The 53,488-nt window shown below is 39.4% G+C and overlaps 1 protein-coding gene across 9 annotated transcripts; it reads right to left on the bottom strand.

Annotated features, from left to right (window-relative positions):
- Positions 1–3,395: 3,395 nt before the first annotated feature.
- On the bottom strand, positions 3,396–52,474 carry RABEP1 (rabaptin, RAB GTPase binding effector protein 1). Of its 9 annotated transcripts, XM_075168939.1 has the most exons (19): positions 52,385–52,474; positions 38,716–38,863; positions 33,229–33,357; positions 31,495–31,698; positions 30,095–30,255; positions 23,530–23,649; positions 20,394–20,529; positions 19,444–19,622; positions 18,367–18,492; positions 15,209–15,676; positions 12,939–13,043; positions 12,059–12,175; positions 10,685–10,783; positions 9,086–9,226; positions 8,182–8,371; positions 7,834–7,889; positions 6,813–6,911; positions 6,066–6,182; positions 3,396–4,025 (listed from the first exon to the last, which is right to left on the bottom strand). In XM_075168939.1, the coding sequence occupies exons 2-19, from the start codon at positions 38,843–38,845 to the stop codon at positions 3,924–3,926; spliced, it is 2,679 nt and encodes an 892-aa protein (XP_075025040.1). In that variant the 5' UTR covers positions 38,846–38,863; positions 52,385–52,474; the 3' UTR covers positions 3,396–3,923. The 9 variants fall into 9 exon arrangements, with proteins under 9 accessions (XP_075025040.1, XP_075025041.1, XP_075025045.1 ...); XM_075168940.1 differs by lacking the exon at positions 38,716–38,863 and having other exon boundaries at positions 52,385–52,465; XM_075168944.1 differs by lacking the exons at positions 38,716–38,863; positions 52,385–52,474 and adding an exon at positions 36,430–36,448.
- Positions 52,475–53,488: the final 1,014 nt, after the last annotated feature.

Here is a 53,488-nt window from a genome sequence, read left to right as displayed (position 1 = left end):
ACTTCCAAACACTCAGTTTGCCTTTATCAAAAGATGGCTTTGGAGTCCGTCTTGACATTAAAAGGCCAATTATTTCTCTGCTGTAGACAAACTTTAGTGGACAATAAATAATGGTTGTCCCCTCCCCCCGCCCCTTAGAAAAGGTGACATGGTCAAGCTCAGTTTTGAAAAGTAGTACTGCACTGCTACAAAAGTGGCACAGTAAGAGGTGCCAAAGTAAAGCTGTAAGGAAAGGAGGGCTGTTATTACCTGTTAGGTAACAAGGTTACCAGACATGCTGCAAGAACACTTCTTTTTGTACAGATTAAGACTATACAAGTATAGGAATGCATACAAAACTTGATCTCGTCCCTTTTACAGACTACGTGAACAGCATCCAGCTTTCTAATCCGCTCACCCTGTGTATCCTGGCTCACCTGCCAGGTTAGCAGCAGTGCCTGTTAAGAATCTCTTACTAAGCGAGGAGAACCTACCACCCTACTCAAATCAAGCTCCAGCACACCAAGAACTGGAGGGAAGAGCATTTGTTTTCTGATGTTTCATGAGCGATACCACCATAATCCATCCAGTGAATATCTGGAACAAGAGTTTTTACTACACTTAATTTACTGTCTTTTAAATTTGCTCTGCAAATTTGGCACACACTGTTTTGTTTTATTTTTAAAGGCCCCTTTAAGTTTCTTAAGTTTGAGTTCAGCAGAAGCTTGAGTCAGTGCTGCTGAAGCTGTGCTTTCCTTCCCCTGGAGGGACAGCCCCTCTGGGCGAGCAGGACAGCTGTTTGTAGCGAGCACATCTCCCACCGCTTCTGTGAACAGTCAGGTTTCTAATTTAAAAATAAGAAATTTGCACTGGTTGGTGAAAAAGGTCACTCACGTTTCAACTCTAAAATGGTCACAGCTAGTACTTAACCAGGCATAAAGGTGTTCAGGTGCATGATGGAATAAGGTGGTAAAAAGGAAAACAACCACACAGTAATCGCATACCCTTCCTCTCCAAACACAAAGGAAGTTCCTCCACTGACTCGCGCGGTGCCTGGTTTAAAAGCAAGGAAGCCAGTAGTCGGCACCAACTCTTCCACGCGAGTTCTCACCTCAGTTCCCCTCATGCCCTACCGCGTACACCTCCAGCCTCCTCTAACTAGACCAACGTGCCTTCGCTGTCCACTGAGAAAAATACACAAGCATGCATACAAACACACACACACACACACATGCAAAACTCCATTCTGCAACTGTTATATTTGTTACTGTGTCTATGAAAGATCACAAACTGATTGCCCACTCACCCGTCTTCCCTCATGGACTGCAGAAAGACACCCTGCAGCCATCATCTGCAATCGGACAACACCACACCTACAGAAAGCCATGTCAACAATTTGTAAAAATACACTAAGGAAAAGCCACACCAGCCCTGTACTATTTGAAACAATCTAAAACGGTCAGCTACAGCCACGGTTGTTCAGAGGAGACAGGAAGGTAGGGCTGCTGAGAATAGGCACTGACACGTGGACCAGAAAGGGATGCTCAAAGGCCGTTAACAGCTGCTTTCCTTGCTCTCTTGCACTAGGACAGTCCAGACACTCAACCAAAAATTCTTTTTCTGCATAGGTCTTCAGCTGCATTTCCTCAAGTGTTCAGCTTGCTGAAGAGATGTGTAAGATTTGTTGCAGTTTTGCCATACAACAACAGGCTTCCTTAAACACTGCTGCACAGGTTAAGTATCAGTAACCAGTTAAGAGTTAGTTTTTGGGAAGGAAGGGAACATAGGAAAAAGCTTTTCACTCTGCAGCTCCAATTAAAGGCCTATATTTTTTTCTCCAAAGTTTATTCAACAGAATAGGATCCTAAACATTGGAAAACTGAATGCAAAACATCTGGTATTGGATCTATGCATAAGGAGGCAGCTGCTGTCACCTCACAGTTCAGCAAATATTAAGAAAGGTTAAAAAACCCAAAATCTGGTAATAGCCAATTAATAAAGAACCTAAGCCACATTTCAATTTCACTTTGAAGTTACGTGTCATCTGGAAGATGACAACTCTGCTGTCTATTAGTCTAGTCATTACTAAGGTAGGAAAAATGGCTGTTGGGTGTCAGGATTATGAAAGGAATTAATTGCTAGGGTGAATAAAATGCTTTAATTCTTGCAATGAGTGACAAGGAATTGAGCTTGTATGCTTCTTTTTGGCTGTTTTTAAGGCATTCCTCTTCAAAACCACCAGTTCTAACTTTATGTTAGTAGCAGGATATACACTACTAAAAATAGGATTTAAGCACTTAAAATATAATCATGTGCATTACAGTTTGGAGCATTTTCTGTCACTTCTGGTTTTCTTCATCACCTTCAGATCTATGGTCAAGTATGTAAAGAAAAAACAATAAGCAATGGAGGAAAGTCTAAATTACAAATTTTGGACAGTAATGATCTGCTCCTTCAGCCTCCTTTCTTTTAATTGAGTTGTAAGTAGGGGCCAGTTCAAGAACTTGGTTTGCACGACCAGTATTATCAACACCTGCAACCGTACATGAAACCATTGCTATCCAACTGTGTGCATGGAACTCCAACAAAAAGAGAAAAAGGAGGAGGAATGGTCATGTTACCACCACACATTTATAGAACAAGAAACCCAAACCTAGCACCTGATTGATCACAAGAATTTCTTGCCTCTGCTGTCATGTTACATAGTGTAATTTAAATGTATGGTTATAGAAATATTGGATAGTGTAGGAGTCAACTCTGAGCAACACCATGATACCATACTTTAAAGTAAGAGATGCACTGTACCTTTCAAACTTGAACCAGCAGAATAATGCAGCTCCAGCGCATTTGTGCTCTGTGATTGAGTCAATCACTGTTTTGCATACTATTACGCTGACCCAGAAGAGGTGGGTCAAGCCGATTGCTTCATTTAGCACCTTACCTTGACACTTTCCAGTGAAAGCTAGCAACTTTACATCTGGTGTTATGCACCGGAGCAAAGCAGACCTGCATAAACCCCATGCCAATGCTCAGACAACGCATAGGATTTATACTAGCTTTTTCAACGCCACCCCCCACCCCCAGAGAAGGGATTACAGGTATTGCTCAGCTTTGGAGATGAGCAAGAACCAGCTGTAGTTCCATATTCTAAATTACATTTGCAAAAAGAGATTACAAAACAGTGCATTCCTTGTGCTTTTCCTTAAGTATCAGAATTCAACAGAAAAATTTCAAGGAGCTAAATTCTCAGTACGTTTTTCATTTTTTTTTTGGATTAGCATTTATCTGTTCAGGAGACACACAGCTCATTCAAGTCCACCATATTTCAGCAGCATTCAGATTCTTCAACACAAAGTCAATGGTTTAAAAAAAAAAAAAAAAAGTACTGAGTTATGAAATAAGATCAATATCCAGTGTCCTGCTAATAAAGTCATATTTTAATATAAAATATTCATACAGCATACTCTACACCTCATTCTCTCTGCTAGCTGAATACTGTTACTGACTATTCAAACAGAAAAACTTCAACCACTTTGCTCTTCAATGTTTTGGAGGGACAATATGGTTTCCAGCAGCTAGTTTGATCACAGTAGTGGGGGAAAGGAAAGAGGGAAAGACAGGGGGTAAAACTCTATATTAGGTTACGAAGTCGGCTGAAAGAGGGGAAGTTTTTCAGAATGTAAGGACTGATCCCACTCAGTGGAACACGAAACACCACACTCATTAGTGTTTCCATTAGAAAGTTCTCCTTCCTACACTGCAAGTCACCCTTGTGCTCTCTTCCTGCCCAGTACGAAACCTTTTTCCCCTCTAGAAACAAAACTTAGTCATTGCTCCCCTCTGTTGTCTTCTGCTCTTTCGGTTAGAATTAAATAATAATTAATGTTGCTATAAAGATGAGTTAAAAACCCCAAATGCAGCCTTGGAGCCCGCTCATCAGGGTGTCATGTTTCAGGAAGCTGATTAATGTCCGTCAGTTTTGTGTCATTCAGGATTGCACGGATTCTCTCCAGGGAATCTGCCTGCCGGATCCGCTCCAGCTGCACCTACAGAAAACCAACAGATGCAACTGAGCGAGTAAAACATACTGGTGCAAGACCACGGACCCATAACCAGAACTGAGCCAACAGGCCACGTGAGCAACGCCTGTGCAAGCAGAAGAGATACCAAATTATCGTTGGCTGAAAAATGCAAGGTGTGAAGGAGCACAAGGTTAATTTACAACCAAGAACGGGGGGAAAGAAGATATAAGGCAGTTGTGTTTTTAAAATAAAAAGCCACTTTCTGTGGGGCTCAAGCAAGCCTTCATCGTCACTCTATGTTTTGCCTAGTAACCAGTCACTGACACCATACTGGCCAGGCAAACTGGAAGGGATGTGCAAAGCAATGTAAACTTTCACAGAAAGACTGTAAGGAAGTAGAGACCTGCCTAACATATGCCTTCAAGCCTCTCAATCTCAAAGCTGAAATGCTCTTGGAGGAAACATCCCATTTCCAAGCTCACTTCTTTTACTTGCTTTTCTGATAATCTATCTTAAGCTATTTCTTATACGCCGAAAAAATGCCCAGCAGAACTGTGTTGAAATGAACACGGAGAGATCACAATTTTTTTATACTTTTTTTTTTTTTTTAAACATTCAAACTTTCACGTTCTTTGTATTAGGATCTGGGCTTTCAGTTGCAAATTCCCAACTAGTAGTTAACTGATTTTTATCCCTTCCTCTCCATTGCTGATACCTAACTTGGCCAGCGGACACCTCACAGAGTCAGTCAGTCATACTCGCCAGGCTCTCCACTGACAAGGTCAGGGAAGGAAATAACCCCGTCCGGCTCTCAGGAAGCCAAAGTCCTCATTCGATGGTAATCTCTCGTACTATGCACAGCGGAGGTGGCACAAACCACCGTTTAAACTGAAAGCACTAACTGCTGAGAAACTAACATGTAAGAACTGCTTAGGGCAGAAAGAAAACGCAAATTACAGAACTACAACACTCTTACTGAGCTCAGTACTGAAGGCCTACTAAACTACCTGCAAGTTTTGGAAGAGTGTGCCACACATCTTCCAAGTGGTGTATATGTTTTTGCCCTAAGAACTGCATAAACCGGTGCATGCAGTACTTACTAAAAAAACCAAACGAGGACAGTTCCCTATTGTCCATCCAGCTAAACTCTGTCTAGTAAACAATCTCCTAAATTCCTGTTTTAGTTTTCTAAATAAACCTGAACAACTTGACTCAAAAAATCTGTATTTTTAATTCTGCTGAATTTCACCGAGCAGACTGGCCAAGAACTCAAAGGAGACAGTGCTGAAATTCAGTACCTCCTTTGTGAGCCAGATTTCTAGTAAGCTGGAATGTGAGGGGGCGTGCAAGTTCTAAAAACACAGACACTGAAGGTGAGATCAATCTAGCCTGGCTCCCTGAGGAGACAGTTAGTCACCCTGCAAACACAAAAACTGCAGGTCCCTTTGCGCTCTCTACAGTTAACAGAAAGAGATCAGCCTGACAAACTGGAATTAGCCTCGATGAACACCCCTGCCAAAACTCCTTCCTTCAGCCACCTCTCGGTATCTCATCGCCAACCACAGGTTCCACTTTTTCGAGGAAATACAAGCATAGCAACAGTGACAATAGCAAGGCTAAGACTTTTGGATGTATAAACAGAAGGCAGTAAATATAACATGATATGAATATATGAAATGGTTCTTCAAACAGTACAAGTTCCTTACTTTGTCCTCCAATATTTGCACCCTAATGATTTGCTATGAAAAGTAACATACTGGAAAAACATCAGGAAATGCTAGGGTCTAAAGGTGCCATCAATTATGGCTCTCTACAGTTCCTTTTAGTACAATAGTTGTGTATCTTTGCTGCTGAGAATCGGTTGGAATCAAGTAATCAAAATAAAATCCCCAATAGGCTTTAATACTAACATTATACTAGGAATACTTGATCAGTTTATTACACTAATAACTTTTAAAATAAATACCAACGTAAGAAAATTTACAGCTGCTACTTATTTTACACAGCTCTGGAAAAGTAAAGAAACAAAAGTAGCACCTTACAAATTGATTGCACTTCCCTTACCTGAAGTGTCTGAGAAAGCTTTACAAAATCTCTCTGCACTTGCTCACTGACATCTAATTCAGTCTGCAACCGCTGAGCTTTATTCTTCTCTTCAAATACCAGCTGTTCAAGGTTTGCCTGAAGAGAAAGAGATTCTTTATGCTATGCTTAAACTGAATAAAAAAGGAGAAGCTTGTATAAACTGATTAAAGATGATACTAGAGCAAAGCAGCGTAGTTATTCTCAGAGTCCTGGCAAGAAATTAAACCAATCACTCTTTCTACGCCTCAATTTTCCTAATTGCAAAATCAGGGGCTAATAGCCACCAGACAAACATCCTCATTAGATTGGTTAAAGCACGAAAAAGCCCCATGTCTTCTAACAGCACTACATCCAAGGATCTCAAAATAAAAAAGCAGATTTCTGAGCTTTAATGGAACATGACCATAGATGAAGGGCAGTAATCTGATAGAGAAAAGACAACTATCTTGCTGTCTCGAGTTTTAGTCAAAAAAGTCTCTGGGGGAGGGAAGAAAAAAAAAAAAAAGGAAGAGGAGAAAAATTGGATCACAATTAATTCGTTTGACCGCCAAAGTAGGGATTGGGATGAGGATTTAAACAGCATGCAACAGACACTATTTCACTGCCAGAATCTTATCAACATTCAAAAGCTTCCTTTTTCATTCTCATGTAGTCATACATCTTCTGACCACAGTTTGATCACCATAGAAGATGCATATATATTTCATACCCAGACATCATAGCTACCTTTGCTGCTGTCTCCTTCTTCAACTGTTCTTCTAGAGTGTTTTTTGTTTCCTGCAGATTCTCCAGCTGCTGCAGGTTTTCCTGTGAAGAACTTTCCAACTATATCATAATAATAAAAAAAAAAGTATTAACTAAAATTCCTAACATTTCAATTTCTCACAGTCCCTCCGTACAGGAAGTACAGCCTAGGTGTCCTTCACAGGACTCAGAAATACACCTCAATAATTTCTCCTAGGGACACAGAAAACATCTAAGTAACACCTCTTTCTCTCCATTTATTTCTTTTGGGAGCTGGAGAGAAATGTCACCCAAACCTGACATTTAGGTTATTATTAGGTAGCCTAATATTAGTCAGGAATTAGTTAACCCGATATTTAGGTTACAGATTAATAAGCAGACAAAACACCTTTTCAGGAACAGAACTATAAACGTGTCCAGTCCTATACTGGCATCAATACAGCTATTCTGATCTTCAAAGTTCCAGGCATGACCTTATGTGTTCCCTTCGAAACGGCCACAGAAGCCGCACAGGTGCAGTTACAACACAGGTGCATCTACATTCTTAGTTGGTATCAAGAGTTGCAACAGACTGAGAGTGTCCAGTACAGTGTCAGTGCCCTCAGTAAGAAAATCTGTGCAGATGCATAGACTGGTGTTCCTTCTTACAGAAAGGAAAGGTTATCTATGCAAATAAGGCAGCCCCCCAGCATCCCACAAGCAAGTTGAGATGAAGGAACAATAATGTTACACGTTTCAGAATTCTCTCCTTAGTTCAGCTCTCTTTCCCTCCCAATACTGGGCATGCTAAACATCATACAAAAATATATCTAAAGTGTTACTGACACCTCAAAGGCAGATTGGGAAAAAGGTTCATTTTCTCTGATATGAAGAGTTTGATGTCAAAGACAGCAACACAGTGTCACTGATGGAACTAGCAGAAAAAAAAAAATCCTATTCTCTTTGTCTAAAAAGAAAAAAAAAACACCCAAAACCAAAAATCCCACAGTGAAAGGGTCCTTACTTGTTCCTTTTCCACTTTTATTCTTTCCAGTTCAGCTTTTAAACTGGAAATGGAAGCTGAAAAACAAGAATATTAAAGCTTAAATGCAAGAAAACTACTGGAAACCACTGGATATACCCTGTTTACTTCTGTTAGTATTTAAAGGAGAATTAAGCACGTGCTACATCAAAGGTGCCTCAAAGGTAAATAACTGTACTTTTGTTTTCAGCTGCACAGCTTTGGTGTATCTGCTATCAAAAATGGACAGTATTTAAAATTCAGATAAGTCTACTTATCCGAAAATCAAGTCTTCACTTATCTTACTAATTTCTAACATTCCTATTTTGAGACTGTTTTACCCCTGCTCACCTATTTCCTCTTTGCAATTCTCTATTTCCAGCTGTAGAGTTTCTTCTATATTTTCTTTCAAATATTGTTCAGCTTGAATCTGTTCTTTTAGGAATAAAATCTCCGCCTTAAGTTTCTCCTCAAGGTGATCTGCTGCTGTCCGCACACTAATTATGTCTTCACGATATTTTAAAATCAGCTCACGGAGCTCCTGAATCAATGATTAACAAAGATTTGTATTACGATCTTCAGACAAACACAGTACTATATTTATCACCATACAAGCCAAAGACAAAGTTATGTTACCCCGGGGTTTGTCCCAACATACCAGATCTTGCATCCAGCAAGGTATTAAAACAAAAATTGCAAACAGCTTGCTTGGCCACAGTAAATGAAGAACGTGTAAAGATTCTTGTCTCCACGGGCTCATGACCCTTTCCCCCTGCCCTTCACCCCCCACGATCTTTTAAGCTTGACGTGCTTGAGCATAAGGGAGTGGCCATGAAAAGGATGACAAGGCTTATCATTATTCAAGGCTCAGGATTATTATTGGTCTTAATGCCTGGACAGAAATTAAAGTGACAGACTAAGCTTAATTTATTGAATCAATACCTACATTGCAGCCATGGTGACTGAACACTTGTGTGCCCAGTTGTAAAATAACAGCTTAAACTAGCTGAACTGGGATAAGCCCACACTCTACTGACAACAGAGCAGTTGTCAGGCCATAGTTAACTCATTTTATTATCATCTATCCATTCCCTGAAGCATGGTCATGGCACAGACTGCCAACTTTGTACATCACAGACTTACAGGGTTAAAATCCAGATTGTTGTGCTATGAGTCAGCTTTTTGATAAAGAAAATTCTTCCAGTGAGATCTAGTCACATGCATTATTTGTGTTAATGATTTAAAAATGTTTTACCTCTGCTGCTTCTGGTAGAATGAAATCTTCGGCTTGCTGTAAAGACACATGCAAGCTATGTTTTCCTTGAAGACTTTCATTATCTTTTTGCAGTCTCACCAACTCTTCTGAAACTTGCTCCCTTGACTGTATCAGGACAGCCTCCAATGTAAAGAAAAGCATAAATTCTCACTCAGGGTCACGCCCAGATCTCTTCATACCGCACTTACTATCATTGCTTTCAAAGGTCTGGTGAATTAATATTCTTTGTAAAGAAGGGAAACAAAATGTTTGTGTGGATCAACACTATCAGTTCTCTTTTGCCTGGCCTATGCACCAGAAATAAAGGAAAGATCAATCTTAACTGTACAGGTAGATAGGAAGAAGCAAGTGATGAATACAGCATTGTTAAGTCTCACAGTTTTCTTCTGTATTTATCCATTAGCTAGCTGTGCTGATGAAGGCAGGGCGGGAGGGGAAATCACATGTGGTTTCGAGAACTGGCAGTGATATTTATTAAAATCACCTAACAACTCAGCTGTAAGATCGGGTTATTCAAAAACCTTAAACAATTATCCTGAACCTTCCAATGGTAGGCATCTGCCTCCCACTGTCTTTTAAGAAAAACATCAAAACAGCTGATCCCTTGTGAAGAAAAAGGATTAAGAAAACATAGTTTTGCTTGCATTACAAAAGAAAAAAATCCAGCGAACTTTTCTAAGAGGAATGATTGCTTCGGTATAGGGAAACAGGGACTTGAACTCTGACAGAGGCTGCCCTTTGTATTATAGGTGAACAGCATGAAAAGCATATTCAGATCAATACATTTTCCAAATCTCTGCATCTCCATTGGGCATGCTCTCATGCCGAACATCAAACAGAACGTTTCTGCAAGCAATGTCTTGATGTCCTACAGACAATCCCAGACCCTAGAAACGCAATACTGGGATTCATGAGAATGAATGCTCTTAGTCCCCACAATGCTGTGCAAGGGAGGAAAAATGAAGGAACTTGATTCTAATATAGAAGAGAATGAATTGCTCTGAGGAAGTCAGACTTTGTTCTGCCCTAGAAAATGAGGTCCTATTCCTGTTCTCTGGCTTAATTCCTATAAGATGCTCAAAATAGTTTTAAAAAAAGTAAGTTCCCATACATATCTCTTCCTAGGTGTTAGGGCTGATATTTTAAGTCTGACCTGTAAAAACATTGAGCCTTCATTTCTAAAACTCAAGAAAATACTCACTAGTGAGGGTACTTGTGATGAATCCTAAAAAACTGTCGAGAAAATCTATTCTGTGTTCAGATCTGAGGTGAAATAAGATACTAAATGGGCATGGAATGTACGTAATGAATAAGGGGGGAAAAAAGTTAACTAGTAATCTCCATATTAATCAATATGCATACACACAGAAAGTATGGCAGACTGACCCTACAAACTGTTACAGGTCCAGCACTTGCTATCAGAGCTCATTTGGTCAGTAACTTTACATGTTAAGATGCACAGCTCTCTCTAACCAAGCTTCGCTGGGTAGCAAGACAAAGCCTTTGACAAACACGTTGAGCTCCAAAGGTTAGACAAACAGTGCTGTTCAAGTGATCTCTGGCTTTAAGCTGTCTTACCATTTGCTCCTGGACACTTCTCTTTGCTTGCGAAAACGCCTGCTGCAGTTCACTGAGGAAGTTCTCCGACTTTTGACATTTAGCCATAAGCAAAGAGATCTTAAAAAAAGAAAATCCACACAAAGATATAAAACATGAAACAGGTTTTGAAGAAGAAATAACCACTGAAGTTCTCTTGCCTGTTATCAGTAAACTAACATACACTTTGAAATTTCAAACTAATCCATGAAAGTTTATTTTGTTAATTCCTTACTTAGTAAAGCAGTAATGCAGCTCCAGTCAGTAAAGAAGAGATGCTGTGCTTCTATACCAATAATATACTTATATTCTATTTACCAAACTCTAAACACAAATAAACAGTTAATTCTAATCAAACTTGAATGTAAGTCAGTTCAGAGACGCTGAAGGGAAACTGCAGATACTACCTAAGTTTTCAGCATTTTTTTTAAGGTAAAGTAATTTTTTGTACCTTTCTCTGAAAGCATAGATCTTCAAAAACTTCACAATTAAGTTGTTCTACAACACCACATCCTTAGCAGTTAGATTAAGCATTACTTAATTAAGAGCACCCTGGTACAGCCAAAAGAAAGAATGTATAAACATATTCCTGTTATCTAAGACAGACTTTGTCTAACGACTACTGTTTCTTTAGTAAGAAAAAAATACTGGATGGGATGGAAGAGAAAGTTTTCCAGCTCAAGTGAAGTAAATTCAATGTCTTGTACACAGCATTTACCTCATATTGTAATCTTTAATAGGCCAAAGATGATGACTTTTCTTTTCTTTTTTTTTTTTTTTTTTTAAAAGCTATGACTACCACACACCCTATTTGGCTCCATTGTTCCAGAAGAGTTATGTACACATCTCAAGACTGAAAAACCTTTTCAGATTATTGTTTTAAAGAAGTCTAGTGCATATTTTGGACGCAGTACAGTTACTGCCTGCTCAGATACTCATTAACTGTATGTCTTCACCACAAGTCCGTCAAATATTGGTGAGAGCAAGTTGTATGAATAGTATCACTCTTCTACCAACCAAGAACATAGGGCTACTTTTGCGTGTTTGGGTCATTTCATACACAGGTCATTTCAAAACTCAAAAACTACTTAAATTCCAATTATCACCTCTGTAATGGATTTCAAGATTAGAGATGAAACTTTAGGGCCAAAATTGGATACCGTATTAAAGACATGTCAGACTTATGTAGAAACTGTGGCAGACTCAGGTGGAGCATAACTAACCCTAGAAATTCTCATTTTTTTGGCCTCTATAGCAGGTAGTCCATCCATATCTAACAGAAGACAAGAGTTCTTATTACATACTTTTAAATAACATTTCATGATTCCTACCATCTTGATTACAAAATGGTTGTACCTGATTAGAGGAGTCCTCAGCACTTTGTTTCATGTAATCCTCCAATTCTTGTTTATCTTTCATTGTCTTTTCCAGCTGGTCATTAGCCTGCCTCAGCATCACCTGCAGCTTTTTCACCTGTGTTGTTACCACACAATAATTTTATTTTCCATTCTTCAGGGGAGTATTTATTTCCTGGACACAAATGTGACCCACCCCATTGTGCCTCCAAACCACAAAACAAAATCCCTCAAAACCCTATGCAACCCAGAAGTTCCTTTGTTGTTCTTCTGAAACACCCAGCACCACAGATTACACCTATACGGAAACATGGGACATCAAACTGCGCTGGACCATCGCCATGTAATGACTTCAATCACTTATTTCAAAGCAGAATGTGACTCATGCCTTCCGTACCAATCTGAAAATTGTTCTTCAGTATATGGCAGGAAACAAACATCCTCCAATACTTTACAGTATTTTATGCTGCTAGGATGAGGTCCTCTAATTTTCCCTTTGCTGTTAACAATTCTTGCAGTATCAAAGATAATAGAATTTAATGCATGAAAAGCATTTTAGAATATAAATTATGAAAGATACTGACTTCAGCATGAGCACAACACTTTTTATAGAACAGTGCCTTTACTGCATCATCTTATAGCACCGGATAAAGTGGTTCTCCAAGGTGAATCCTTAAGAAATAGCTACACGTGGTGCTCATGACCACATAACAGTATCAAATCAGGTTATGTCAATAACATGTCAGAAGTTATCCAGATTTTAAGTATGCTGACATTGTTCAATTAAAACCAATGAATAAAACAGCAGATGGTTCACTGTTGCAACCTTAGTAGTAGGAACAACTGCAAAAGTCTTGCTAAAGCTTGAAGAGAAATCCCACCTGGTCTCTTGTCTCAGCCTCCTGAATCTGGATACCTTGCAACTGCTTCTCGTAATTCGAGCACATATCACAGCGTCTACCCAGCTTGTTCCCTGCATTCTGCACCTGAAGAACACAGAGTTATCACCTGCTATAGAGGCCATAAAATTCTTCAAGGAATGCAGGAGTGCTACATACTTTCAGGTGTGGTGTGTGATCACAAAATGTTATGAACAAAAGAAAGTGGCAGAATCATGTAATGGCAAGATTAAGTTGCTCTAAAAGTAAAGGATAATGTAAATTAGCTGCAGGATATCAGCTTTTCCTGGCATGAGGCCCACTTTTAGCACAAAAGCAATAAGCCATGACATGCAAGAGTTCATCGAGTCATTCAGTGTGTCCTTTTGAAATATATTATTGAATTACCTGTATAGAAACAAACATCTCTGAGAAATGCTTTCAACAGACCATAGCATTTTTTCATGCAATTATTTTATATTACAAATCAAATTATAAACACAATACTACGGTGTTTGTGTTTTTTTGTTTTGGGTGTGTGTTTGGTTTTTTGGTGGGTTTTTTTTTTAAATCAATACAAACCCATTAAAAAGCAAGTCAGTTCATCAGGTCAGTCTTCCTTAAATTTCCTTCCTCCCGTACCTGAGCTTTGAATATTTTTCAATGGCACAGACTAATTTTGTTCTACAACAGTCATCAAGCTTTATTTACTTTTTAATACCCTCCTCCAGTATTGCTTAGTATCAGAGACTGAATAATCAGCTAAAAGAACAATTGGGAAAGAATAAAGTAGAAGACAGGCAGATTTTAAAAAAAAGGCAAAAACAAACCCCGAAACCAAACCAAACAGGAGAGAGGGGAGGGGGGAAAAAAAAAGCGTAGGGGTGTGCAGCGGGGAAACAAAGAGTAAACCAGCTGCCATTTTGAAATTGTAATGGTTTTGGCCAAGGGGACAAATGCAAGTTTTACCAAAGCTCCAGCTGCAAGTCAGGTTTGAGCTGAAATTGTATTTGTATTTGCTGCTCCATGTCCCACCCACACAGAGTGGCATTCACATACCCTGCCTGTACTCCTGCCTCCAGAAACATGTGGGAAGCCGTGCATTTCTTTTCTGAATTCTAAGAAAGGGTTGGAATAAAATGTCCTCCAAATATCAACCGGGCAAGGAAACACTCAAGAGTAAAGGATTTAACTCAGCTCTAATGATCACTGTAGTTTCTCCAGATATTACAAATTAGTAGCAACACAAAAAATAGCAACTTTACAATAGGTTTGGAGAGACCTCCTAAGTAATGATTTGCAGATAAGTTGAATTCCAACAAGTTGAGGAAATAAAATATCATCAGTTCTTCATCTCATCTGGCCTTTGCCTGGCCTCTTCTCTTTCACTGCATTCTTACATTCCTTTTTTTTTTACCCCCACCTTGTCTTCCTTTTCACCCATTACGGATTGTTATCTCCCCCCGCCCCACCTTTTCTTCCCGCCAACGCCAACGTGTTGCTCTTTGGCCTCTCTTCTTCTCAAAGAGTAACCAGAGGAGCCCCACAATACTCCTCTTTTCAGCAATAAACCAAATACAAGCTTTGAACTGGCATCATATAAAACTGCTGAAAAACTGACAGGCAGAACACCTAGAAGCAACAATTTCCTTGGTCACCCATACTGAAACTGGCACAGTGTTAAGTCTAATCTGCTGCTTGTCACTCTCAGAAATTGGTTTCTGATGATGCAAGTCCTCAACAATTTTCTGAAGCTTCCTTTGTGGTAGCTTTGTGTTATGCATATCTTGGCTACTCATTTCTAAATTGCATTCAATGCACAATCCTCAGTAAAACTCCTTGGTGTACAAAAGAGCACTGTTAGCCTTGCTCCTTTTGTTAATCTTTGACCTTTCCTAGTCACCCCCAGATGCACTATAACATCCTCTTCTTAGCTTCCCATTTTCCCCTTTTCTTTGAGTTCTCCCACCTTTTTTCACCCCCTCGCATATTTGCGAGATCAACAGCTATCTCTGCCAGACCCTCCCCTAAGTGCAAAAATATCCTGTGTTTAGTAAAGCTGACTTTCCCACGAACAGAGTCAGCCAATATGGTTTACATCAGATATGCTTTACCTACAGAAGTATTCCAAGAAAAAAAGTGAATAGCTACATATGATGCTACGTATTTCCTTCCGCACCCGACTCCGTGTAAAGCAAATTGGGAAGAGCTTTCACTAGCAGACAGCCCACAACGCGCAGAGGCAGCCTGTCACGCAGGCAGCGGGTACTCACCTCCTTCTGCAGTAGGTTCCACTCTGTTTCGCTAACCAAGCGGTAACCGCTAGGAGATACATAAGCGCTTTCAACCCCTTGTGTAACACTGGAAAGAAGTGAAGCAGTCTCTTCTTGCTCTGGTGTCATTGCTTTGATTGCTTTTTCCTGATCTTTGGTTAACATGAACCCACTTGGCATTTGCAGAGACCCAAGGGAAGCTGTATCAAAGTTCTCAGACACTGAATCTGCTCCAACAAGTGGTCCAAAATCTGATTCATCCAGGTTCCCAGCAGATTTTGCTTTGTTGTTGTATCCTAAAGCTTTGGACTGTAAAGATCCAGATGTCCCCAGACTGTCTGTTGACTGTGCTCTCCGTAGTCCATCTTTAAACATATCATTATCCGATTTATTGAAACATTCGCCAGAAGAAAGAAGCAAGTCTGCATCCAATGAATGGACTGAACCATGAGTGCTATTTACATGCACCTGGAATTTAAAAACAAGGAAGAAAAAAATTATATACTCCGTTCTAGAAGCATGGTACAAAAGGAATGCTGGACACTAATTCTCAGACGTGGTAAAGGCAAGTTTAAATTGGCTTTGGCAAGAACATCCGATCACTAAACTTAAGATGGCAGAGAAAAGGATAGGGAACTGAAATGTACCAGCTAGAATTAAAAACCAAAACAAACAAGCAAGCAAAAAAGTCTTCTGTTAACAGAGTGCTTTTGTAAGAGTCTGTCTTCCTGCCAGACAAGCAAGGACACAGTCACCTTACGTCTTCCAATGTTTGAGACAAGGCGCTTCTTCCACTAAAGAGATACTTGCAATATCACTTCTAGAATTATAATCTACACAACAGAAAGTAAATATTCCACTTCCACAAGTAAATTCAGAAGTAAATTCGTAAACAAAAAGCTTTACGTTAATATAAAATTAAATGGAGAATGATATACTTAAAATCTACTCTATACTGACAAGTGAATATTCTTCTTCTATTTCTTTCTTCTGCTTTAAGTCCCTGACAAAATATTGTAAGAGAAAGAAATATTTTCCTTAAAAGATTATTTGTATGTAAAATAAAATGAAAAGGGAAAAGGCTGGGCTTGAACAGAAAGGCATCCTGGGGAATGCCAATACCAAAAGCCACACTAACTGTCCTGTGACGTGTATAAGGCACATTAAGTCTCTTGATCTCTTTTTATTTATTTGTAGCACTGAAAAGAGAGCAGTAATGCTTTATTTAAAAGCATATGACTGCTTTCAAAATATCTTACAATATATTATGCACTTCTGCTTTGCCATTAGACATGTAAAGAAAGTAACACTGAAAACAAGCCTCTTGAGAAAAATAATAATTTCCGAAATAGGTCCAGCAGAGACTAGCAGGCAGCTGGTACTTCCATATAGGTGTTTGTAACTTATAACAATATATTATGTATTACTGTTTTTATGACTCTTTTAAATGCCTTGTTTTAAGCATTTTTAGGCATAATATTTATATTTACTTTAATACGTGTATATATGAGTTTAAGTTCATAACAAAAAGTCAAGAGAATATGGACTTATATAAAACTGCATCTTCAGACAACAACTGTTTGGTGATACAGTTAACAAATCATTTGTTTGTATTGCAAACTGCTCAACAGAGAAGAGCTCAGAAGTCAAATTACGACAAGTTATGAGACATGACTGATAATACGATACATTACCACTTCTAAAACACATTCTGTACAGCTAGAAAAGGTCATAAAATAGCAACAAAATATAAATCCATACGCAAAACCGAAACCACTCTGGAAATTATACCCTTACTCAAAATGTAAAATTCTCCATCATGTATAATTCCTAGAATTAAATAAATGTTGTGATTAAGGGACTTAAGAGTATGCCAGGAACTGAGACTAAAAAAAGCATCAGAAGACAAAACTTCTGTTCACCATCAATAGGTCTCATTTCACATCTGGATACAGAAGTGTTAGTATACCACACAGAATTTGAAATAGAAAAAGTTGTATCCTTACTGTAAGATAAAGGGTAGAACTAGATCTCAGCTACATTTAGATGTTACAATTGTGAACATCTTTCTGCATTCTGAACTGTTACAAATCATTGATAACAATAAAGGGCAGACTCTAGAAGTATACACTTTTTATCCCTTCAAAGAGGATAAACAAAACAGGCAAAATACTGGTTGACACTGCAAATTCCCAAGTCTCTTGAAGCTTACATAAGCTTCTATAGCACAAAACTTGGTTTGTTTTTATTAATTTGTCCCTGTTTTGACTTACAAAATCAACATAGAACCTGTCAGATGATCAGATAAACACGCAAAATGCAGTGGGAAAGGATAAGTAATTGCCCATTTTGATATTGTTTCCATGTTACAACCTGTGTGCTCACTGGACTTGGTTCTTCACAAGCGAAAAGCTTAGGCAAATTTCAAATACAATTTTAGCTTGTCCCAGTATATGACTATCTACAACACTCAAAAGGCTTGCTAACTAATGACATCCAGCAGCATCATGTTTTCTGGCTGTTATAAAAAGAGACTACTAATACAGCTCAAGCAGCTTCCGCAAAAACTTGGTGCTGAGCCCCAGCTACTGGCTTGGCTAAAAAAAAAAAAAAAAAAGCTTATTTTTGGTTGCTGAACAGATGTGGCCAAAAACCTCTGCTTGCACAGTTGGATGTAGCTTAATACATACAGACACACACATCGTGCTATTTTGCACTTGCTAAGCAACTGGCTGACTTCATAATCCGTGATCTCAGACTTGTCTAACCAGTTTAAGTTTAGTACAGAATTCAACAAGTCGTTTAGCAAAGTAGCTACAATACACTTGCTGAATGTTCAGATATAATTGGTTTATTTCTGAACATTTAGGTGTGTTAGAACATGGTTATAAATCCCAAGAGAATTTAATAGCAGTTAACATCAAGAACACAGAAGGTAAATTACAGTTTTTAACAGCACTTCTCAGGATTGTAAAGTATTGTCTTCCAATCTTTATTACAATTTATCTATTCAAGTGCAACTCCAAAGATTTTTCATTGCATAATAAGAATTATAAACTACAGAGAATAAAGGGCACTAGTTTCCATTTGTATTTGTAATCAACACCCTGAGGAATGCACGAGTGCTCAAAGTTGCTTTGAATATCCAATTGTTTTACCTCTTCATTAGAGAGCTGGGTAAGGGTTTCCTCATGGGCTAGAGAACATGAAGCTTTCGTTTCATCATCTGAATCTTTCTGCTTCTGCTCCTTTCTCTTACTAAGCCTTTGCTGATCATCTTCTTCCTAGAAATCAGTGGTCAATAGAGAACACATGTAAGTGGGATTAAATTCTGCCATAGTAGTCATGACATTGGCTTTCATGATAAACTAAGCTACAAAGAAGGCACTGGAAAAGATTATTTTGGTTAAAACCCCAGTATTCTTCTGGTTAAAAATCTAGTATTCATTTCACAAGGCACCCACACTGACTTAAACAAGAACTTACTTTTCAAGTTTAGTGGCCAACTCATGTTCTAGAATAATTTTATTCAAAGAACATATTACCTAGATCAAAATTCTTATTATAGGGATTACCAAATAAGTAACAAAAATAGCTGTTACTAGCTATTGTATAGAACCTGATAATGTATTTGAATCACTAATGGCCCCATTAACAGCCCTTATACAAGCATGAACATTAAAACAAAATGTGAAAACAAGAAGTGCCTTGGTCACTCTAAACAATGGAATATAACATATGGAAAAAGAATCAAAAGAAAGACATGATAGAACGCTAAGTCATAAAGCATGTACACGGTCACTTGCATAAGCTAATTTAAAATGAAGCTCTTAATTTATGCCTGAGCTAGGTACTGTATTGGAAAAACCTAGAAAGAAGTGAAACTTGTTATCCTAACATCCTTAACCCAGATTTTTGCGTCACAGATGACTGTTTCTTCCTCCAAGATTAACCTCTGGATATTATTACCTTTTCATTTAACAATATTGGCAACGTTACTTTTAAAGTTACTATATACATTAATATTAAAATATTTGCACAAATGGAGAGTTTGTTATAACTGTCGGCTGTCATTCAAATGGAGAATTTCTATTAAAACTGTCAGCTATCATTTTTTGAAATACTAACAGACTTAAATAACTTGTCTCCAACATGTGATTTCCATACCTGCTATACCACATTAAAACTACAGTATTTAAAAAAAAAAAAAAAAAAAAAGGAAAGCAGCAAGTAACCTGATCCTTTTTTTTGAGTTCTTCAACTTGTCGGAGCTGCTCAGAGGTCAGAACAATTTCCATACGTTGCATGTCCCTCATCAGCAAACGTTGAGACTCCAAGAACTGGTCATTGGCTTTTTGCCATGTGTGTTTCAACTGGTTGTGCTGTTGTCGCTCTTGCTCTAAGAGATGGCAAACTATTCAAAAATAGAAAGCGTCGTTCTGAATCAGAATTTTTTTCAACCTCTTTTCCAAAGAAATGCATTTTCACAAATAAAAATAATTATTGTTCTAATCAAAAACAGTCAGGCTTTGTTCAACAATTATTTAGGATGAAATAAGACATTTTCTTAATTCCCAAACTTGGCTTGTGATTAGGCATGGATTACTGACAGTTTAAGATTTCCCAATTAGAAGACTAACGCCTTAACGTCATTCATGAATTCTAATAGTTTATTTTTTTTAGTGCTGGTTTCAAGAGACTGCCTTCTACGTCCCTATTTATTTCAACAGACGGTTCCATTTTTCATTCCTCTACAGTGATTCTGCGCTGTACTGGCATGCATGTACATTTACACATCCATTCTACCACCAGGCATTCAGAATTGACACACCTCAGGGAGACATATCAATACATTACAGAAACAATGCTCATAATTGTACACAAAGAAAAGACACCAATAAAATCACTTTAATAAGAAGGAAGCTTGCAACACTATAAGAACTTAGCAGAATTTCAATAGCATCCCCTGAGAGAATGAACGGCTCTGTTGTTTTTCTCCGTCATAAAAGAACTCCGCATTCAACTCTTCTGTAAACATTTCAAGGGCTTTAACATTTAAAAGTACTGCTTCCCCCGCCCCCAATTTCTTTAAATTCCATTCAAATAAGAAATCAGAAAAGGAGTAACACGTGTGCTTAGTGTCCTTAGTGTAAAAGAGTCAAAAGGATTATTATTAGATAGGTACCTTCATGCAGTTCTTTCCGCAACTTCTCTGCATCTTCTTGCAGGACTGATTTTTGCGTGTTGAGAACAGCCACGTACATCTCTAAGTCTGTCCTACATGACTTCTCGGCTTCCAAATAATGGTTCAGTTCTTTAACCTGAATAAAAAGAGGGAAATCCACCATCTCAGTGGAGGAACACTCTCAGGCATTTCCTTTTTCTTAGAAGTTATAGTGTCACCTGTTCAGGTAACTTACAGGTGCTGAAGACAAGTTTATTTCTAGAAATCACAAATACTCAAATACCAGTGCGCAAGCCGTATTTGTATTTATTTCTAAATAAATAAGTCATTAAAATTCTACTAAGTCAAACATACCAGTATATTTAGAGAGCTCCCACAGCTGGATCACAACAACAGCGGCACTGAGCACAGAGATGGTAAAGAGGCTAAGAACAGCAAACAATGAAGCAATCCTTTAATTAGCATTGATAAGCCAACAACTAAGTTCTGTGTTTGGTTTTGGGTTTCCTAGTCCGAAGAGGATGAGGAGACGGTTCAAAACAGAGTAATAATAGTAGTCTGAAAACATGACTATGAGGCAAGCTTGAACTAAACCAGGGATGGTAAGCCTAAGAAGAAAGAAAACTTGGGGACAGACAAGAAGAAAAACATTCAAACCCATGAAAGGCTGCTGCAAAAAGAAAGGAAAATCTGTCCACGGAGGATGGGATGACAAGCAGTTACAGTAAGAAAGACTGAAGAAGTATATTAGGATTTTCTTCTTCTTTTTTTGTTTTTTAAATAGCAAAGCTAACAAAGAACTGGAACAAACGTCCTGCAGAGACTGCAGAATCTCCTGTGAGAACCTTTTAAGATAAGGTTACATAAACATCTGTCAAACATCACACATGTACAAATGGATCCCATCTTGGAGCAGGGAACAGGGTGAAAGATTTCTTTATGGCCCTATTCAGTTTTATGGTTTGCTGAGTTAGGAATCAGAAGAGTTTTTATTTTAAAGGAAACAAAAGCTTTCAGGTAATTCCTGACTGGCTCCACAGAGCTGTTCTTCGTCTTCCTCAAGACAGCACAGGAGCCACAGACACCGACTCAGAGTTCAAGATAGCCCTTCAGCTTTAACTTGCCATTGATGGTAGGGACAGCTTCTCCTGCCCTAGGATACCAAGTCTCCTGTCTGCAAGCCTTTTAGCCATTGAAATGGAGAAATCTGACTCCCAGAGAATAACCCTTGGGAAGGATGGATGGAGGGGGGGGGGGGGAACAAACCACCAAAACAAAAGAAATGCATTGTTTCGCTAATCCAGCTAAATACTTGACACTGAAAACCAAAATTACATGACTCAAGATCTCAGGTCTGAGGGATTTCATCATAACCAACAGAAAGGCCAAATGTATCGCTCATTCTGCAGGTGTCAGTCCTCACACCAGTCTAGTAATATAAATCATGTAAATGATACCATGTGTTTTTATAGCATTGTAGACTAAACTACTTTAACAACTTCCTAAGTTTGCGCTTAAACATCTCCTTGCTAGATACAAAATAGCAATTCTTTCCCATTAGGCTAAAAAGGTGACTTGAAATAGGACCATCAGCAGCTTCAGACAGAAGGAATAATGAAGTGGAATAGACCACAGGTAAGAAATAAGAGCCTAAGTTTTTTTTTTTTTTGGTAAGAATCACCATCTAAAGTGAGACTTCTTTAAAACAACCCCTCAATGAACTAGAAACATGGATAAAGTGATTATTCTCTTTTTTTCAAGAGATGTGTGCTTGTGTTTTACTCATCCCATAGAATGACATGCTCAGATTTTAGAGGACTGACAGAGAAACCAACACAATTCCTGGTCCTGAAACACTATCAATTTTACTCAGGCCTTGCCTGTAAGGAAAGAGGGAGACAAGAATGACCTATGATTTTTATAACCAAATTCAGCAGAAAAGTTCTAAGAAAAGTTCTAGACTACTCATAAAAGAAGGAAGAAAAAAAAAAAGCAAAAAAGAAAGCATTTTGAGAGCAAGCAAGCAAGAAGAGAAGGTTCAATCTCCTCATCTTCCCCAAATTCCATGTGGCAATGAAAAGGCAGTATTATCTCATCAAGAGAAAAAGCAGAACTACCTGGAGAACTTATTCCTAGGAACACTTCAATCTCAAAAATTTGACCTAAAAACCAATTCACAAAGAATTTATGAAGAAGGAAAACACTCAAGCATGGACTCTCAAGCGAGTAAAATTGTTAAGACTGTTAAACGAATTACACTACTCTCCCAAACCTCAGACAGACCTCCAAGTTAGACTAAAAGGAAGAAAAAAGAGAAAGAATTCCAGCAAGCGATGAGCATCTATTTAAATGAAAATGCAAGTGATCCAGAAGACAAGGAAGGTATTTATTTGCATGTCTTAAAAACATCCAAATGATAAGTTATTTTGCAATTTCAGCCTATTTGACTTTCAAGATAAAGTATTTCTTACAGAAGACATGTTCATTTCTGTATAAAACAGTACATTAAATGCAACTATCTTACAATGATGTACATATTATTTACCCTTCACAGCTAGTGAGAAAGTTCAATAGGGGTTCTGACGTAACTGAAGAATACAGGAATGCTGGGTAAATCATTTACATTGACTTCTTGCTAGCAGTGGCCAGTATCCCTTTATATGAATCTGAGGTTTGATTAAAGTTTAAGATATAAAAATTCTGGTGATACTGCCTCAGTTTTATGCCCAGGATTAGAAAATGAAACATAGCAGATACTGGATGGAAGAAGATTAAAAGAATTCTGTCAAATGCAAATCTTTCTGTAGCTGCGAGCATGACATTAATCTAAAGGCCTGACTGCTGGAGCTATTTTTCTAAAGGTTTTTCTTTTTCATTTCTATTAGAGTTGAAGCCATGCAATTTAAGCTAAGCACAGATGACACACACACACACGTAACCCAACCCTCAAAACAGAAAGACAGGAAAACATATATAGGCCAAATAAATTATTTGAGCTATAGGAGAAAAGATATATTGTGCATGAAGAGTTTCACTATACCCCTTTTTCTCTCTTACAAAATTTCACTTTACTTATCTGCATCAAACTAGCATGAAGCAAGATATAAATTAGGATACAGTTACAACTCCACCTCACCTTTGATGCTTCTAACTCTTTTATTTTTTCTTCCGCTCCTGTCAATTTCTCCTTTAGCGCTGCAATCTCTTTCTCCATAGGCATCACAACCGAACGCAGCTTCTCAGCATCTTCCTGGGCCTGAAGTTAATGCAATAAATTATGAATAACACATTATCATAGTTTTCACCACAACAGTTTCCATTATGAGAGACATTTCGAGAAAATCTCTATGCCAACAAAAATAGCTGACTAAACTTCCACTTTCAAAACTCGTCTTATTGCTATTTATTTAGTTCAGCAGTCATCTCTATGACAACAGGCTGATATTATTCCATTCACAGAAGGCAGCTAAATTTTAAATCCATGTATGGACTAGGCCATGAATATATGTTTTTAAAGAGAATGTTAGTAAATCTGTCACTCTCGATACTTGGGAGAAAATTTACAGATCAGGCATTTCAAAATACGTACACTTTTCTGTTATTAAAGGCCTAACTGTCTTGCAACTTGCTGCCATATAGCACATATTAAAAAAGTGTAACACAAGAACTGCATGGTCAGTTATTGACCATTCATTTACTTACTCGTGAAGTTGAAAGAAAAAGGATCTGCACAGTAATGCATAGTGCAGCTTTGTTCTGTTTTGGAAGACCATTTTTCAACTTTAAATTACTACTGATGTAGCATCAGTTTTTGGTGTTACTGTACTAAATATTTCAAAATTATATACAGACAATTTATCAAAAAACCCATGATTTTTTCAAAAAGTAGTTCTGAAAAGATCAAAGCAGGACAACAGAATAAGAATATTGATACGAGGAAAAAAAAAAGAGAAAGAGCCAGGTAAAAATAGTGAGAATTAAAATGAGAAATAGCATTCAGTGTTCAAATTCAGAATTGCACGTGTCAAAGGGTGGCCCTGACATCCCTATTTCTTAAATGCTCTGGCTTTCCTTCATGGATGCACTAAAAACTTTCCAAGTGAAAGTAACAGCTCTCATAGCTTACAACAGCAAGCAGAACACTCAAATATTCACTACAGTAAAATTCTTCAAGCCATGAAGAATTTAAGCAACCTAATTTGGGTTGGTTTTATGTGTGAAGGCTCAGAATGCTCAATTGTTCTCTGTCTTCTACTGGAGCCTACTGGAGGAATTCAGCAGGGGAGGAAAGGCAGAGAACTACGTCCCAAAGCTGAACTTTCAGAAAATTACACTCCTCCTAACCTGATCAGCAAAGACAGCTGCTAAAAGATAACATTCATGTCTTGTTTGAAATCTAGACTAGAATGCAGGTCTTAGAGGGTACTCATTTGCCTTTCAATTTCTCGTAAGCTTATTGACAACTGTATTCTGAGCAAGACTTTCAGGAAGAAAAACAGACGGTATTTTTAACCATTGAAGTTTTCTAAACTTAAAATTGATAGACAAAATAAAATAATATTGCAATGCCTGTCAATTATCCAAATGCTACCAGGCTCTTGGGCTCTAAAAAGCTTTAAAGAAAACTCTATAGACAAAATAAAATTACATTTCTTCATGTTTCATCCCCTTCTGCGACATTTTGTCACTGCTAGTTTGCTTGTCCAAAGACTACAAATAAAATCCATGAGGAAAGCGAGGGACATCACATGATGCAGTGAATTCAATACCAAGGACATGTGACAGTGTCACACGTACGTACATATCCCGTCACTTGCAGCCAGCAACTCATCAGTCACATTTTTCAAACAGATGGGAGCAGGAGTTCAACTGCAAAGACTGCTTTGTATTTCATTTATTGTATCAGTTCTATTCATTTAATGCTACCTATAGCTGGCTCATATGGACTAAAGATAGCCCCAACATTTTTAGGACTGTTGAATAAGCTTTTTCCTAATTATTCATGATAACTGCAGGAACATTTCATCGCCAGCTTGATTTCACATGGTTCAAGATTGAATATAGAGCAAAAAATGTGTCCATGTTGGAGCCAGCCAGTTCACAGAAACAGTCAGAAACTTCCCCAAAAGCAAAATCGGACTGTTAACAGCAACCAACTGGAAACACAAAACTGTATCAAACTCCACATGACAGAAGAATCACTCTAGCTTTTACTGCTTGGTAAACAGAGCTGAAGTTTGACACTACGGTTGCAACATATTGCAAATGTTTCATTTAAAAAAAAAAAAGGGGAGGGAGGGTTGGGGGCGAAGGATCCATATTAAAGGTCAGTGTGATACGAAGCTAAACACTCAGAATAGCCTATATCTGCTAACAAAATGAGTGATGGACACTGGGTCTTCTTTTGAAGGTAAAGTATGATTACTGAGACTGCCAAATTGAGGTTAAAGTTCTACTCAAACTTTTCATTAAAATGAGAATATCTATCCTGTCAAAAAATGCTACATTAAGTTACTGTCACATGTGGCAGGAGTTGCCACAGCATCACATTTCCTGTGTTAAAAGCTGTTATTCAGACTCTTCCAGAGGTGTAATCATTAAAACATTTATCTCCTCCTAACTTTTTGCCAAACTAACTGTACTGTCAAAGACCAAGGTTTTACACATTATCAGCTTGTATTTATTCATCACCTAATCAAAAACAAAGCACCCAAGCTGCTCCTGCCCCAGCAAAGCCTGCTTCCCCCAGGAGAGCGGCTGAAGGACACCCTGCAAGGGACCTGCAGACCACAGCATGAAGATGACTCCACAGAGAGAACACGCTAAAAATGAGTCCAAGTCAACACACACAACACTGCATTGCTAGCCTGACGGCTAGCTACAGCAATCCTGCATGTCCTTTACTGTTACTCCAACCAACATTTTCAGAAGAACAAAAACCTGGCTGGAGAAATCTCAGGCACGTACTGTACCTGAATTTGTTCCTTAAAAACGAGACAAGCAGAAAACACACAGACACAATTTAAGAATCTCTCTTTAAAGTGGGAATAAACCATTTAAAGTTCATCTAAATCTACTCCCCTGTTCTTTATCATTACCAATGAAAGCAGCTTACTGTGTATCAGATTTTATGGCCAACTCTGTCACAGAAATCAGATTACCCTCCCCTTCCAATTTCCCCTCTTCTAATAAGTACACTTCATAACAGAAGGTTTGTCCTTTCTTGCTTTCTCTATATGCAAAATACCTGTTCTGCCGACTTCTGCTACTCAGAGTTTGACACAACTGTGCTAAGAAGAGCCTTTATATTCACCACAGCTCCAACAGAAAACCAGATCATTTCCTGAATGGAAAATGAGGTCTGAATAAAAAGGACTAGCCAAATTTTGCCAGTGTGCAAGACTCATCCCCACCAAGTCATTGCCCACAGGGAGCCCAGTCATTACTGAGCAGAGAACTTGCATGGAAGCTCATGCCGCTATGGCTAGACTGCTTTTAGCATCTGTGGTAACAAAAAACCCAAAACCTATCTGGTATTACAAAGCAACAGGAAGATAGGAGATTTTTATAGATCACCAATACATTTTCTGAAAGATTAATCTCTAGGTAAGCACACTTATCATTAGAACAAGGTATGTACCTTTTTTGAGCCGAGAAGGGAGATTTATAGAATATACACAATGTTTTCAGCACAGATTTCTTAGAAATTGTTGATTTATAATAAAAATCACAGAACACGCAAGTTTTCTATAGAGATTTGACAATTTGCAACTCAAAATATATTTACATGGAAAAGCAAAACAGCTGCTTCCAGACAAGTGCATGTTCCACCAGACACGCTCTTTCTGACAAGAGGATGCTCAAGAACGCCAAACGCAGGTTTGCAGGCTAGAGTTGGATACCTCCGGCAAAGTAGTCACAATCTAGTACATACAGCTCAAAATAGTATGCTTATCAAAACGTAACCCACCCCCTCTAAGGGCTCCCAAACCAGGATAAATAACATGCACATTGGAAGTCTGAGAACACACATACCAAAACTGTACACTCAACCAAATGAATAAACTTTAAATTCAAAGAGATATTTACAGAATTTGGAGCAACATTTGTTATCTACCCTTCATCTCTTTCAAGGGAAAAGCATGCAGACAATAAGCATAATCGTCAACAATTATGTGGACACAGTATTAAATTTCATGGATTTTCTTTGTTGTTTAAAAATGGATTTTATAGCCAAATTGAACACAACTGAACTGAACTATTAGCCAGCCAAGAGAGCCAAGAAGGTTAGTGTCCTGGACTGAAGCATATGGCTTGTAATCTTGTCTCTGCTCTGTCCATTCTTCTTACCTCACGTCTCATTGAGAATGCTAGCCAATGGTATGGTTTTCTGCTAGTTTTAAGAAATGTGATATATTATATGCTGGTACAGCTCCTACTTACAACCCAGAGAGTACAGTACTCTTTTTTTTTTTTTTTAACTCCTTTGAGATTTTTGGAGGTTCCTTAGGACTGGCTAGAAGGTGAAGATATTTTTTAAAAACTCTTTCCAAGTTTATGCCTAGAAATAAAATAAATCCATCTTTATAATGGAGCATATAAAGATGGAGGATGAATACAACATGGTTGGCTGGAAATACCGTTTTTCATGAGGAATTGATCACAAGTCTTCAAAGAGCACATCCCAAGTGATCAAAAAAATTCCTCCTTTCGTACTGACTGCTGATGTATGCATATTCATTATTTTGCTAGCCAAACACAGCTTTTTGTGGGCTTGGAATTTGCTTGTTTGTTTTTAGGTGAGATGAATGTCCTTTTTCTAATTTTGATCTAATTCTTAGTCTCCTTGAGGAAAAACCTCACAGGTTTAACAAGAAAGAAGATTAAAAAACCCATACAAAGCAGTTTAAACAATTATTTCAAGCTGCACTCTGAAGACCAGATTTACCCCGCCCCCCATATTACATAAGGTACACGTTCCTCTGCTTTACAGGCCTATAAAGCTTTCCGAGCTCACATTAATCACAGATTAATAAATCGATCACCTTTTCCTTTAGTATTAGAAGGGATATTTATTTCCTTTTTAAAGGAGTATTGTTGAAAATGTTATTTACCTGCTGTACTAAACTTAAATGCTAACTGGCACATAGTAAAGCCACTAAGTTTAGGTGAGCTGCTCTGTCATCTGAGCAACTTGCAACTCCAGCTGTTACATGACCAGTACATTCAGATCAAAAAAAACCAAAAAGAGCTGAGATTTTAGTTATTGGAAAGAGTCTCTCAGTCAAGATTGTTTTCTAAAAATTCTTATTGGCAGTTTGTTGGTAATGCACTGCCAGGACTTCTACACTATGAACTCTGCATCTTCTGGGTTGTTTCTACAAGACTCACCACACTGATCCAATTTTGAACTTTCCTTCTAGCTTCAGCCAAAGTCTTTTTTTCCTCTTAATAGGGCTAAAACCTTCTTCTCCTAAAAACAGCTGATGTCTTAAAATTCCAGTGGCAGTAATTCTGTAGTCAGAACATTGGCAAACAGGCTTTACTCTGACTTCCACCTTTATAAATCAGGACTATACAAAGAGCAGTCTCACTGAATACCAAACACCAAATACAACTAGCAATATTCAAGAATCTCCTTATAAGTCTCAGAAAAAGAATTCCATTTTGCAACACTAATACTGATTGCATGTTACAACATAGTAAAAATAGGTAAAATACTTATGTGGGATGTTTGTGATATTCAATACTGCCTTTCTTCTACTGACAGCAAGCATAAACAAGGAAATGCAGTGATGTGGCAGATTATCAGATGTTAGTCTACTCCTTTATTGAATATAGGATCATTTATTACATTAAAATTGTCTTAGAATACCTTGAAGACTACTGTAAGCCTGCCGAGAAGACAAATTCATTTAAATGCAAGTTTTTATAATATGACAAACAAAGATTCCAAAACATTGATCTATTATGACAGGTTCAATTTCCTCCCTGCCTGAAAGAGAAATACACCAAACCTTCAAACTCAACCAGAAAAAGAAAAAAAAAATCCAAACTCAACACAAGGCACCTCAATTTACTTCTATGAAGCCTTCTAAGTCACAGATCTTTGAACAACAATAACAACAAAATCTTTCCAAACTCCAGGGCAACTATCTTTCATCATCTAGAGCCTGTTGTTTTATGACAGCAAGGTTCTGTATTTCCTAGGAAGCCAGCAGTACTGTGTTGCACAAACATGGCTTACCTTAAAAAAAGAGAAAGACATTTTAGATATAGTGCCCATTAAAAACCTCAAAAGTTTATATGATCTGAGAAAAGGAATAAAGGTGCAGAAGTGTAAAGTAAGTTTTATAAATCTGCAGTCAATCCAGAAAAATTTAAAGGGGGCTTTACTTGAGTTCATTTGACATTATGACAAAAGACTTTACAAGGCCTCCTGGTTTTACAAGCTGAAGGCCAAACCTTACCATCTTCTCAGGTGCAATCCTCTTACTGAATCCACATAATCAGATACAACAACTTTACGGATTCAAATGCAGGATTAGGTCACGATGACTTCCATGAAGAAAGAGCTGAAAGCTGGCAGAACGAGGCTATGTGTATTTCTGAGGAATTATAGCAGGGCGTAGAAATGAACTCACGCATAACACCACAAGTGTATCTTGAAAGAGAAACTGAAGAGCTAGATTTCAACGTACCTTTTTCATTTCGTTTTCTAGGTTTTCTTCCTCTTGGCCTTCAGACAGTCGCCTTCTTAACTCTGCTATTTCCCGTTCCACATTTTCTCGATATTGATTCCACTGAGCTCGCTCTTGCTCCAACCTGTGATGATACTGGAGCTCATAGTCACGAACAGTCTCTATAAAACAGTATTTTCAAAACTTATTTTCAATGTAACTTGAAAACGGAGCTTTAGGAACTCTATTTCCCACCAGTCAATGATTTCTCATAATTGATCTAAACTAGGACAACAGTGAACTCTCCCTTCCTCTTTCTTCCCTTTGACTCTTGCCCCAAAAACCAACTACAGAAGCAAAAGATTCAAAGGAACTGCATCTCAATTTGTACCATCACTAGAAAACAAAGAAACAAGCCTCCAAAACTGTGTAAGTCCTAATTTCAAAACAACGTACATGTCTAACATCCTATTTAGCAGCACAATTTGTACCTCCAAGCACATCATTCAAACAAACTACCAAAACCCTACTTATTTACTCGAAAATGCAAAGGAACTAGAACCTCCCACATAGCTTTCATTTCCCTGTTATTAATATTATCTCTTCAGGTAAGGAGCTGTCTTTGTTTACATACGTACAGCAACTGGCACAACTGAGCCTTGATCTAGGTTCATGTATCTATGTAGATCATAAATAAACAGAAAATTGTGTACTCAGTATACATGAATATTTGTGTTCTCTGGGGGAAAAGCATAATCGGGTGATGGAAAAACCGCCTACAGCCAATAGGATCCTGTTTGTGAACCTTTAAGAAAAGAGCCAGTTATGGCAACAGTCTGTCCCCAGTTTACATCCTGCATTTTGTTCCTTGCCAGAAACATCAACAGCTGTACAATGTGCAAATGTAACAAAGAATAGCTCAGAACTATCAAGAAAAAACAATGACACACGACTGATACAGAGCAGCATGTTCAGTCACTAGCCTGGGGAAAAGTCCATGTGACAGTACTGGAGGGACACTTAACTGTCTGACAGCAGAACTGTGTTTACCCAAAAGGAGAGAAGACCATCATGCTGTCAGCCTAAAGCTGTTTTCAGACTTGTCAAATTAGATGCATTATACTTATCTTCACGGAAGGATGAAGTATCACATTCATTGTCCCTCAAGAATGCTTTGCACATACGTGGGAGTTCCCACTGCCATGATTCCTTCTAAATTCTATCCTCATATTAACAGAAAAGAACCACCAAGCTCCTTTCCACAAACTTAGGAACTACGCTTCATCTGTCACTTCTGTAACCCAGTTTTGCCAAGCCATGAAAAGCAGCTATCCATATTCTGCACAAGAACAGGCACAAATCACTAAACGCATACTAAAGAGGTGTCTGATCTTAGCGGCAGCAGCTTGCCTGGTTGTTACCTTTCATAATAGCTTGTAGCGAAGCTACTTCTTCTTGCCACTGTCTCTTCACCTCATCGATAGCTTCCTGCTTTGTATTCTCAGATACTGTAGCTATAGCTTTGATGTTCTCCATTTCAGCATGAGCTTCCATCAGCTGGGTCCGCAATTGTCCCAGATCATCTTGGGCTGCTTGCAGCACTGCATTTTGTCTTTTCAGGTCCTCTGAAAAGAAGTATTATTTACATTTAGCTTGATTAACAAAATATAGTTTTATGCCCACGTAGCCTATTTCAATGGCAATCACTTTTAGCAGAAACACCTGACCAGTGTACAACGAACAGCAAGCTATCTCCATTTATTTTGCTCAGTACCAAAATGCTTAATCAATCCTGGTGCCCAACACCTTACCCTTTGACAGAGAATATGGAACCTTGAGCTAATCGGGTACTCAAAAGGGCATTAATCCCAGTGTAAAAAAAACAAGATCTTGTAGCATTTATATTACTTAGTTCTCAAATGACAGTATCAAGGATGGGCTGCCACAGTCCCAATGTACATTTAGGAAAGGGTCCTGGAGAACAGGGAGGGGAAAAAGCTTTGGGGGGGGAGAATAAAAGTATATTCTCCTCTGGTATCCTTTCACTTCAGTACATGTGAAAGTTGGATTTTTTTTTTTTTTCACTCATCACAATTTATTTTTATTTTCTATTTTTTGACTGTTCTGTTTTGAAAAAGAGAGAATTATTGCTGATCTCATCAGCAGTGTCTCGTATCTTAAATTTCCTTTCATCCAGCTGCTAGAAACACAAAGAAATAGGCCTTCTGCATGATCTGATCTTCATTATGCCTGTTGTATTTCTGCTCTCATAAGCTTAAACAAGCAGCTGCAGTCTTAATGCATTATTTTCTGGCTTTGCTTTCATATGTTAAGGACAGGAAAATCATCAAGATTAGAAATAAATCAATTTGGCTCTCAGAACAGCAGCTATCTCTACTCTCCAATTCTTCATCAGATATTTGAGCTCATATGGTTCAAATTTTCCTATAGTGTTATTGAAATAGATGCCCTTGGGTGGTATTAAAACTTTTATGATGTTTGTCTGCTTACATTCTTCCTCAAATGGAAATTTAAGACAAATTAATACTACATAAAGAAGCTAGCCACAAAGTACAAACAGCACACCATCTAGACTATGTCTTTGCACTTACCAGATCAGCTGCTGTTCAGAGAGAACAAGCACACCATAACTTCAGAAAGTTAGTATTAAAACTCAGTGGTGGTGCTTCTGTGTGTACATCAGGTTGCTCTGCTGACTCCTATCCATGCAGGCAAATCTTTAAATTAATTCTAAAAATTCATTCTAGGAAGCTAAATAGCCACCTATTGAATTTTACTCTCTGCTTGTCTCTTATGTTTTTATTATGTGTCTGTTTAAAAGACTAGTCACTTTTTTGTTTTTGGCAAATCAGAAATAACAATCATGTTGGATATGCAGTTGACTATCCCAGTACTGGAAGAAAAATCCCTTAAATCCTAATTATCCTTAACCAACTTAAAAAAAAAAAACAAAACCAAAAAACAACCCCCCACTCACCCCCCCCAAAAAAAAACCCCACAAAAAGAAAGTATGTAGTGTGCATAGGCAAATGGGGAGTAGCAGTTGGCATTACAATTGTCATTCTTCATACAGGGATTATTTGAAGCTCAAGTTTAATTAAACTTTAGAATAATTCAGAGAATTGAGAACTTACCTTCCTTAGCCAAGTATAACTCCTTAAATTTTGCTCTCTTTTGATTAAATTCTTGCTCAAGTTGCTGCTTTGTGCGCAGAAATTCTGCATTGACCTTTTCCAATTCTGCTACCCGTTGCAGAAGAGCAACTAAAAATAAAACAGAAGATAAGGTACATCACTAACAGTTACGGCATCCCATTCTGTAACTGTGAGGTGTGGAGCTTATTGTTTTTAAAATGTCTTTATGCACTAGCTCAGCTGTTGCCCCATGACACATCAAGACAACTAGTCAGAGTCCTTTAAGCTACAAAGCAAGATACGTGTTCTTAGACCAAATGGTAATAGACATCTTCACAGCACTAGAGGTGCATGTGGCAGGGAATTCTGTAGCAAACAAACAATCACCCAAAGAAAAGCATGATTTTGTATATACAATAAAGAAAGAAATGAAAAACCACCAGTGCCAGAATTATTTCTATTGGTGCTTCTTTCCAAAACACTGGGAATTTAGTCACCAGGCACAGGAACAGTGTGTGAAGGCTGAACAACAATGCACCAAGTTCTCAAAGGCCGAGGTCAAAGAAAACAAAGTGACAGCTGCTCAGCTAACAACTATGAAAGAACAAAGCACAGAAAAACCCATAAGCTAAAAATTAGATGCCGTTATCTTTCCTGTCTTCAGTTCTGCATGTTCACCAAAAGAAGGTTTCTCAGACTGTACTCAGAGAAGTTTGCCAGAAGATAACCGCAATCTATGGAGACATAACTGATCATAAGATACAACTCTCCTTATTTCCAGCAGGTAAAAATCCTCAAGGCAGCACATACATCACACTATTTTCCAGTATTTACCGCATTAGCAGTTGATCTGGTGGTACAACAAAAGAGGGAACAGTAGAAAGTCCACAAGACACCTAAAGGTTGTTACAATGCGGTTGTTATTGAAAAAAACATACAATACCACTGTATGATGCTATAAAGACCCCCCACAACCGCTGCCCCTATAATATTGATCTTCATGTGCACTATTAACTTCTTTCCACCTCAAGTAGTATAGGTCTGGTTTAGGCGCCAAACAGTTTCACATTGCACACCTCAGAATTCAAATGCGAAACAGAAACAACAGACAGATGAACTAGAACAAAATCCACCTCCATGCTGCAATGCACTGAGCAAATAATGTTCCTCTACACAATTCTCTATCTGTTCTGCACACGCATTTTATGGACATGTTCCAACTCTGTCATGCAAAGCTGAATCACTTCTTTTCAGTTATAGCCTCTATATAGCACAGACTAGATACATAAAATATTGATCCATCAGCAGTGTTTACATATCACACCCAACATGCTTCCCACCAAAATCAAGTCGTGAAAACATAGTACAAAGGCTACATGACTTCAGCATCAAACATTTAGACTTACAAACAGCCAGAATCAGATCTAGAGTTTACAGTGGTAAAACACTGGATGGTCAATGCCATTGAGATTGGGTAAGTTATATTTATTTTTAGTAACAGATGACTTAGAGTAAGAGCAGACACAAACAAAAGGATCTTTTAAAAGCACAGGTATGCTTTACTGATTGCTGGTTATGAGGGCTTATGGCATTACAAAATACAGAACTTAATCTTTTCAACTCTAGATGAGATAAAAGGTATATATAGATACAGGACTGAAGAAATTTTAATGTTGTTTTTTTATTGAAATCCTCATTTTGTTTTTTTATCACCTTAAATATCAACACATCAGTTTTTCTGACCAGCAAAGATAGTGCAAAGCCAACTGCACAGGAGTGAGTGCATTCTCCAGAAAATGCAAGGAACCTGTAGCAAAGACAACACACTGAGAGCAGAGCTTCAAGTGAGTTAAGAAAGCGGCTGGATTAAAACCAGGAAAGAAACAGCACATATGGAGCCAAGCCCAGGTAGCAAAAACACTTCCCAAGGCTAAAGAGTTGCCTTTGATCTCTTGCCTACGTTTCCACTCCCCGCTGACTTCTGAGGGAGGGCGATGCTGCCAGCAAAGCTGCTTCCCGCAGCCCGGGGGGAGAGCAGCTCGCTTGCTGGCCCAGGCCAGAGCCCCCGCCAGCCCGCTGCTGCAACAGCCGCTTCGCACCTCCGAGGAATGAAAAGCGATGCTTGCCTCGAAGGAGGCGGTTTTGATCTCGCAGTTTCAGCTCTTGAAAGGAAACTATTAGAGGCACTAAAGCCTAAGTGAGCCGTATGCTGTGGTTAGGGGCAGGTCGCTAAACCCTACAGGTCAGGGAGGCAGCTCTGCATCTGCAGTCACCGGCCAGGAGGCCCAACGCCACACGCATACGTTCGAAACAAACCAAGGAGGAATCTGGACGTTGCTCACCTTCAAAACAGTGTTTTGAAGATCATACAAAAAATTGTTTAATTCTACAATTACTAATTCTGAAAGTTAACAAATCAACTGCAGACATCAGTAAACCTCCCCCCACACCCAAAAAAAGAAGAGTCAAGCACTCCTTGTTTACTTGTTTCCCTTTCCATCTTTCTTTTGCAGAGAGACAGCAGCAGCTGTGCTACTGCTCCCATGAGAAAGCTGTTCTGCAAAGCAACTGAGTTGTATTTCTTCCGAAGGTGGGAGTTGCTTCTGCTGAGGATGGAAGGAAGAGAGGACACCACAAGAGCAGAAACCTCCAGTGCTTTAAGCTGGGGAAACAACAGACTCATCCTTTTTAAATCCTCCCGCCCAAACGGAAAGAGGGATGGCAGAGTCACCAAGCAGGAAACGCAATTTAAACTTCAAATATTTACATTCACAGTATTCCCCTTCTCTACAGCCTAGCAGTTATGTATTAAAAAAAGTAATAAATAAATAATCAATCCCCACCACAACAAAGCTCTGGCCGCTGTCAGGACCAGCTGTAGGCATTCAAAAAACTGAACAGTTTAAGAGCTCAACTGCAGGTCACGCATCACTGCAACAGTGTATTAACATAATTCTTTTTATTTAGATACTAAGTTTAAAGTGTTTTTACCACCTGTACTATGTACGTGGCTCTGAACAGACCTTGCCATTCTCACACAGGAGAGGAGTTTGTCCACGCTACCACTATCCACGTTGCAGTGATACAAGGCACATAAACTTGAGGACAGTAAGCTATGTAATACATCAACCCCCTGAAACGCATGTGCATAAAAAGTAAAAGCAAAGGAAGGTTTATTTTCTAAGACATCATGACAACTACCTTCTTATTACTAAGTATGAAGGATTAAATTTTCAGCAAAATTACTTGCTTCTCTGGGGGTATGATTTGTACGATGGCCATACGGACCCTCCACTTTCCAAAATGAAAGCGTGACCCCAAATTCAAATTGCCAGGCGCAGGTAACCATGGGTTAAAGTCCGCCTGGAAGCGCACTGAAGTTAATGGCAGGAAATGGATTCATTCATAGATTTTCAGTTAGGCCCTTGTCATTTACAGCTGACTTCTTACTCTGCATTTAGGTCCAACTCACCCCAGGTCTGTAACAGAGCTGAAAAAGAAAACTGTATTTACCATCATAGGCTATCAACTTAAAACTGACCAAAAAAAAAAAAATCCCAAAACCAAAACATACATTTTGCAATGACAGTATTCACTAACCTGCCAGAGTCCCTGTCCCTACGCTCCCACTTCCATGCACAGAAATGCAGCTATCAATGTTTAACGACACCGATGAAGCATACAGTCAACAAAGCCCGAGAGATGGTCAGCTCCCGTGGAGCTACGCCCGACTGAAACAGGATCTTGTGTTACACATGAGATCCGAACAGGCACAGGACATGCTGTATTTCGTAAGAGCAGTAGAGTGGAAGACCTAATTCCCTAATTAAGGCCCTAACTCATCAAGAAACAAACAAAAACCCTAAAGACCCAATTTCTTAACTCCTGAAATAGCATTGAAAAGAATTTGAATTGAACTTGATATGCCAAACTGAAAAACAAACAAGAAGTCCCCTTGGCCAACAATTTACTAGCTGTAAATAGCGCCTTTTTTTCCAGAGTAAGACTACCAACGACACAGTTAGACATGCCAATTAAATTACTAGCTTTGTGTCTAACGAACAACACGGATTTTGCAGAGACACTTCAGGTCAGACGCAGGGATCACCATTTCCCTGTTTAACACTAACATTAAAGCAAAGTACGGTGTATGCTACTATGTGGCTTAACCAGGTAGAACTCAAAAGAAGGGCAGCAAATTTCATTTCAGAGTGGAGTCATCAATTTACAGGAGTATTGGAGTATACAAAGAGAACCTCTACTGAAAAAGATACAACTTTCTCTTAACCTGCTACACAGCAAAATTTCAATTCAAGGATAACACAGGAACAAGAACACATTTCTTATTGACTAGTTACTTAAATGCTGTTTCACAAATCAGCTCCCAAAAGGATTAAATTTTATCTATGACAAAGTTTCCAGTTACACAAACATGTAGTGACCAGTCCAGAACTAAGGCAGACAAAGCTGATTATCAATAAGACTATTTTTGAGTACTAGGTCTATTTATAAAATTAATGCCACAAAGCTTTCTACTTGATATTTAAAGTGCCAAACATGACATCAAGAGTTCAGTCCTACACAGCTGAAATCTGAAAAACAGATCAGAAAAAAACCGTATACATACAACAAACTTTTTGGAGACAAAAAAAAAAAAAAAATCACTTCTGTCATTTTTCACCTCTTTCTTCTCCTGTATCTTCTGCTTGAGACAGAAGTATGCAAAAATAAAAATATATGGCCACTCATTTTTCTTCATGCTTATTTCCTAAAAGTACTAATTTTCATCTATCATGACATCATGTTGGAGCCACAATTATGTTACTATATAAATTTTTAATCTAAAAGTCTGCCACCAGGGCATGTATTTAGACTGCAAAAAACTTTTATTTTCTTCAAACAGGATTTGATTAAAAAAAAACAAAACAAAACAACCAAACCCAAACAAAAAAACCCCAACAAACTCAAAAACCCCCACACTCTTAAAATATACTCCAATACAGTTGTTCTGTAACAGGCACCCAGAAGTAAAGAAATAGATTATAGTTCTTTTAATAAGCATGCTGAACAGAAACAACTCCCAACTTAAGAAATGGAGGTTGCGTTATTTTCAAGGAACAAAATTTGCCCTTACACACAGATATTCAGCAGCAGCAGACCAAACTGAAGAAAAAAAAGGAAGAAAAGAACTATTTGCTTTTCCCAAACTTGCATTTGGAAGTATCAAGCATTTTATTTCCCTGGACAAATGGCTAAAGCTTACTGGTCAGCATACACTTTTCCAGTTTTATTTGAGGACAGAGAATTGCACCAGACTTCTCACTTGCCACCTTCGTTTTCCGAGTGGCAACAAATCCCTCTGGACTGTCACACTTTGCCTTTCCTGTGTACTTCACTGCATGCAATGATGATAACTAAGCTACAGAAAACAAAAAAAACCCCCCACACAAAAAAAAAAGACGACGAATAAAAGAAAAAGAGACTAACCTGCAGCTGTGCAATGGAAGACATGCTGTTGCTTGCCAATAATACCACCAGTAAGTAGTTCTGCAGAAGTAACTCTTAGGCAGTTCCCCATTTTGAGCAGCGTGGCTTTCAGAGACGTTGTTGCATTCATCCAACAATTTCTAGTTTACTGCACAGTTGAAGATTATTTGACATCCACAATTTGTTCTCTATTGACTAAACATTCACAAGCAAACAATCCAGTACAAATTTAATAATATATACATAAGAACTTGGTGTTGCTGACAAATGCAGATATCACTTACGATGCAGAATTGAGCCTTGCTGCTCATAAGATGCAGTACTGTTACAGTATCTTTTTATTTACTGCAGTAAATCAATAATTGCAGGATCAAAAATATTCAGCTGAGCACTGCATGTTATAAACATCTAACCACATTATAAATATTATATTAAAATCAAGTGGAAGTTTGTAATATACTATTAAAGTTTGAAAGTAATACTACTTTTTCATTGAAGTTGAATGACTGAAACACACCTTTCCACTATAACTTGCAGTCTCAGTAGTGCTTATTCCTACTCTTTATTTTCCTTTTTTATGTTAAACCCTGTGTGACATGCTATGATGACATACATTAAGGATCTCAGAAAAAAAGAAAAGCTACCACTGAATTAAAATAATTAAAATCTAAAGAAATGGATGCGTTTGAACAAATGGGAAGATTCTCTTCTATAATACAATCAAGAAGAGAACAAAAACAAAGGGAAGAGAAAACAAAGGTCTTTTAAATGGCTTCATTAATCCTGCACTGTTGAATAGCTATACACAATAATAACTAAGTAATGTTTGACATGATATTGCAAAAACTTGCATAGCTGTTTCTATGACCATCTTCATGGCATTTTACATGAGTTGCTTGCATTTCACAGGTGCATCATCTCTAAAGATCTTGTTCCTGCTTCCACCAGCTAGGGTAGCTGCTATTCACTATGAAGCATTGTTCAAGATGGGCACCAAAGCTACATCTGGTGCTGCTGTTTTAAATTGATGCAGAAATGTACAGCAGGCAAATGAACGTGAGAACATTTCCAGGTTCAGGTCAAACACTGATTACCAGAAATGTCACTTAGTACTTGTTAGTAAGACAATGTATTGTCCTGTATCTTTGATGTGCAACCATTTTTACTGAAATCTTCCTCAAAGCTGTTTATACAGCAAACATCTTCATGCAGAATTACAAGGAAAAAGGCCAACATACTGTTTCTCCTTCCCCATTTTTTCCACTTCCGCTTCTTACTTTTTCTCCCTTTTCATGGCGCTCACAACATGTTAACTACTTCCTTGCTTTGTTATTGCCTTCCTCGTCTTCTTTCTGGACACAAAACCAGGCAGTTGCTGTTCTGGGGTCCAGATCTCCATCCCCTGACACTCCATTCGCACTCAGAAAAGGGGAATCACACCTGACTTCCTCCCAGTTTTGATAAGCCCACTTCATGTGATGAGTAATGCCCCTCACCTCTTCTACACATTCAGTCATTCTGGCCCCAGGTAACGTAAGTCTAGTTTTAAATTTATGCTTAGTTAAACATTATTTAAATTAGACTGCAATGGAACAGTGTTCACTCACATCAAGTATCACAGGAATGCAGTTAATCACATATGTCCACGTTGACAGAAGTGGGCTTGAATTTTTTTTCCAGCAATTTATATTTCATTTGCTAAAAGCACCATTTCTTCCCAAGGACAACCCCTACCTCCATTATCATAGCCTGGCTTTTCCTACATCCCTATCACAGTAGCTGGTTCTTTCCTTTGCGGTTTAACTAGCATTGCCATCAGACCTCTCAGTTTTGTGCACGCGCTTAATTTTCTCCACAGAAGTTTCAACTCAATGCGTAAGGGGTTTTGCCATCATTAGTTTTTACTCTATTTAATTTCTGCCATTGATGTTTTGGTGGGTGGGGAGAACAATCTCTCATAAAATTTCAGGAAAACACTATTTGTTAGCATTTTTTCAAGAGAATCAACCACGCTTTCTGCCTCATCAATTCGGTGATAACTTAAATAGGGCAGCAGTGGATGAATCACAGTGTTGGAAAAGTCAATCGGACATCACAATAGATGGTATCCTATAGAAAGCATTTTGGCTGCATCCTGCTGCTACCATCAGTGAATCTTCTCAGAAACGCAGTCTTGGTAAGCTTGAACGGATATCAGAGTATCTCAAAAGTCAACGGCAAGCTACAGTCTGGTGAACACAGACACTCTGAATTCATCTATAGTGACACAGAATGGAGAGAACTCAGTTATCAATCTCATCACAATCATCAGCATTTTCCCTGCTCTCTCAGTGCTTGTATCTTATTCCCCTGGCTTTAACAATTTTTCATTTTTATAACCGCTCTTTACAAGAGGATCAATTTTTAAAAAAGACTGCAGGAAAAAAGCTCAATGACTTCTTGAGCGTATGAAGGGTCTATTTACTCTACAGGCTGCATACATTTACTCAAACTAGGCACTGCTTGAGCAAACAAGAGCATGGTGACGGCAGCACAAAACTCAGCAAAGGTTAAGCATCCAAGCATTGGTCAAATTTCTCTAACAGGGTCCACAGCTTGCGCTGTCATTGCTGCTACGATTACACCACTCTCAGCTCAAAGCTAGCCTAGATAGATCCACATACCCTGCAGTCACAGCCTGACTTGATCCCCTTGGCAAAGCTTTTTGAGCATTTAATACATCTAAGCTTAAACAATGCATCTGTCAAACATGTCAGCATTCACGCACACTTTCACCACTCCTTTTATTTCATCAGACTGTCCTACCTCGTTAATTGGTAAGCTAAACATTCAACATAAGGTATTTTAAGCAGATATACAGAGGAGGCTCCTTCAGCCTGTAACAAGACCTCCAGCAGAGCCACCTATTCCCCTTCCACAGTATTTTAAAGCAAGTCCCCAAAAACTATCAAGTCACTTAATTCTTCTCGATCAAAGCAACACTGAAAATACGAATGAGTCTTCGTATTTACGCAGGAATGCTCTGCCAAGCTTTTCCACACTACCACATCTCATCATTTGTATGATATAACCACAAAATCCAGAAGAGGATTAAACTACTTCATGTGGCAATTACACTTGACAGTGAGGTTTTCAGAGTATCTTGCCTCGCAAGAAAAACAAAATTTAAATAGAGGATATTGTCTGTTTTACTAAACCATCAGAAATCTGCTGTTCTGACCAAATAAGAATATTTCAGATTGACAGACATTTAGGGAGAGATTCTGACACGCACTTCACTATACAGAAGACCACTTACACAATTTATCCCTCTGAACACCATTAGTATAAATGTTTTCTTAAAATGTAAACATTTGCTAAACCCAGACAACAAAATCAGTACTGATTTTCTTTCAAGACAATTTAACTGCTGACTCATTTTCAGTGGGAGGGGAAAAAAATCCCTTTGACTCCTTATAATATACTTATCACTTCGCCTACAGATTTATTAAAGGCACTCCTCTTTTGTGAAAAAAAAGTGAATAAAGTATGACTCAGCTCTCAGGAAAAAAAAAATTGAACAACCCTACTGCATTGTTCTCTTTGATGAAGTAATGTAATATATAAAACAAAACCATTCCATTAATTCAAAAATTCCCCCAGATACCACTAGTCTAAGATCTCAGGCTGTCTTGCCATTTGTTGTAAGGACAATAATTGAGGTGTAGCTTTGAGAGTATTCAGGCTACAGACCACCCCAAATACCCTGCTTCCCCATTTCCGAGCAGAAAGAACAAATTAATGATAAAAACCTAACACACTTAAAAATACAAAGGAAGGTAACAAAAGCGAAATATCCAATTGGAGAGATAAGCACATAGCTAGACCAAGAAAATGATGCAGAGAAAAACAAAAAGAAGTCACTGTTTGTGAAATTTATACAGGCAATGGCTTTTCTAGTTTACCATTGCTACAGGTATGAGGAGACTGCCATTTAAAGCAAATCAGCATCTTTGTGGACATTTTAAAAAGCTGACATAATCAATAATAGCATGCAAACTCACTTCCACATGTGCAGCTACCAGACAGCACTACTGTACTTTTACAGGTACCAGAAAAGCTTCAGAAACAGCAGTAATTCATACATAACCCAAGAGTTATGAATGTGAACAAACACCACAAAAGGGAGTTAACACCAGATTTCTTTCCCTTTGTGGTTTCCTATCCTTTCCTACGTAATTTGGCCATCCAAATCAGTAGGCAGAGAATAAACTCAGAAAGGGAACAGGTGAAGACTTACTTTCAAGGAATAGTAATTTAAAAGTGTTAGTTTTCAGAAAAGCAGGTTGCAGGCATGAAGACATGGTGCCTTAGAGTAACCACTTAAAGGATATAAATCTTAATAAATGGCCTGGAAAATATGGTTGCCAGATGTATTTATGAAGACACTGTGGTGATAAATACAGTATGACAAATAATAAAAAATTATTAACATCTTTATTTCGTAAGGAACAGGATGCAGTTCCCATCATTTGGAATAAGGTTTCTACAGCAATTAATAGTTTCCCTGAGAACAAGAGACTGCTACTCCCCCAAGCCTCTATAATCTATTTCTCAACAGAAAACATTGCCATCATTCTATATATTCATATTTTTTGCTACCACTTGTCAACCAAATGAATTCCTGAACAGTTAAAAAGGAAGAAAATCCTCCCGCAGCATGAAATTTTAAAAAAATTTTAAATATGCCTGGGGTATAAGCAATATAGAATGTGAAGACTTTACTAAGCCTGCAGTTATGATCATTTTAAATCAACTTAAGTACTGGCCGTCATCTGAAAGGGTAACTCAGCACTCCCACCTCACCCTGACCACACGAGGCTTTTAACCCCACCACGCTACAAGAGCCTTTGAGGCTGTCCAGTGACGGGATCAGAGAAGTGATACAGCAAAAAGCTGGGGGGTGGGAGGGGAGCGAGTCAAACAAATTTTCAGCCAAACCAGGTCCCTGATCACACTCATCACATGGCTGAGTATATACCAGAACTGGCTCAAACATGACAGCAAGGATGTAGACTAGTTTAAACTGTGAAAATGAGTCTGAACTATACTCTTGGACCCTCATATCACTACTGTGTGGTCTCCACCCCGTCCTTTATGCCAGCTCTAATGCTCATCAGGTCTTTCACTAAATCAATTAAACTCATTAATCCAGCAGTGAGTAGTTTTCAACTGGGTGACTGAGCTGAACTGGCTCAGCGATGGGTCCAATGTGCAGAGCTAGCACAGAGGAAATGATGGGAACAGGACTGTGGGAGCAGGAAGAAGAGAGCAGGATCACCCCTTTCGGCAGCAGCAACCTTCCAGACTGGCTTAGCTGTAACGTGAAACCACAGCCTATGGGTACAGTTTGATAATCAGCTTAAACCTCAGTGCGTGCTGCTTGCCAGAAGAAATACCCTGGCCTTCCTTCTATCCTGCACTCTCCCTTGTGGCAACTGAGATTGGCATAGTCATGCAGCAGAGCTTACTTTTTAAGACTTGATGACTGTCATTTGTAAGTGATAAATGACCTTCCTCAAATCCTGATTCCCATTCATACTTTTCAGGGGAAGCTTACAAACTTAATCTGCATCAGAAAGCAAATTCCAAAGCTCAGATTTCCCATCAGTGTTTGTATACATACAGGTTTTGAACAAATGCAACTGAAAGGGTGTCTCGAGTATAGATGCATTTAGACTGGTACAAAACCTAGAGCTGTATATAAAAATATATCAGAAAACATTTGTATTCCAGAATACGGTTAGGCTCACGTTGACTCTTACTTGAAAGCAAATATGCTAGTACAAAACTACAGTTAGATTAGACCCTATAATGTGACATTACAACCCTTCCTGATGTATCACTAGGTAAATGTGAGCCTCAGTGCCTCAAATGAATGCAACCTTTGTAACATCAGGAGTTTCTACAGCATTTAGAGATTTAGCATCTTTATCTCCAGTTTCATCTAAAACTCAAACAGAAGCTGTGAAGACCAGACAGACAGCTATAATATGTTCTCAGTTAGAAGCGTCAGTCACACACGGAATCCAGAGTTTGGCTAATTGCTTTCCCATTAATTTAGCACACATTTCTAGATACAGCACAAGGAAGAAGATATAAACAGACATTGCGAGCTGACAATTACGAAAACTTACTTGAAACCAATCTTTATTGGTTAAAATATTTTAAAAGATGTAGCGTATGACATAAAGATGCCAGCTTGTCAGATGATTTGAAGTAACTGAGCCAAATTTATGCTTCATATTTCACCAAAATAAACAAAGTAACACCACAGCTAAATTATATCACAGTGATTTTGGCACAGACTACTGTTAATGTAAGATGAATGTTCCAATCCCTGTGTCTGAAGTCAACAGGAGTCTAATATGAACTTCAGTAGGCCTTAAAAAAGACAATTTTCTTAAAGGGTACCAGACATGAAAATTTATAGTGGATGGTTAACATAATTATTGCTTGAGCAATAACTTCTAGCACTCATCTGTGTTTCTTCCTATGTAGATTAAGCCAATGACACTGAAAATACAGATGTAAGGATTTTTTATATTCTGTGGTTGTATCCAAGTTACTGTTTGCAAGCTACTGCATATTTTTCTTTTTTTTTTAAAGCAACCAACCATGATGCTGGTCTAATCATTTTGCATAGCACTGATGTAGCATAGATTAAAATATAAGACAAAAATTACTTATGTTGGGGAGTATTTTAATGGTAACCACCCAAGCAAATACAAAACGTTACCCTACCGAGGCATGGGTGTGGTGGGTAAACAGTTACACATGGAAACACTTAGACAAAAAAGGTGAGAGAGAGCTCTTTCTTCTTTCGTTTTGCATATTTCTCTCTTTTGTTGCCATTTACATAGCATTTCAAGTCTCGTTGCGATTATCTGAAAGTTAAAAACATGTATCGACAAAAGATGCAATAAAAACCATACAGTCTATTCAGGTCACTTTCTATTCAGGCACGGGGAACACCACTATAATCAACAAAGCTGGTTTGGTCTGATCCTCAGTTAATCCTTTTCTCTCACCTACCGGCCGTTCCCTCTGGAGCACCACACAGTTAATGCTTCTGTTGTCTTTCAATTATTGATTCTGACTCACTTTGCCACGTGTAACTTCTATCTGTTATTGCACAGTTTTACTAAAAAACATTTTCAGAAACCACAAAATAGAACAAGATGATAAGTATTAACAAAAAATTCCCACCTGAATTTAAATTTCTTCTCTCGGTGTGACTCACCACAGTAAGGCAAGCCTCTTCTGCTTATTAAGTAACTAAATCAGGCTTCCCCCCCTAAGATCTTAGTTATTTTTCAGTTCTTAACGCTGCCAGACACACAAGACAAGACAGGGCTTTTAACTGCACACAGAACAAAATGAGCGAGTCGCAGCAGTGCGGGTTTCCTGCCCTACTCTCTACTGATACCAATTTTCAGAACTGCTCTGATAGCCAAAAGATAGAACTCTTATATTTTTTTGCCTTTCCAACAGGCAAAAATTAACTTCCAGCAATTAATTTGCACGATCTGTGAGGCACATAACTGCTTTGGTTTACAAATAGATACCAAGGTATTAAAGAATTAGATGTCAGCCAACCTCACGACAAGTAGGTGAGTAATTGAAGTCCATTGCCTGCAAAATACTATATGTTCTGAGAAAACTCAGAACCTGAAGATGGATAAGGTATGACTGAAAGGCAGATGAGTACTTGCTCTATATCAAGAGTAAAGCAGGAGATCTTCCCTTTTTAACAAAAGAAACTGGAGAGATCTTAAATAAAGAAAGATATTAAAAAACAGCAAACAAGCTAAGATTCAACATAGCTAGGGAGCAATGCTGTTTGGAAAAGAGAAAACATTTTTCACAGAGGAAGTTTATACGGTCATGTATTTTCTCTAGAAGAAGAATGGAGGCAAGGGAGAGTGAGAGTGTGCTAACTGCAGAGCAGAGCAAGCAAAGACCGGAGCAGCTGAAACAAGGGCAAGGTACACGGGACACCCACAGACTGGAGGTTGCAAAAGGCCTGCGAGAGGGAGAGCAATATTTAAAGAAGATGAGGTGATGGCCGGGAAGGAGGACTGAAGAAACCGGAGGATTAGCTGAAGAGCAGTAGTTGCCTAAGACAAGGTCAAATGACTGTTTGACCGGAGAGGAAAAATCTGTGACCAAAGGTCAAGTAAGGCCACATTTCTGCCGCTTAACTGTGTGGAAGCAGAAATTGCCAGGGAAGATGGAAACAGATGTGAAGGGTGACTCGAAAGATTTTATTTTTCCTCTTTGTTGTATTCGGAGGAGTCAGGCCCAGGAAGATAAGCATCAGATGGGGACAGGAAGGAAAGAAGCACCACCACAAGTCAGCTGAATGCCAACCAGAGTCATGGCTGACAGCAGACATGCATGGAAAAAATAAATGAATAAAATAAACACAGCAATTCCTCGTTATATTAGCAGTCATGCTGCAGTTCTGCATTCTTAAGGTACTATAGGCACTGCTAATAAAGCAACAGGACAACTCAGAAGTTTTCTCAAGCACCAGGTATATTTCAGTGAAGAGCTAAAAAGCAATGCTCTTCTTTCTGAAAGACATAGTAATGTTAACTAAGGGTACGCTACTCACTTGTTCCTCCTATGTCAATTTATATAAAGGTATCAAATGATTTAAATTTTTCCAGAGAGAGTTCTCATCATGCTTAACTGACTATACCATGACTAAAATTACACAATGCTTACACTATTTATAGAATAACTAGCAGAGGCTAGTACCACTAACTCAGACACCACTAAATTAGATACCAAAAACAATTCTGCAAGTAAAGACTATGAACCACTCAGAAGCATTAGACCTTTGGAATGAAAGATGTTCCTCTTAAATACACACGCACAATGGCATTTATAGCTAGTCATCTTTTTTTCCAACCTTGCTGTCAGAGACTGCTTAGAAGTGCTGCTTATCAACATTACCAGTTCTTATCTTGGAAGACTTCAGTCAGAGTAAAGCCATAACCTCATGCGTTTTCTTTTTTTTTTTTTAAACTACGTACTTTTATTTTTAAAAATACCGAATATAATAAAATACCTAAATGTAATATAGGAAACTTCACATCTTAGAAGTATTTTTTAATAAAGTGTCTGGAGTGAAAACCCAGGAAGTCTGCCATTCAACCATCACACGTTATAAAGCCTATGGGATTTGGTCCGCTCCCACGCTGAAAGGCATTGTTTGTTTTAGCTTCTTAAAAGTTTTAAAACAAAATTCCTCCTTCAATCACTTTCAAGGGAGCACACACAAACTAGTTCCACAGTGGGAAACCTCTCCACCCACAAAGGGCTATGGGAAAGCAACTAAGCATCTTGAGGCATCAGGCCAGAAAGGGAAGAAAACATTTACTAAGGCCATCTTCCCTGTGACGATGGTGAAGTGGCCAAGAAGCAATACAAATGGGCAAAGAATTTATATTTTCCAGTGTTCAAAATGCCAGAGAAAGTCAGTCCATGTGTTAAAGTATATTCACTGTGCCTTCAGGCGAGTCAACAGCTAATTATAAAGAACAGGGTCACGGCATTTTTCAAAATTAAGAGAGAGATTTGGGACTTGGCTTCAACAGGAAAACAGACACCCTGAATGTGCATATTTCCACTCCGGAGCAAACTGACCTGCTGAGCGGATCAAAACTTCCTTAGAAATTCTAAAAGGTGGAAACATGTATGTTCAAGGTGTCTGTTTTGCTTTTGAAGCCAAATCCCAGATTTGTCCACTGAACTGACATAGAAAAACATACAGCTTGGAAAAAAAAAAGTGTGAATGTTTATGTTTTTTAATTAAAAAGGTATTTGTTTAATAATATTAGTAACTATTAAATAATAAGACAAAGACCAAGCAAAATGAAAGTGAGGGAAGAAATTTTTTTGCTCTTGGAAAGTACCAACAATTTTGAAGTTCCTCCCCAAGAGAAGAGAGTTTAACATTTGACAGTTACATCAAGAACAGAGAGCTGAACTTCAGCGCCCAAAACCAGTCCCCTCCAACCACACCTAGCTTTTGAGATGAGTAATAGCATTTTTAGATACTTCAATTCAATTTAGAAGTGATACTTATAAGGAAAATAACTAGAAATGTAAAAGCGTCTAAAGCTTAGGTTTTGTTTGTTAATTTTCTATGCGACATCCCAGACCTCTGTGCTAGGAATGCTCAGGCTCTGGGATACGCAAAAAGTATGGCGATAGCAAGTCTTGGCTCGTCAGGATCCTGTATTATTGCCACAGGGAAACAATGCAGCTCATGGTGCTGCTAGTGGTACTAAAATCAATATGGCAACATCCTCCAATCTTCTATATACAGCCGAGCAGTTCTCTCCACTGACAACTGGCAAAATCTCTGACCACAAAAAGCAGACACCATTTTTACTGGCCTAAGCACAGGAGTGAGAACAAGTTACTCCAATACCGTACGAATTCTTTCTGCTGGCAAATTCTTATTAAATCGTTTGATAGACTGTGCCATTAACAGTTTCCTTTATCACAGAATAGTATGAATGGATATGCTATTTATCAGTCTGACTGTACTAATGGTTTAAGTTTACTAGTGCAGTAAGAAAATTTTAATAATTTGCATATCATTGTAATTAATTTTAGCCTTGAAGAATTAGTGTTTTATGTAACTGCAGCTTCTGCACTGAAGCATTTTCCAGATATGAGAAGAGGAATAATACTAAAGTCTGAGCATTCTGATAGGGAAAAACTAAGCCAAAATATTTTGCTTGGTAACCTTATTTTCAGAGATGTCAAGCATCCAGATCTGCATTAAACCCAGGAAGGCTGAGAGCACACCACCTTAAAAAATAAAAATATTTTGAAAAATAAGGCATTACTGTTCCAGTCACACAGTCTAGACAACACACTTATTAATTAAAATCTCAAGAAAACCTACCTTGACCAGGATCAATAAGACGCACAGACCTACTTGCAACACAGGTTGACATCATTAGCTAACAGTTCACAGCACAGCGCACAAAGCTACACCAGCAGCCAAAGGACTCTGCACTTAGCCTTTCTGCGATTGTTATCATATGGAAACTCTATTACCCCACACAAAAGAATTAGAAGGTTATTAACATCTATACTAAGCCAAAGTACAAAAACGGGGTAGGATCTGACGTCCATTCTCTTCCTATTTCTTTGTGCTATTCCTTCCCCTCTTCTTGCACCATTTTCATTTCAGTATGGGTATTAGAATAGAACATACATTCTATATTATATTCCTCTCATGTTGTTCCATATAAGTTATTTCTACTACAGTAGAAATAATACTTCTTTTATACTTGCTTTCAACAAAAAAAAATCACAGCTGATGCGTCTTGCACAAGTAAAGAATGCATAAGGTATTTATAATCAATATAAGCAATTAGCAAAAGCCATTATTTTTCCTTAGGGGAACATACTAATCCAGTTCTGTTTTGTCACATGTAATCTTAAATCAGAGGTTACACTACTCCTTTAAGCAACAAATTCAGTGCAGACAACTAAAAATATATAATTCCTTTCTTCAATATTTTCTCCACATTAAAATACAACGGAGAAGTTTCAAGGCACACTTTTGGCAAGTTACTTAAAAATAAAACCAACACACGAGAACAATACTATAGTAATCAAAGTGGATAAAAAACCCCAAACGGGTCCTATTACTGCCAAAGGAGGATGAGGGAGAAAAGCCATTTTAGAAGCTGTAATTCTTTGTGCGACAACACAGCAACCACTTTCAGAATCCAGCCAACTTGCAGCCAGTTCCCCCCGCCATGTGCCTTATTTACAGCATCTTCATCTTCCCACAGCTAGAAAGCATGAGAAAGACAGCAATTCTTACCTCCTACAAGAAAGACTTCACCAACCTATCAAATTACTAAGTTTTACTTGCACCTTTTTGCCTTCTTTTTAAATAACAACAACAAAAATCTATCCAACTTGTAACTTCTAATATACTACTAATATTCAACTACCTTTCCCGGTCAAGAGGCAGCAAACTTTTGTACAATGCACAGTTCCACTGCACACCTGCAGTCAGATAGTCTGCAAGAGCCAAGAAGAGAATTTGTTGGAAGTTGTTCTGTAGCTCTCAGAAGAAAAGGCTAAAGAACAATAAACAATGGTTATTCACCAGAAAGTACACAAGAGCAACCCATACCAACACCGATCTTACAAGCATGACAGCAAGTAATGTCACCTTCCCCTTAGTGCTCTAGAAGGACGAGCGTGCAATCATTGACCTTAATGTAGGAAAAAAACCCACAATCTAAGCACCTTCATCATTAAAACTTTGAAAAGGTAGACTGAAATCCCGAAATCCCTGAGGATAAGCACTTTCTTGTGTAACTCCACACACACACAAAAAAAAAAAGCCCACACCATTCCCTAGACATGCATAATTAAGAATACATCATTGCCCTTTTCTAACAGAGTGCTTTCCCAGGGAAACTCATCCGCTCTCTAAAAAAAGAGAGCTCTGGCATAGTCCCATGGCTGGGTAAGCACCTATCCTTCAAGATTCTGCACGTCTCTCTAGTCCTCCTATTTCTACATTATGACCAGCCTCAACTTAAATTTCTTGCTCTCTCACCCCTTCCCATACATCCCATACACTAAACACTGTCCCTTCAATCCCATCTTCCAAGCTGAGCATTACCTACAGCTTTTCTGATATGCATGCAGTTCTGTAAACGTATTCCAAGGCAAAAAAAATACTTCTTGTCCGTTAATTCCTCCCAAATCAGAAACAAATAACCTTTCCATAACAAAAACCTTCAGGGAAAGCTTATCTTCTTCCTTCACAGGTAAATACCATCCCAAGAGAAGAGCTGTCATTTTCTTTGTCTTTTCCAGCACAGGAACAAATTGTCCACGCCAAGTATCCTGACCTCAACCTCTTGAAGTGCCTCTTTGCCGCACGCACACGGCGAATACAGCCCTACATCACCTGCCGTGGCCAAATCAGTGACGAAGTCCTGTCCAGCCAAGAAATGTCGACCTGGATACAAGCATCACCACCCCTTTCCTTCCCTCCCGCGGTCCCCCTTCCCCAGGGCAGGGAGGCCTTCCTCGTCCCACCGCACACCCAGGCTGGGAGCCCCTTTCCTGGCAGCAGCGAGCAGCGCGTCCTCTGAAGCATTATCCTCTCTCCTTCTGCGCGCTGGGGAGCCGCCCTTGCTCCACATTAAGCACATTCACAGACTAACAACCACCTGCGATGCCCCCCTCGTCCTCGCAAGGCCTTCCCGACCCACCTCTCCCAGCCAAGCTCCCCCCGGGCGCCCACCGCCCGCCCCTCACACCGCGGCTCCCACCGCCGCGCCGCCCCGCCACCGTCCGGGGCACGGCTCCCTCCCGGCCCCACAGGCCTCTCCGCGGGTCTCCCCTTCGTGCATGCCCCCGCTCCGGGTCGCCCCTGCGGCTCCCCCACGCACCCTGTCCCGGCGGATCCCACCTCCCCGCCGCCGTCACCACCCACCGCCGCGGCCCGGCAAGGCCGCCTCGCCCAGGCCGCTGCCCCCCGCCCCCCGGGGCTCCGCAGGCGAGCCCGGGGCTGGGCAGGCCGCGGCCGCCCGGCTCCGCGGAGCGAGGCCGCCTCCCCCTTTACCGTCCGTCGGGGGGCTCGGGCCGGGCTGGGCCATGGCTCCGGCGGGCGGGCGGCGCCGCCGCGGCCTCCTCCGCCTCCAGCCGCGGCGTCGGAGCGGGAACCGCTACGCCAGGGGGCCCCGGCGAGAGACGGGAGCTGCCGGCCTGGGCCTCCGCCTCCTCCGCCTCATCCTGACAACGGCCGCCGCCGGCGGGAGGAGGAGGAGGAGGAGCGCCGCGCAGGCGCCCACGGTGAGACCACGGGACCGGCTGCCGCCACCGGGGCTGGGAGGGTTGGGGCCGCGCCGGCCGACGCCGCGGTAGGGGCAGGATGGCTTCTCCCGGGCCGGCTGCCGCCGCCCGGCCCCACGCTGAGGTGCTTTGTCAGCCGACGGCCGAGAGAGGAGGCAGAGCCGGCCCCGGCGGGAGCCGGGCCGAAGCCTCTGCCCGTGACGGGCAGGGCAGGGCCGGGGCGGCGGCGGGCTGGCGGAGGAGCTGGTGGGGCTGAAGGCGCTCGGCGGGGTTCCCGCCGCCCCGGGTCCGTCTTACGGCCCGGTCGTGGCGCGGGCCAGGCCGGGCGGTGCTGAGCCGCCGCCTGCCCCCTCCGCCTGGCCTGACCCCGGGGCCGCGGCCTCGCCTGCGGGCCCGAGTGGTCTCCCGGGTCTCCCCCGGGCTTCCCTGCGTCTGCTTGCAGTTAGGCTAGCCTAAAAGTATAGTTAGCTTTTATTATTAAGGGAATTGGTTAAAGTGACATCAACAAAATACTCCCTAGGAGGGAAGCAGGTGTGACGAGGGCGGATGGCGGAAGGAGCCTGTCCAGCCACGGGATCTCTTCCCCACCACCCGTGGTGTGTTGGCCTGTATTGATGGAGGAGGATGTTAATCCTTCCACATAACTGGAAGATCGTGTCTAAACAAGTTTTTACCAATAAAAAAGTACATTTACATCCTTTAGGCACATGTAAAACCACAGAAAGCAGTGTCGGAGCGGATAGTAAGATACCAAGTCCTGTCAAGGGCAGGTTCTGTTATGGCTTGCCTTTCTTATGGCTTGCGTACCCTAAAAATCAGTCATTTTTAAACTGGGTCTCACAGGACTTCACCCTTCCCCTCACTTGTTGCCACA

This window comes from Calonectris borealis, chromosome 19 (genome assembly GCF_964195595.1).
Source record: "Calonectris borealis chromosome 19, bCalBor7.hap1.2, whole genome shotgun sequence".
NCBI lineage: Eukaryota > Metazoa > Chordata > Aves > Procellariiformes > Procellariidae > Calonectris > Calonectris borealis.
The sequence above is the reverse complement of the archived record's forward strand: the minus strand, read 5'-3'. Positions and strand labels throughout refer to the sequence as shown.

What these genes read in the sequence shown, in the direction of transcription:
- RABEP1 (XM_075168939.1), bottom strand. Translation starts at nt 38,845, where the DNA reads ATGAATGCAACAACGTCTCTGAAAGCCACGCTGCTCAAAATGGGGAAC. An exon ending in CTGAGGACTCCTCTAATCAG is followed by an intron (nt 10,784 to 12,058) that starts GTACAACCATTT and finishes TCTTTTTTTAAG; the next exon opens with ATCTCTTTGCTTATGGCTAA. An exon ending in GAAGTGTCCAGGAGCAAATG is followed by an intron (nt 9,227 to 10,684) that starts GTAAGACAGCTT and finishes TTTACATTGGAG; the next exon opens with GCTGTCCTGATACAGTCAAG.